The sequence below is a fragment of the Mytilus edulis genome, chromosome 3 (assembly GCF_963676685.1).
Source record: "Mytilus edulis chromosome 3, xbMytEdul2.2, whole genome shotgun sequence".
NCBI classification, from domain to species: Eukaryota; Metazoa; Mollusca; class Bivalvia; order Mytilida; family Mytilidae; genus Mytilus; species Mytilus edulis.
Genome location: NC_092346.1, coordinates 39,870,287 through 39,942,375, shown reverse-complemented (window position 1 = coordinate 39,942,375; position 72,089 = coordinate 39,870,287). Strand labels below are relative to the sequence as shown.

Sequence of the window (72,089 nt, the reverse complement as noted above, 5' to 3'; positions counted from 1 at the left end):
ACAAAGTTTAATTTTGGACCCCGATTTGGACCAACTTGAAAACTGGGCCAATAATCAAGAATCTAAGTACATTTTTAGATTCAGCATATCAAAGAACCTAACTGATTCATTTTTTGTCAAAATCAAACTAAGTTTAATTTTGGACCCTTTGGACCTTAATGTAGACCAATTTGAAAACGGGACCAAAAGTTAAAAATCTACATACACAGTCATGACAGTTAGATTCGGCATATCAAAGAACCCAATTATTCAATTTTGATGAAATCAAACAAAGTTTAATTTTGGACCCTTTGGGCCCCTTATTCTGTTGGGACTAAAACTCCCAAAATCAATACCAACCTTCCTTTTATGGTCATAAACCTTGTGTTTAAATTTCATATATTTCTATTTACTTATACTAACGTTATGGTGCGAAAACCAAGAAAAATGCTTAATTGGGTTCCTTTTTGGCCCCTAATTCCTAAACTGTTGGGACCTAAACTCCCAAAATCAATACTAACCTTCCTTTTGTAGTCATTAACATTTTGTTTAAATTTCATTGATTTCTATTTACTTAAACTAAAGTTATTGTGCGAAAACCAAGAATAATGCTTATTTGGGCCATTTTTTGGCCCCTAATTCCTAAACTGTTGAAACCAAAACTCCCAAAATCAATCCCAACCGTTCTTTTGTGGTCATAAACCTTGTGTCAAAATTTCATAGATGTCTATTAACTTAAACTAAAGTTATAGTGCGAAAACCAAGAAAATGCTTATTTGGGCCCTTTTTGGCCCGTAATTCCTAAAATGTTGGGACCAAAACTCCCAAAATCAATACCAACCTTCCTTTTGTGGTCATAGATTTCCATTCACTTTTACTAAAGTTAGAGTGCGAAAACTAAAAGTATTCGGACGACGACGACGACGACGACGACGCCAACGTGATAGCAATATACGACGAAAATTTTTTCAAATTTTGCGGTCGTATAAAAACTGCAAAATTTCCTTAAATTTAGCTTTGGTTTTTGAGATATAAGCCAAAAACTGCATTTTACCCCTATGTTCCCTTTCTAGCTATGTTTTTTGACGACACAGAAAATAAAACACAAACTTTATTCTAGACACCCTAAGGATCATTCAGCTAAAATTTGTTTGGAATTGGTTCAGTGCTTTCAGATAAGAAGATTTTTCTAAAGTTAGAAAACATGATAAACAAATTGTGTAAAGGGGTCAATTGACAATTTTGGTCATATAAACTTATTTGTAGATCTTACGTTGCTGAACATATTTGCTGATTACAGTTTATCTTTATCATTAATACTATTAAAGATAATAACCAAAAACTGCAAAATTTCCTTAAATTTAGCTTTGGTTTTTGAGATATGAGCCAAAAACTGCATTTTACCCCTATGTTCTATTTTTAGCCATGGCGGCTACGTTTTTTGCGAAACAGAAAATAAAACACAAACTTTATTCTAGATACCCTTAGGATCATTCAGCTTAATTTTGGTTGGAATTGGTTCAGTGCTTTCAGATAAGAAGATTTTTCTAAAGTTAGAAAACATGATAAACAAATTGTGTAAAGTGGTCAATTGACAATTTTGGTCATATAAACTTATTTGTAGATCTTACGTTGCTGAACATATTTGCTGATTACAGTTTATCTTAATCATTAATACTATTAAAGATAATAACCAAAAACTGCAAAATTTCCTAAAATTTAGCTTTGGTTTTTGAGATATAGGCCAAAAACTGCATTTTACCCCTATGTTCTATTTTTAGCCATGGCGGCTACGTTTTTTGCGAAACAGAAAATAAAACACAAACTTTATTCTAGATACTCTTAGGATCATTCAGCTTAATTTTGGTTGGAATTGGTTCTGTAGTATCAGAGGAGAAGATGTTTGAAATAGAATACACAAGAAGGACGACGACGCCGAACGACGACGGACGTCAAGTGATGGTTAAAGCTCACCGTTCCTTCAATACGGTGAACTAAAAATCGCTAAAATGACCGTAAATCATAATCGAGATGACTGTAACAAGATCAGCGATTCATATATAACAAGGGTGGTCGTAATTGGCTTTAAGATTACCGTAATTTGTATAGGATGACCGTAACTTTTAAAGGATTACAGTCAATTCTAACAAATATCCTTATTTGTATTCATAGCTTTTTGTTGAGTTTGTCACAATAGGGGCTCGGTAAGCGAAGAAAATATGTTCAATAATTCTTTTTTAAATATTTGCCTTATTTCGAGTTTAGACAATAAAAGTAAATTGCATATTTCTCGTAAATAATTTCAACTATGTATTGATAACGTTAAAATTTTAATACAAATTGACAAGGTTCTCCCTTGTAATACGCTATTCGCACAAAGACTATTTTCAGGATCTATTTTGCTGGAGCTCACCTTTACTAGTTTTGTCGTAGTATTCTAAAAGAATTTTCTGCTATTTTACTTGCAAGACAAAATGGATGATCACTCAACATTGGCATTTTTAGAAAATGTGTATTTATCATATGACATTAATAGGAATCCCAGAAATAATAAAAAAATCTTTTGGCTTGTAGTTTGAGGCTACATATGGTGAACTATGAATTCGAAGCATGTCTTTTTCTCTTCTACCTGTATGATAATGCTGTCTTATAAATAAATGTTATACCAACACGATTAATTATTTGATAAAAAAAAACCAGATGCTCCGCAGTGCGCAGCTTATACGACCAACAAGGCCGAACCCTGATCATTTGGGGCAAGTATGGACACAACATTTAAGCTGGTTACAGCTCTGATTGTGATTAAATAGTTAACACAGCAGGGGTTTCTGACACAGAATGAATGTGGTTCAATTAACTGATTTTTAAATTCACTATGCTGTTGAATATTAATCCCCTAAACAAATATATTTTTTTTTCAAATTTGTTTTCACCTCCCCTTTCCCTTATTTCAAATATAATTTTATTTAAAATTTCTAACGAAATTTGAAAGAATAACTACTCATTTAAATACATCATATAATATTAAAATATAAAAAGAAATACAGACACAATCATGGTTATAATTAGTATCAATTTTGAATTTACAGAACATGGTCTCAATAAGATGTAGCTTCGTGTCTTGTGAATTTTAGCCAAGACGCCATCTAAATAACTATCGAGTTGACCTTCTACGACCCCATAAACATAAACATAGATATAAAAAGATTAAGCAACTCGTGCTATTGTATTTTTTTTACTTTTCTACTCTTTACACAAGTATTCCACATTCCAAACTAAAAGACAAATTGAAAGAGTTGGTATTGTTTTGCTTCATAAAAAAGAATGACCAACGTAGATAAAAGTATCTTGTCTTAGGGAGGGATAAATCCTACTGTATAAAGGATCACTCTGATTCAAACAAAAAATTCTTTGAAACGTTCGGCGGTTCGGAGGACGTGTTTTTCAACAGACTGTCGGCATTACAATGGGAATAAATTGTGCCCCTCTACTTGCCGACTTGTTTCTTTATTATTATGAGGCTGACTTCATGCAGGAACTTCTTAGGAAGAAAGATAAAAAGTTAGCAATATCTTTTAACTCTACTTTCCGCTATATAGATGATTTTCTTTCACTAAATAATTCAAAATTTGGTGACTATGTGGAACGCATCTATCCCATCGAACAAGAGATAAAGGATACTACAGATAAAGTCAAGTCGGCCTCATATCTTGACTTACATCTAGAAATTGACAATGAGGGTCGGTTGAAAACAAAACATTTCGACAAAAGAGATGATTTCAGCTTTCTAATTGTGAACTTTCCATTTCTAAGTAGCAACATTCCAGCAACACCTGCATACGGGGTATATATCTCCCAATTGATACGATATTTCCGTGCTTACATTTCCTATCATGATTTTCTTGATAGAGGGTTGCTGTTCACAAGGAAGCTATTAAACCAAGAGTTCCAAATGGTGAAGTTGAAATCATCCCTTCGTTAATTTTACGGACGTCATCACGAGTTGGTTGACCGTTATGGAATAACCGTTTTGACAAATAATATCGGATATGATCTTTACGTCGTAACTACAACCCCCTTCCCTTTCATGAATGTGACCTACTGAATTTGACTATTTACCGGATTTGTTATCACATAAGCAACACGACAGGTGCCACATGTGGAGCAGGTTCTGCTTACCCTTCCGGAGCACCTGAGATCACCCCTAGTTTTTAGCGGGGTTCGTGTTGTTTATTCTTTATTTTTTCTATGTTGTGTTATTTGTACTTATGCTTGTCTGTGTGTCTTTTACATTTTTAGCCATGGCGTTATCAGTTTATTTTCGATTTATGAGTTTGACTGTCCCTTTGGTACCTTTCGTCCCTCTTTTAAAGGTCTGTTTTGTATTATAGATTAAAAATTAATGTTTATTGTCGTTTTAACTTTATAAGAATGATTTTATGTGGATCGAATCAGTCAATCAAATAATTTTACCTTTGTTTCACTTTCAATATAAAAAAAGAAGATGTGGTATGATTGCCAATGAGACAACTATCCACAAAAGACCAAAATGACAGACATTAACAACTATAGGTCACCGTACGGCCTTCAACAATGAGCAAAGCCCATACCGCATAGTCAGCTATAAAAGGCCCCGATAAGACAATGTAAAACAATTCAAACGAGAAAACTAACGGCCTTATTTATGTAAAAGAAAATGAACGAAAAACAAATATGTAACACATAAACAAACGACAACCACTGAATATACAGGCTCCTGACTTGGGACAGGCAAATACATAAATAATGTGGCGGGGTTAAACATGTTAGCGGGATCCCAACCCTCCCCCTAACCTTGGACAGTGGTATAACAGTACAACATAAGAACGAACTATAAAAATCAGTTGAAAAAGGCTTAACTCATCAGATGGACAAAAATATAAGTGGACGTGGCAGGGTACTTATACATCCCGACACAAAAAGACATAATGAACAGATCTGAGAGTACTCGCAGTTATCTGACAGCTTGTTCAAAGCCACTAACAACTAATAAAAAAATCATGCATCTAGATGAGAACAATGATAATAAACCGTTGATTTTTATTATTATGGCTGTATTGCTGGTGATAATTATTACAGCTGGTTGTTTTCACCGTAAGAGAAAAAAACTGCTAAAATGGCAACAAAGATAAATAAAAGGTAAGAGTCAACAAGATGTACACTCATAACATATCGATCACCTAAATCAATACACATAAACATTCTGGAATAGGACATACGAGACGCTATGAGAAATATAGATTCCTACACTGCAACAAGTGTATTACGATATTTCTCCCCTCGAGACAGTTTTTGTGCTGACATGAATTGTCATTGATATGGTTATATTAATAAATTAACTGTTTACAAATTTTTGAATTATTTGAAATACTAAGGCTTTTCTACCTCAGGCATAGATTACCTTAGCTGTATTTGGCAAAACTTTTAGGAATTTTGGTCCTCTATGCTCTACAACTTCGTACTTTATTTGGCCTTTTTTTAACTTTTTTTGGGTTCGAGCGTCACTGATGAGTCTTTTTGTAGACGAATAGCGCGTCTGGCGTATATACTAAATTTAGTCCTGGTATCTTTGGTGAGTTTATTTCTTATTAAAAGCGCGAGGCTTGCCGAGCTTTTTAAATAATTATTTTTTAACTGTCGAGAGTGAGAAATATCGGAATCTGTTTCTCTCATGATTTTCAGTAACTTGTGTACTCTATATGCGACGTCATCAGACATGGTCGCCTTTTTAGCTCACCTGGCCCAAAGTGCCAAGTGAGCTTTTCTCAGCACTTGGCGTCCGTCGTCCGTCGTCCGTCGTCCGTCGTCGTTAACTTTTACAAAAATCTTCTCCTCTGAAACTACTGGGTCAAATTAAACCACACTTGGCCACATTCATCATTGGGGTATCTAGTTTAAAAAATGTGTGGCGTGACCCGGCCAACAAACCAAGATGGCCCCCATAGCTAAAAATAGAACATAGGGGTAAAATGCAGTTTTTGGCTTATAACTTAAAAACCTAAGCATTTAGAGCAAATCTGACATGGGGGTAAAATTGTTTATCAGGTCAAGATCTATCTGCCCTGAAATTTTCAGATGAATCCGACAACCCATTATTGGGTTTCTGCCCCTGAATTGGTAATTTTAGGGAAATTTTGCTGTTTTTGGTTATTATCTTGAATATTATTATAGATAGAGATAAACTGTAAACAGCAATAATGTTCAGCAAAGTAAGATTTACAAATAAGTCAACATGATAAAAATGGTCAGTTGACCCCTTTAGGAGTTATTGCCCTTTATAGTCAATTTTTAACCATTTTTAGTAAATCTTAGTAATCTTTTACAAATTCTTCTCTGAAACTACTGGGCCAAATTAATCCAAACTTGGCCACAATCATCTTTGGGGTATCTTGTTAAAAAATGTGTCTAATGACATTGGCAATCCAACCAAGATGGCTGCCACGGCTAAAAATAAAACATAGGGGTAAAATGCAGTTTTTGGCTTATAACTCAAAAACCAAAGCATTTAGAGCAAATCTAACAGCGGTAAAATTGTTTATCAGGTCAAGATCTATCTGCCCTGAAATTTTCAGATGAATCGGACAACCCGTTGTTGGGTTGCTGCCCCTGAATTGGTAATTTTAAGGAAATTTTACTGTTTTTGGTTATTGTGTTGAATATTATTATAGATAGAGATAAACTGTAAACAGCAATAATGTTCAGCAAAGTAAGATTTACAAATAAGTCAACATGACGGAAAATTTTGTATACAGTAAATTTTCCCTAAGGAGTTATTGTCCTTTAAAGTCAATTTTCAACAATTTTAAAATTGTAAACTTTTACCAACATTTTCCACTGAAACTACTGGGCCAAGTTCATTATCGATAGAGATAATTGGAAGCAGCAAGAAGGTTTAGTAGAGTAAGATGTACAAACACATCACCATCACCAAAATACAATTTTGTCATGAATCCATCTGCTTCCTTTGTTAAATATTCAGATAGACCAAGGTGAGCGACACAAGCTCTTTAGAGCCTCTAGTTTCATGACGTGACAATAGGAAAATTCAGAAGAAAACAAAACATTTGGACGTCATAAACGAATTTCGACTAATCATTTGCCGAGAACAGATATTTTACTAGTGAGGAGAAATATTTTTCTCACACCGATCAAGAAATGTGAAAATAGTACAAAAATTAGAGAAAGGCGATTTTCTGAATTATTGTTATCTTTAATAATAATAATTGTATAATTGTTTAATTTGTTCTTATCCTGGTTAACATCTATGTCCTGATCATACATGATATATTTGCAAACATCAATTTAACAAACTTAAATAAAAATTGAGAATGGAAATTGGAAATATGTCAAAGAGACAACATCCAGACCAAAGGGCAGAAAGCAGATAAAAGCCACTAAATTGTCATCAACACAGCGAGAAAATGCAGCACACGGAGATGGGTTTAAAGGAAAGAGGCTCCTAACTGGGAACAGGCGTAAACATGAGTCGAATTTAATCATGTTTTGTGAGATCTGAATACCCCTTAAACCTCAAGCCAATGAAGATAGAAATACGTTCAGTAGAACTCAGTTAAAAAGTCCGTGTCAAATGTAAAAATAGGTAGCAAAAGATACATACATTAACAACGGACTAATATAGCAGTTATTGACATGCCAGCTACAGACATCAATTGACCTGATTGCAAGAGTATGTTTTCATTATATAATAAATCCAGCGCAATTTCTCTCGCTAGGTGTTTAGTGTCAAACTATCTTAAAATATCTTAAAAAAAGGTTGAGATTGATTTTGAGGTTTATGGCCCAAAAAGTTTGGGCCATAAGCCTCAAAATCAATCTCAACCTTTTTTTTTGTATTGGAATCTTGTGGTACAATTTCAAAAAGATCCATACACTTACAAACAATTTATTGTCAGGAAACTAGAAAAATACTTTTAACCCTTTTTGACCCTTTTGTTCCTAAACTGTTGGAACCATAACCCCAAAAATCAATCCCAACCTTCCTTTTTGGTTTCAAACCTTGTGTTCAAATTTCATAGATATCCATTCACTTAAACTCAAGATATTGTCCGGAAACTAAGTGTCTTCGGACGACGCTGACGACGACGACGACATGATACCAATATACGAACGCAAAGTTTTTAATGTATAGTGACCTATAAAATGAAATTGAGAGGATGCACGTGTAAATAAAGACTTAGAAACTCTCCGTATTTGGAGCAATTTCTTTGCTCTGCTATACAACCTCCATACGGGAAATAAATTTCTCACAAAAAAAGAAAAAAAAACTATTTATTTTTTTTGCATGTGTCATCATTCGCGATATGCGATTTTTCAAATGATTTCTTAAATTAAAATGCGTACGTCTTCGAATGCCACTAGTTGTGGGGGAAGGGTTTACTATCCCGAAGCACTTGCATTCACACTCAGGTAAATATTTCATTTTAATCCAAAAAATTCTTTAATTCAGATCATAAAAGATGGCATATGTTAGAATTAATATTGATTCACTCATATAGTATTTGCGTCAGAAATAAACACATTTATTTTAAACCCAGTTGTTGGTATGATACGGGTAATGTTCTTCTCTCTTATTTTAACATAGTCAGACCCTAAACATCTAGCGAGAGAAATTGCGCTGGATTTATTATATAATGAAAACATTCTCTTGCAATCAGGTCAATTGATGTCTGTAGCTGGCATGTCAATAACTGCTATATTAGTCCTTTGTTAATGTATGTATCTTTTGCTACCTATTTTTACATTTGACACGGACTTTTTAACTTAGTTCTACTGAACGTATTTCTATCTTCATTGGCTTGAGGTTTAGGGGGTATTCAGGCCTTGCGGTCATAAAACTTTCGAGCACGATTTTTGTACTCAGACTCAAGAATCAATCAATCAAAATACTGGATTTTGTGTTTCGAGCACTTATTTTGTACTCGGAGTACTGAGTAAAGTTTTATGGCCGAGAGCCCTGATCTCACAAAACATGATTAAATTCGATCTGTTTACGCCTGTTCCCAGTCAGGAGCCTCTTTCCTTGAAACCCATTTCCGTGTGCTGCATTTTCGCGCTGTGTTGATGACATATTAGTGGCTTTTATCTGCTTTCTGCCCTTTGGTCTGGATGTTGTCTCTTTGACATATTTCCCATTCCATTCTCAATTTTTATTTAAGTTTGTTGAATTGATGTTTGCAAATATGTCATGTATGATCAGGACATAGATGTTAACCAGGATAAGAACAAATTAAACAATTATACAATTATTATTATTAAAGATAACAATAATTCAGAAAATCGCCTTTCTCTAATTGTTGTGCTATTTTCACATTTCTTGATCGGTGTGAGAAAAATATTTCTCCTCACTAGTGAAATATCTGTTCTCGGCAAATGATTAGTCGAAATTTGTTGATGACGTCCAAATGTTTTGTTTTCTTCTGAATTTTCCTATTGTCACGTCATGAAACTAGAGGCTCTAAAGAGCCTGTGTCGCTCACCTTGGTCTATGTGAATATTAAACAAAGGAAGCAGATGGATTCATGACAAAATTGTATTTTGGTGATGGTGATGTGTTTGTACATCTTACTTTACTGAACCTTCTTGCTGCTTACAATTATCTCTATCGATAATGAACTTGGCCCAGTAGTTTCAGTGGAAAATGTTGGTAAAAGTTTACAATTTTTATGAAAATTATTGAAAATTGACTATAAAGGACAATAACTCCTTAGGGAAAATTTACTGTTTACAAAATTTTCCGTCATGTTGACTTATTTGTAAATCTTACTTTGCTAAACATTATTGCTGTTTACAGTTTATCTCTATCTATAATAATATTCAACACAATAACCAATAACAGTAAAATTTCCTTAAAATTACCAATTCAGGGGCAGCAACCCAACAACGGGTTGTCCGATTCATCTGAAAATTTCAGGGCAGATAGATCTTGACCTGATAAACAATTTTATCGCTGTCAGATTTGCTCTAAATGCTTTGGTTTTTGAGTTATAAGCTAAAAACTGCATTTTGCCCCTATGTTCTATTTTTAGCCGTGGCAGCCATCTTGGTTGGATGGCCAGGTCATCAGACACATTTTTTAACAAGATACCCCAAAGATGATTGTGGCCAAGTTTGGATTAATTTGGCCAAGTAGTTTCAGAGAAGAATTTTGTAAAAGATTACTAAGATTTACTAACCAGATGCTCCGCAGGGCGCAGCTTTATACGACCGCAGAGGTTGGACCCTGAACGGTTGTGGCAAGTATGGACACAACATTCAAGCTGGATACAGCTCTAAATTTGGATTGTGATTAATTAGTTGACACAGCATAGGTTTTTGACACAGAATGAATGTGGTCTAATGAACTTAAAAAATTTTGTTTTGCCTTTTAGCAATTCACTATGCTGTTGAATATTAATCCTCTCAAAAAATGTTTGAAGAAATTTTCTTTTTATTTATGAAATCTGAAATGAGAAAAATTTAACCCCCCCCCCCCTCTCCCCCCCCCCCCCCCCATTTTTTTCACATCCCCCTTTCCCTTTTTCCAAAACTTATCTCAATTCAAATTTCTAATGGAGTTTGCAACAATAACTACTCATTTAAATACATCAAAAAATATTAAAATGTAACAAAAGGTGCTTTTTATCACTGAATGGTAAAGATTGTTTTAATTTATCAGTTGGTAGTAAAAGTGAATATACATTGTAGCTTGTATAAAACAATGATTTAAGTTGACTCAACTACTATTCTGGACAATGAAATATAACTCCAATCAATTGAAAATTTCTTGCTATTGCACAATATCGTGCAATTAGATATTTCTGGCTATTGCGCAATACTGTGCAATTGAAAATATTTGCTATTGCACAATACTGTGCAATTGAAGATTTCTTGCTATTGCGCAATACTGAGCAACTGAAAATTTCTTGCTATTGCACAATACTGTGCAATTGAAGATTTCTTGCTATTGCTGAATACTGTGCAATTGAAAATTTCTTGCTATTGCACAATACTTAATATAATAATTTTGGATCCTGATTTGAACCAACTTGAAAACTGGGCCCATAAACAAAAATCTAAGTACAAGTTTAGATTCAGCATATCAAAAAAGCCCAAGAATTCAATTTTTGTTAAAATCAAATTTAGTTTAATTTTGGACCCTTTGGACTTTAATGTAGACAATTTGAAAACGGGACCAAAAATTAAGAATCTACATACACTGTTAGATTTGGCATATCAAAGAACCCCAATTATTCAATTTTTGATGAAATCAAACAAAGTTTAATTTTGGACCCTGATTTGGACCAACTTGAAAACTGGGCCAATAATCAAAAATCTAAGTACATTTTTAGATTCAACATATTAAAGAACCCCAAGGATTCAATTTTTGTTAAAATTAAACTTAGTTTAATTTTGGACCCTTTGGACCTTAATGTAGACCAATTTGAAAACGGGACCAAAAATTAAGAATCTACATACACAGTTAGATTTAGCATATCAAAGAACCCCAATTATTCAATTTTTGATAAAATAATTTTGGACCCTTTGGGCCCCTTTTTCCTAAACTGTTGGGACCAAAACTGCCAAAATCAAACCCAACCTTCCTTTTATGGTCATAAACCTTGTGTTTAAATTTCATAGATTTCTATTTACTTATACTTAAGTTATGGTGCGAAAACCAAGAATAATGCTTATTTGGGCCCCTTTTTTGCCCCTAATTCCTAAACTGTTGGGACCTCAACTCCCAAAATCAATCCCAACCTTCTTTTTGTGGTCATAAACCTTGTGTTCAAATTTCACTGATTTCTATTTACTTATACTAAAGTTATTGTGCGAAAACCAAGAATAATGCTTATTTGGGCCCTTTTTGGCCCCTAATTCCTAAACTGTTGGGACCTTAACTCCCAAAATCAATCCCAACATTCCTTTTGTGGTCATAAACCTTGTGTCAAAATTTCATATATTTCTATTCACTTAAACTAAAGTTATAGTGCAAAAACCAAGAAAATGCTTATTTGGGCCCTTTTTGCCCCCTTATTCCTAAAATGTTGGGACCAAAACTCCCAAAATCAATCCCAACCTTCCTTTTGTGGTCATAAGCCTTGTGTCAAAATTTCATCGATTTCTATTCACTTTTACTAAAGTTAGAGTGCGAAAACTAAAAGTATTCGGACGACGACGACGCAAGACGACGACGACGCCAACTTGATAGCAATATACGACGAAAAATTGAAATTTTTGCGGTCGTATAAAAATGGTTAAAAATTGACTATAAAGGGCAATTACTCCTAAAGGGGTCAACTGACCATTTTGGTCATGTTGACTTATTTGTAAATCTTACTTTGCTGAACATTATTGCTGTTTACAGTTTATCTCTATCTACAAAAATATTCAAGATAATAACCAAAAACAGCAAATTTTCCCTAAAATTACCAATTCAGGTGCAGCAACCCAATAACGGGTTGTCGGATTCATCTGAAAATTTCAGGTCGGATAGATCTTGACCTGATAATAAATTTTACTTCAGTCAGATTTGCTCTAAATGCTTTGATTTTTAAGTTATAAGCCAAAAACTGCATTTTACCCCTATGTTCTATTTTTAGCCATGGCGGCCATCTTGGTTGGTTGGCCGGGTCACGCCACACATTTTTTAAACAAGATACCCCAAAGATGGTTGTGGCCAAGTTTCGAATAATTTGGCCCAGTAGTTTCAGAGGAGAAGATTTTTGTAAAAGATTACTAAGATTAACGAAAAATGGTTAAAAATTGACTATAAAGGGCAATAACTACTAAAGGGGTCAACTGACCATTTTGGTCATGTTGACTTATTTTTAAAATCTTACTTTGCTGAACATTATTGCTGTTTACAGTTTATCTCTATCTATAATAATATTCAAGATAATAACCAAAAACAGCAAAATTTCCATAAAATTACCAATTTAGGGGCAGCAACCCAATAATGGGTTGTCTGATTCATCTGAAAATTTCAGGTCAGATAGATCTTGACCTGATAAACAATTTTACCCCATCAAATTTGCTCTAAATGCTTTTTAAACTAGATACCCCAATGATGAATGTGGCCAAGTTTGGTTTAATTTGGCCCAGTAGTTTCAGAGAAGAAGATTTTTGTAAAAGTTAACGACGACGGACGACGACGACGACGACGACGGACGACGGACGACGGACGACGGATGACAGACGCCAAGTGATGAGAAAAGCTCACTTGGACCTTTGGGCCAGGTGAGCTAAAAAGGCGACCATGTCTGATGACGTCGCATATAGAGTACACAAGTTACTGAAAATCATTAGAGAAATAGATTCCGATATTTCTCACTCTCGACAGTTAAAAAATAATTATTTAAAAAGCTCGCCATGCCTCGCGCTTTTAATAATAAATAAACTCACCAAAGATACCAGGACTAAATTTAGTATATACGCCAGACGCGCTATTCGTCTACAAAAAGACTCATCAGTGACGCTCGAGTGGAGAAATATCGTAATACACTTGTTGCAGTGTAGGAATCTATATTTCTCATAGCGTCTCGTATGTCCTATTCCAAAATGTTTATGTGTATTGATTTAGATGATCGATATGTTATAAGTGTACATCTTGTTGACTCTTACCTTTTATTTATCTTTGTTGCCATTTCAGCAGTTTTTTTCTCTTCCGGTAAAAACAACCAGCTGTAATGATTATCACCAGCAATACAGCCATAATAATAAAAAATCAACGGTTTATTATCATTGTTCTCATCTATACTATTTTTTACCCCTAAAATAAAACAAAATATCTGAAAAGTCTACAACAGATTGTATGCTTATCGTTTAATTTTTTTAAGTCAAATATAGTGCAACAACTAACAAATCAATACTGATGTTGATACTTAAATCATATATAACAGTTACAGTATAAAAGAGAGGCTGCTGCAATTGGGCTAACAATGTTTTGATATTGAAATAATTGTACGGTACGAGCAACGAAATTATTTTTTATTGGAAAATGTTTCGGACTATTTTACTTGAAATTCATAATATAATTCTTTTACATATCAAATGGTTTCATAATTACGCATGTATGAAATACTTAAAGTAATGTTAACAAACCTTCACTGCTATCAAATTTCTTGCTTGTTATAGTGATGGAATATTCTCCAAGATAACAGTAAACGTCAATTTTTCCGCTTAATGGCACATTGGAGTTTATTTGTAGATCTGCAGCAAAGTAAAAACCTGGTTTTGTAACTGAAATTTGTATATCATCTGTAATGTTTTGCCCCTGAAAAATTATTAATATGATGAGAAGAAAGAACTGTCTGCAATAAGTGTGGCTTACCATCGAGTTAGACCTCGAGCTAAAGTTCTGGTATTAATTAAAGTTGTAGTTTTCAAGAAGTTAATTTAAATTTTTAAGTTTTGCTTCCAATTTCAAGTAAATAATTCGACTTACTTTTTTAGTAAAACACTTTTTATCAAACTTTGACATGTTTAAGGAAATAAACTCATATTAGATACCAGGTTTTAAATCTTGTAAGCCAGACGTGCGTTTCATATACAGACGACTCAGTAGTAACGGTCAAATCCCCAAAATATTAAAACAGCCAAATAAAAAAGGAAGTTGAAGAGCAATTGTGAACTCAAAATTTCGAACGTAATCTTTCGAAAATCAAATCAAAGATTTGAGAACTGTTAATTGATAAAAATAATTAAGTGCTTACTTCTGGACAGGCGATACCCTCCTTAGTATCGAGTTAGTAAATTGATCACGAGTTTGAAATACGTTTAGTTAATTGAAAATGATGGTAAATTGAAGTTTTGAAAATATTTTGTTTACACATATTAAAGTGAACAACTAAGGCTAAAACCTCGTTAGTGGCTTTCTTATGTTAATTTTGAATTGATGATATTTGACATTATAGTTTTTTCTTTGTTGAAGGTATCCACACCGGTCTAGATTCCTTGTGGTTATTAAATATTGTATAGATGTAACGGTTAGTCAATGGAAGGGTATATATTACAAAGTTTAGTGTGAGGGACTTCGTCGTTTTAATCAAAACAGTCCTGTTGGAGTATATTGATCGTTCATTAATGGGATGGCACAAGACATTCTTTGAATCTGGTACCGTCTCCTTTGAAACCATTGATTTTGAACATGATACAATTGTTCGGGAGATCAGGCATATTTACGATAGGTGACTTTTATATTGATCATATAAAAAGAAGATGTGTTATGATGATTGCCAATGAGACAACTCTTCACAATGAGCAAAGCCCATACCGCATTATCAGCAAAAAAGGACCAGAAATTACAACTGTAAAACAATTCATGCAATTTTTTGAAGCACAAGGTTATTCGTGCTGTTTAAGAAATTTTAAGTACTTTAAGTTGTCTGAAGAAGTTATATCGATGATAATAGACCAAATGAGTTATCATTGAAATGAACGCCATCTCTGTAGGCCCCACTGTGAATACCGTGAGGTAAAAAAAAAGTATCTTGACCATTGGACATGAGTTTGTCAACTAAAAACAAAGCGTTGGATCTTGGCCTTTGACTTATGGCTTAGGTTAATTTTCATGTCAAGTATAAACTTTGAAATTATAACTGTTATAACAACATATAGAGACGACACGATCTTAACCATAAGACATGGGGTTGTAAAATATAACGAAAGTTTTCGCACTTGATCTTCGACCTTGGAAGTTGTACATACATTATGACACACATCCCTGGTGTGAGTGAAAATACATGTCAAGTTTAAACTTTGAAATCATTACGATTCTCAAGATATAGAGCACATACGATCTTTCCCATAGGAAATATGGTTTTCTACTGAAAACATAGTTGTTGACCTTGACCTTTGACCTAGGAAGTTGTACAAACTTTATGACACACCCTCTAGTGATGTTTAATATACAAGTCAAGTATACACTTTGAAATCATAACAGTTCTCTAGATATAGAGCAGACACAATTTGTTAATTAAATACGGACGGACAGACGGACGCCGGATATTTGTATACCATAATACGTCCCGTCAAAATTTTGATGGGCGTATAAAAATATAATTAAACTACAAATGGTAAGTCACAAAATCATATCCAATCTGAATTACAAATAAATCATCAAAACTTAAAACATTAATGTTGGATGCAAAAATACCGAGACAAGTCTTATAGCAATGATAATTCATACACAACAACACGGACATACTCGGGAATAGGTCACGTTCGGTACTTTAAAGATCAGACGACCAATATGTGATGGTGTCCATGCATAAAATTTACGGAATGTCATTTTTAATATTTCCTACTTATAACTTTATTGAAGCAGTTTCTGCGTAAGTTGCACACTCCTGTAGATGAAGTCCGTATACTATGAACATGCACGAGCATAACGTATCAACTGAAACTGAGATATGTTAACACCATACGATTGGGCAGAAGGTATGATTTTGCTCCGAAATGGGAAATTGTTAGGTTAATTTATTGATCAAGGTATGAATCAGTCCTTCTAGTATCAGTAGTACCCTTAATATCAAGTATATTAGTTGTAAGTACTGGCTAAAATATGGGTTATTCAGTGATACATTTGATAGGACATCGTCAATATATCTGTAAGTATAATTGAAGAATTTCGCAAGGTCCTTTTTTTTTTGTCTATTAAAAGGATCTGAATGAATTCTGCTTCATACTTGTAAAAACACAAATCGGTCAGTAGGGTACACAACTAGTACCCATTGAAATACTGACTGTCTGTTGAAAAGTAAATCCTACAAACTCAACAAATATATTATCGATCAAGTCCAGCATTTTGATAATATCATCCTCAGTAAATTTTCTAGTAGAATCAGTGTGGTTCTTCACAAAGTATGCTAATCGTAGCTTAGACTCTTTTTTCAACTTAAACAATTTAAATATACTTATTAGGCTACATATCGGACAAGTGCCTTATAACTGTTATACAAGCTATCGAAAACCAGAACTTTTTAAATAATGGTCTTTTTGTAAAGCAAAACAAACTTTCTGAATTGTTTCACTTTTAATGAAACACTTGCACGTTTGTTTATTTATTTGACAAATTTATCAAGGCATTCTCTTTACTCGATTTACTTACATTTAGATCAGCCCCACATAATGGTTTAGGAAATATCTTAGATATATTAATTTTCCAATCTAATGTCTTGTCTTTTTCTTTGAACTCTTCATTAATATCTTCAACATGTGGTGCATCTAAAAGTACAAAAATCTAAAATGAACTAAAATCCAATCAAAATTATTAACAAATTAAGATCCAAAATAGAGAAAAATGTACCTGACACTAGAACATAGATTCCCTTTTGCTCTAACAAGTCTTATAGACAAAGTATTGTAGAGCTATATTAAACGTTGTAATTAACACGCCGTCTTTGTCAATACTCAATCCTCTCCTCAGCATAATTCTCGTACTTTCAATTCGATTTATAGGAAAAATGATTGTAATGTTCGAAAGGTAAAACATGAGTAATCCATCGCAGTGTAAAATTTTCCAGACATGCACATCGAGATCAAGCTGTTTACCTTTGAATAACTACACGATATGTATGTTTCATTATGATACAGTTATTTTCATTGGCTAACAGCTATTTCGCGTCCTTCTGAAATTAACTTCGTTTATTCATTACACAATAAAGATGGCACGAGGTCCCACAATAAAGTGCACAGGTAAATAAAAGAAAAACTTGCGAAAAGAAGACGTGTTTTCATGATCCTAGCTAAAAAAATGTAGTTATAAGTATTGAATGCTTATTTTTGTAACTTCATAGTGGTGTAAAAGCGTTGATCGTTCGCACATTTTTAGAAAGAATCGCTTCCGCGCTTCATACAAAATGTACTTCGGTCAACGTTTTTACACCCCAATGACACCCCAATGAAGATACAAAAAGAAGCATTCAATTCTTAACTAAACGACAAACTAAGATGATTGCTCGTCAAAACACGTATTGTTTTACATGTCAATTATCTCATCAAATTTTTTTATTTTTTTTTTAATTTAAATCAATACTTAAGCTTGCAAACAAATATCGATTGCTTGAACATCATAAAAATTCGCTCTTCGTTATTAGGGGCATATTTTATCACCAAAATTGTCACCTCGGCTTAATAAATAATTCTTATAAGCTTGATTCTATCATAACCAATTCGTTATATACATATATCATCAAATTTACGTTTCTTGGATCACATAGGACCGGCGATTTCAATTGTATCCAAAATAAGCCTGGTTTCGTTACACAGCTTTGCGTTATATATAATTGTTCATATTGAATTCTAACACAAAATATAGTGTTTATGATAAATTCCGTTATAACTTAGAGCATACATGTAACTTCCTTGCGAATTTGTCAGGGGGAAAAAGTACCCCGAATAGTAATCTCTTTTAAGTTCGAAAATTATTTAAGTTAGTTTGTAAAGTTTTTCAAGGCACGAACATTTGAAGTTTTTGTTTATAGCAAATCGGTGGAAAAATCTTTAGTATATGATGAATATTATTCTTTCCGTAGTGATAGAATATAATGCAACCGACTTATCCTGCTTGAATCCTTCCACCTCCTCGTGGGTGAGTAGGTGACTTTACCCTACGGAAAGGGAACTTTTACTTAAAATAGAATGAAATTCAAAACAGTGTGGCTGTGGCCATTGATTGACACATTAAATTCATCCATTGACTGGGACAATTTACGTGAACGTTTGTCTGTAACGACCACTGTTCACGACGTACCTACGATAGACATTTAAACTGTGGAGTTACCAAAGGTTTCTTAACGCCTTTAATTATAAAATAATTCGAAAAAATAATCAGGAATATTAACCTTTATGTTTTGATTTATATAATTGATATAAATCAAAACATCGTGTTATTTCTGATTAATATTTCGAATTACTTTATTAAGGTGTTGAGAACCTTTGGTGACCCCATAGTTTAAGTGTCTTTAAAAAGAACATAGTGAGCAGTGGTCGTTACATACAAACGTTCACCTAAATTGTCCCAGTCAATGGATGAATTTAATGTGTCAATCAATGGCCACAGCCACACTGTTTTGAATTTCATTCTAATTGAATATAAGAAGACACACTGTAAAACATATTAGCACTCCAAAGTAAGAAAATAAAATTAAAATTGAACCACAATTTTTTTTATCATATTCTATAACTGGTTTTGTAATACATGTGCATATGTATGTAATCAGCATCTTCCACTGATTTGTTTTAAAATTTTTAAATGGTGAAATATAATTTCTTTTTGTGTATCCAATGCAACATTTTGCATTTATTTACCATAAAATATCGCCAAAAGGGGCATTAAAATGTTAAATATTCCCAAAAATTTGGTTCAAACTAGAGTTTCAATACTTTTATCTAGCAAAAGATCAAATAAAAAGTGGGTGTCTTCCGCCTTATTGTTTAGTTAAATTTGAAAATGTGGTGATTCTTTAATATCAGGAGTCATTGAAAATGTAAGAAATTCATATTTCCACCTGCCACTATGACAGCTAACGGTAAGAATAATGCAGCATAATTAGATTGTGCAAATCCTGTTTCATACTGCCAACTTCAGATATGTGAGCTACGTTTTAGTTATCAGTGAATAGTTATACAAATTTATTTTTAAAATGATCCGGAAAGCTTTTCAAAGTAAAAAGCACTGCCTTTAGCTCTCTCCAAGTTGAACTTTTGAGCTTTTCTTCGTTTGTCCACATCTGATGCGCAATTTGATTATGCCCGCGTCACACTGTCCTGATTTTTATATACGATGGACACCCGAATGCGAAAATTGTAAGTTCGTACGAAGTTGGTGACGATCTTGTTAAAATACCAAAAAGTGACCGAAGCAAGTACGATGAATAACGAAGTCTATACGAGGGTGTCGAAAGTATATACGATAGCAAAAGATGGACATACGAAGGTTAACCGAAGACGGTATTTAAGCTTCATATCTCAGCCGAAGCCTACAAGATGGATCACGAAGGCTACACGATGGATTACGATGATGTCGCGATGGCCATACGATGTCTAAAAGACGTCATGTACAGCTTACGATGCATTTAAATTATATGCCGAAGGCATCACGCGTTTTAAATTGTTTGATCAATATTGAATATCAATTATATTGTACAGCCCGTAACAGAGTAGTGATCGAATTCGCGTTTCTTTACCGTCAGAATAAGTTACGTTATCGACAAACTTATTTCAGAAGTGACATAATTTAATTTTCTTCATCGACAAAATATTTCATGTCCAATGTTTAAGTTTTCATTGTTTAAGTCGAAGTTTTTTTTAACACAGTAAAACATTTTTAAAGTTAAATTTATTTTCAAATCTCTTCTGTTTAAAATTGTCGAAACTTTTGTTTAAGATTTCTGTGGTAAGCTATCTATTCTATAGTTAGGACCATTTTATAATAAATACCCTTTTGTATAAGAATACTTTCTTTATAGAAGTATAGATCTGCTGGTTATAGATTTTTTTTTATAACTTTCATTATTGTGACGACCCGCTATGAAATTCAGATTAATTTATAAATGAAGTTTTTGGTCATAAACACAAATCTTTTAAACAGTTTGACGAGTGCGTCAATGTTACAGTAATCTGTTTACTGTAAGTAACTAAACTTGGCCCGATTCATCTATCATTTATGGAAACTAATTCACCACTTTCTGAGACATTCATTTTTATTTCACCATCAGACATGGAGCTACATTTGTAACTAAAGGAAAACTCTCAAATTAAAGAAATTTGACATGATATACTGAAACTTTCTTATAATCAATTAAACGACTGCTTTTCAAAGATATGTGATTTTTCATGGTCAAACTTTTTCATTGTTAACGGACATTTTGAGATTTTTTATTGTAAAAAAATGGTGTTTTTTTTTAAAGAAATCAACATTCAAAATTTAGAACTTCATGAACATGTACAGGAAGCTGAATTATTGCACATCTATGTACTACTTAAAATTGTACTTCGATCTGTTGCGTCCTTAAAATGTTCTGACCGTCCTAAGATTTAATGTACGGAAATGTTTCGGTAAATTGCAATTGATTTAAATCCGAATTGAATGTTTATGACACACAAAAAGAGAAACCAGAATCTCTTGATGACCAAACGTATGTACACGTTGGGGCGATTTAGAGCTTTTCAGAAGGAGTGAGATTCCACCCTTGTTGAAAGCCTATAGTGGAGACCTCTAGATTTTTAAATTCCGTCCGTTTTTCTCATGGATGGAGTGTGGTCTCTCTGTAAATTACCCCATATCTTTTCATTTTCCTATTTACCGAAGGTACCATGTGAAAATTTCCATTGGATCATTTCTGTTAAACTAAATGTACAAAACAGGCTCAAGAAAAGGCGAAATTTCTTTTTCAAACACGAACTAGAAATCCATGTTTTTCTAATAGAGCACCTTACATTATCGTCAATGAGTTCAGGCATGTGAAAAAATTATATAATCATACACAAGAAAGAAACCCTGAACAGGCTTTCAGCAATAATTTTTACCTATTTAATATTAAGTAAATATTAACATGTACATGTATTTGATAAAGTACAGATATAACAAAGAAACTGCCCGGTATCCAACGTAAGAGTACACTTTTTACTGCACGCGTAGTCGGGTGCGTTCACTACGAGGACACTTGTACCCAACTACGCGTGAAGTATGAGTACAGAATCGTCCCATACAGGACATTTTCTATGTTATCCTAGTATATTATCCGACAGTTAAGAATGAATCTGGTCAAATTTTGAAGTTGAACATGTGGGAATTTTTGATTTTTGCCACGGACCCTGATTTTGACTTAAAAAAACTGCTGCCTCAATATTTTGTCATATGAAGAAAAAAAATTGTCAAAAACAAACTACTTTTCGCCCAATCGAAACGGTGCATGGACATATTTTGTTTCATATTATTAGAATTATTTTCAATATTATCGGTATTAAAATTTATTATCGACACATGAAAGTTTGTCAGCATTGTCAATCTTTTTAACGTTAAAGTACCAATAGTTCGGTCACTACTCAATTAAGTTTGTCGATAACGTAACTTATTCTGACGGTAAAGAAACATCAATTCGATCACTTCTCTGTTACGGGCTGTACATTTAAATTTTGGTTTAATCATAAGACGAAAGACCGTTGGTATTTCCAGTTACTGAATAATTTGGTTGATTTCTAAAAAAAATAGTTTATGTATCAAATATGCGTATTCAATTTACCATTTTCTGCATGTGTCATATACAAATAAAGTGTCCATATTTGTCCCCAATATGTTACATACGAGGGGATGCCACGCTCGGCATTGCCTTGTTTGAACTGTAAAATGTGTGCACTAGTCTGAATAATCACCCATAATTATGCCCATGTTTACTGATCTATCTTAAAGGTAAGGTAATGGGTTCGTTGATCCCTTTTATTCAATAAGAGCTCTTTCCAGGAGAATATCATAATAATATAGACTAAAGGAAGGATGTGAGGAAAGCAACAAATGCGGCAAAATATGTCATATAGAAAACAAAATGTTTATGGAGTAGACATTCGTGTGACAACAACTCAGACGATACATAAAAAATCAGAATAATGAAGAAAAAGTTGGTTTCCCTTTATACGTGTACATGCAGTGTTTGTATACGAGGCGCGTTTATGATTTTCATTATGTTATTTGATATGAAAAATTGACAAAAATAATATTTTATTTGTAAAAGTAAAACCTTAGCCTGTAAAACCTGCTCTTCTTAATTTTTCCATTTGAATTAATAGAAACAACGCTCTCGCCTTTCTTGTTCTCATAGAATCATATGATATGAGCTCCATGTTTTGTGAACGTCTTTCTTAACTGTCGTATGACTGACCAGTGCATATCGCGCATGGCACTTTAAATGTATTTAAGCGCGAAAATTAACTTACATTTAGCTGGATTTATTGCCGTCGTAGTTCCATCTTGTCACCTTCGTACTTTTATTCGATGGCATCACGACGGGATTACGAGGTCTTCACGAAGTCGTGTTGCCATCGTAAGACCTTCGGGTAGCTTCGTGATTCATTCGTGAAGACATCGTAATGTCAAAACTGCCCGATGGAAACGATGGAAACACGAATGCAATACGATATTCAAAGATGCATTCTCGGTGGCATTGCGATGGTGAGGATGGTGATACGAACTCAATACGAACCCTCAACATCGGACGCACCTTCGGGGATTTTTTAACATGTTAAAAAATTTAGAACCCTTCCCGAAGTTGTCCCCGAAGGCTAGAAAAGGTGGCCGATGGTTCTTCGATGGTTAAAGATGGCGCTACGAATAGACCGATCTGGATACGATCAGTCCCGGTTTTGAAAATTTCCATAATCGTGCTGCCATCGGCATAAAAATCGGGACAGTGTGACGCGGGCATTAGTAAAATGCACAATGTAACCGGCGCCCGCATCAGTATAAGCTTACCTCTCGGGAAGTCTCTGTATTGGTGCTAACACGCAATTAGGTAAAGATTTTAGTGAAGAATGCCAAAATTCTAACTCTTTAATAGACATAAGATCTAATTTAACTCTAGAGTCCCAAGAGGATCGCTCTTTTACTAAGTGATGTTAGTGTCTTGTCATAATTCTACATATATTACCTAATACGGGTGATAAGGCAATGTCAATGATTTTACCAATTACCGCTGCAACTTTCCTTGCAGTCGTATTACAAGGATTTACAAGTGAAGTGATAAAGCAATAAAATTCAAAATATTCAACATTTTCTGTTCGAGTACACTTAAAATACCCCTTTGTAAATCCCATACAAAACCAAGCCAGTCTTAACTTTTGTGTGACTTCCACACACTTTTTTCATAATTTGGCAAAAACTCTCAAAAAACTCCTGATAATAAGTCTGACAATACCTCTTTTGACACTTTTAAACATAATTTTTCAGTATCTTCAAATCCAAGTCCATCATCTAGATATACAATTATTTTAAATCCTTTACTCCGCCAATATTTTACTAGAGGGCGTACAATTTTTGTGAAAATATAACAAGCTGAGCTCAGCCCAAAAGGTAAAGCTGTAAACGTGTAATATTTAATTTTAGTGTTACTTTTCCATGAAAACACAAGAAACTTTTGTGATTCAACATGCATATCTATATGATGGTACCCATGTCTTAAATCAAACTTAAATGCAAAATGCTTATTTGCTGCATACATTTTGGCCTTCTTTACACCCTCATATTTAAATTTTAGATAACACTTCATATTGATTCACATGTCTAAGGTCAAGAATCAACCTTTCCTTGCCAGTCGAGTTTACCGACACCGATAAAGGATTATCAACAAAATGGGAGTGCTAACTTCCTTAGCGACTCCCGTGCATACCAAATCTGCAATTGCACCTTTAACAAAATTTTTGTGTTCGAAAGCAGATCTATTGTTATTCAAAAATACAGAAGTAGGTGTATCGGTAAATTTCAAAAAATAGCCAGATTCAAGTATAGGTAAAACTAAATTTCTTAAACTATCAGCCAATAAAAGTTTTTCTTTCCAAAATTGTAAGCTATTATTTAATCGACCTTAAACATTATAAACTCATTAACTCATTAACTCGTTAACAGAATAGAGGAGGTTATGGGCCAGAGATTAGACATAGCGAAAGCGAGAGAAGGGATGGTGTACGGGAAAACATCAAATAATATGCCTCCCTTCTGTCATTTCAATATGAGATGCACCCCTGATCTGGGCAATGTTGAAATGAACAATGTGTTTAGGGATCAAATGAAGAACATCACGGAGGAGACAAGAAATAATTTCACGGACAGAATTATCCGAACATTAGACGGTTTCTTGGAAGAAAAAAAGGAAACAATAACAACTATAAGAAGAGAGGCGAAAGAAAAAATTGGATCTACAAGTAAAAGTGCAGGTACAGCAAGATCCATTATGTACAAAAAATTAGGAGAACTAAAGGACCATAATGACAGTAAGCTAGACGAATTCAAAGCAGCAATTCGTTACAAACAACCCGAAAAACATAATGGGCCACATGACCAAAGGAAAAGATACAGGGACAATTCATATAAGTAGTAATTATAATACTATTGAAATTTGTTATGTTGTCATTGGATTTTTCTATTTCTTGTTTAATAAAACAAGTGTTAATCTGTCATCTTATATGGATTTTAATGTTTTAGTAGCACTTCTACCACTCCTCATTACAGATAAGTAGAGTTATGCATGTTAATTAAGATATCAATATTTTTGAAAACATATGTTTACTTTCCAACTACTGACATATTGGGTCAGCTTAGGTCAACATCATGATTTATCATTAAGTAGATGTACGATAAAATGTGTGCATTCAGTTTCCATTTGTCTGTGATTAGAGACAGCTGCTTTTCCCATTGTGGTTTGTTTTAGGCGTAAAAGTTATAATTGTGATCGCATTTAGGCAACAACCATTTTCTTATCTGGGGGGGGGGGGGGGGGGGGGGGTGCCTGGGATTTTTTTGAAAAAAATATTTTGATGGCCTAGCTGACCGAAAAAAAAATTATGTTTTGCACTGTAGCTGGAAAAAAAATTATGCTGTCACCTGCTTGAAACAAAATTTTGCACTGCTTAATTTGAGAATAGTGAAAGTAACAACAGTTGAGACAGTGAAACAGCAGATTATAAACATCTGTCCAGTTTACAGATTACGCTTAGTCGCTAAGATTTCTATTTATACCTTATTACTTTTTGTATTTTTCTGTAATAGTGTTTGATCCAGAAATATTTAAAAGCATTCCAAATCTCCCGCATGTATGCTACTACATTAAGACGTACTTAAAACTGCAACTATTATAAACATGAAATGGTCATTTTATAACAGGAATAGATATGGTATCATAAGCAGTCTTCTAAAGTAGCCCTGATTGTGTATGACACAGACTTGTATACCGGTAGTATTTTCCTTTGTATCATTCTGTATCATTCTTTATACCTCTTTTTTCAATGGAATGTCAATTATCATAGTTGGAAACAGTGGATGTTTATAATTTGGAGCTACTCACTCTTTGCCATTACATATGGCAATGGTGGCCAGAGATGGGTCCGATTACTTTCAATGTAATTGATTAAATTACAATTACTTTGTCATTTGTACGATTAAATCAAATTAAGGATTACATTGGCAAAGTAATCATGATTACATCTGATTACAATGAATTAAAAAAAAAAACATTTTGAATGATGAGAATGAATTAACGTTTAATATAACGTTAGTTCTTTTTTAGAATGAATTTTGTTTTATATATTTTAAAATGACAACTTCATCTATTTAATAAACCACAAAAGTTCACTTCAGACATACATGAACATTGTGTCACCCATTACACTTTATCGTCATTGATCTCTGAATCATTTTGACTTCAATTGAATATTGATTTATAAAGAGTTTGCTATTTGTCTTCTGACCTCTTCCAGACTTTATATGTTTTTCAAGGTGCAGTTTTTGGAAGTTAAGATATGGATGAAATAAAGTTAACAGATAAAAATGATGAAAAAAAATTTAATAGAATTGTTTAAATTAAACAAATTGTAAACAAAATACAAGTACTATAAGTCAATGCAATTTATATGTCCAGTCCAAGTACATACACAAATTTGCTTATATTAAACAAGATATTTGTCCAACTTTTAATTAAGTTTGTGCTAATTGGATAAATTTTCACATGTCTGATTAATCTTTTATCATATATTGTCCTACAGCTATACTCAATTGGAAATTGCAATAAAAACAAATCTTAATTGGTTTCCTACCTGTCAATTCAAACTTTACAATAATCACAATATTAACAAAAGATTATAATTCAGGGTTAAAGAAAAATATAATATTGCTTAAATATAACAGTTTTTTTTTTATCAAATATATATATATGTACATCTTTAAATTGTGAATATATGTACAATATCTTTTACTAAGGCCTTTAATTTCTTCAGCTAATGATGACTTTTTTAATATTGTAACAGTTTATTTTTTACTGAAGTATACAAATCAATTAACATGCATGATAAAGTAAACCAAACTATCTTAACTTGTAAAATATCTATTAAATAAGAATAACAAAAAGGTTCATTTATTGACCATAAACACAGTTCAAGATTTTTTTTCCATTGTAATCAGAATGTAATCAAAATGTAATCAGGATTACAGGGCATTTTGAAAAGTAATTGATTAAATTAAATTACATGTAATCAGATTTTTGGCTGATTAATGATTACAATGATTACTTGAAAAATTGTAATCAATTACAGCTGATTAACGATTACAATTACAATTACCCCAAGTCTGATGGTGGCCACTTCAATTGCAGTATTAAAATTCAAGGACTGTGGTACCAGTATGACGGACTCAGAGAATATCATAATTAACGATATCATAATTAACGTAGAAAGTGGGCTAAAAAAAACAATAGAGACAACAGTCAATGCCAGGATATAGACAGAGCCAGTGATGCACTTTACATTTTACATCAATCAAAAAATTTAAAAAATTTATGTAAATTTTATGGTTTTGAGAAAAATAAATGTATTTCTGTTCCACATTATAGGAAAAAAAATTTTGCTTTCCTTCTCATAAGAAAAAAAAATATCGGAGGAAGGTTTGGAAAAAAAAATTATGAACACAATAAAAATCCCAGGCCCCCCCCCCCCACCCCCCCCCTCCCCCAGATAAGAAAATGGTTGTTGCCTTATAACTATCAGATTGGCAATCGTCAATATTAAGAATGGCTCGCAGATTTAAAAGGAAAGTAAAAACTGTAAAACAAAATATAAGAAAACTCTATCGGGTTTCTAGAAAGAAAAGACAAAAAAGCACAGGTTTATAAAGCTAAACAATGTGTATATAACTTAGCCAACTGTCAATTGACAGACGAACAGCACATAGATCTAGGTAAAGGTTTAAAATTTATATCTATGCCCAAGAAGTGTAATAAAGGCAGAACTGTAATGGCAGACGTCAATAAATTTGCCAGAAAACTTAGATGTCGTTTTCATTTTGGCAACACAGAGAGTCGGGGAATGCATCCGTTCCGACAGAAATTATTTTATGAACCAACACCTAATTGAAAATTATCTAGATCTTACAAAGTTTGAATTATCTAATCTTGATTTACGAAATAACTACTACAATTTCACTAAAGAACAACATCTAGGATTACGATCTTTGAAAAACATGCAGGATATTATTTTCTCTAAGAGCGACAAGGGAGGCGCAATTATAATATCTAAAAAGACACACTACATTAACGAAGGGTTAAGGCAGTTAAACTCTATCCATTACACGGAGATACAGGTGGCACGGTAGTATTTGCATTCCAGAATTTAGGTTGCTCTTTTGTGTACCCTACTTAGGTAAATGTATCTAAACAGTGTGATTGGACAAAAAATACAGTACCAACTGAACATACTTTCACAAACTGAGGGATGAATCAGGTGTAGAAAAATATGAAATAATTTTACATACAGATGAAAATGAATTTTTGAGAATTTTTTTTAAATTTGTATTCACTGCACCGTAAAAGACCTAAAAGAACTAGTGGCCTTAGGTTTTTAAAAATAGCAAAAAAAGTAAACGGTCATGATACATATTCAAATTCATTTCTGAATAGTAAAATGAAAGTACTTCAGTTAACTGTGAATGTAGAATTTTTTGCAGTGTAAGAAAGTGGTGAAAATTCTAAAAAGGCTATCATTATCCCTTATGGGCCAGGAAATACTACCGTGCCACCTACAAGAACCTTATCTATTACTGATTAAAAATAATATACAAACACAAATCAGCAAGATGTTTGACAATGGTGAAATTGATGGGATAACTCTTGATTTTCTCCGTGGCTCATCTAAAGAGGGACCCAGATTGGGTCGTCTTTTTCTCCTTCCTAAACTTCACAAATTAAGTAAACTTGTTATTCAAGGAATAAAAAAACAAACGATGACAGTAAATGAATTAACCCCATGCAGACCAATTATTTCTCAATGTAATTCTGTCATCGAAAGGGTTAGCAAATTTATTGATTACTTTTTGATACCTATAGTTAAAAGACAGAACAGTTACATTAGAGATAGTGGGGATTTCATAAATAAAATAGAAAATTTAAGGCCTGATCGGGATTGCCTCTTAGTTTCTTTTGACTGCACCAGCATGTATACAAACATGGAGTTCAATGAAAAGGATTGATTGCGCATGACAAGATGGATGTTTGAATTTTTTCGCTCGCTATGGAATATGTGAAATATGTGCAATACTGGAGTTAATTGCGTCTTTTTGGAGCACCCACCAGTATGTAGTATTTTCAGTGTTTTGGTTTTGGGTCCTAGACCTCCTGTTCCCACAGATAAGACTATTTCCATCAATTTCATCGAATTTTCTAGTTACCTGTGATCCCAGTCCGATCCGCATCGACTTATATATGAAATGAGCTAGAACTCTTGAGGGTAAAAAATGGGAGATAAGAAAAACAAAAAGTCGACAGCTGATATATTGCAAGAGAGTAGACATGTGCTATATGGAGATGAAGTCGAAGTGGCTACAGTCCTAGAAAATGTTTTAACACTGTTAAATAGAATGGACACTAGGCTTGTATCCATTGAGAAAAATACGAGTAAAAATACAAGTACACTGACTCAAATGAACGATAAGTTAAACTCGTTGACAGCGAGAGTTATTACTGTCGAAACCGACATAGTAAATGTGAAAAGTAGGGTTTCAGATTTGGAGTCAAGTTCAGAGGGAACCGGTAATCTTTTTGATGAAGTCAAGAGTAAAACTTGTTCTTTAGAAAAAGAGATTGAACAACTTAAGAGAAATAACGGAGATGATAATGATACTCAGAGTATTAAAGACGAACATAGAAAATTAGAAAGTTATAATGAGAAGCTGAAAGGAAAACTACTGGACATTCAATGTAGGTCTATGAAATACAATCTCATTTTCACGGGACTTCAAGAGCAAAGAGATGAAAACTGTGAAATGAAGATTTATTTAGACAGTTTATTCACAATGAAATGAAGATCACAAAACCGTTAGAATTTGGAAACATTCATAGATTTGGTAAAAGTGAGCCAGGGAAACCGAGACCAATTATTGCAAGATTTCTGTATTATTCGGACCTTGATATGGTGAAAAAAGCAAGACAACATCTGAGAGGTACATATTACGGTGTAAATGAGCAGTTTCCACCAGAAATAGAAGAAAAACGACATAAGCTGTACCCAATAGCGAAACGGGCGAGAAAAGAGAAATTAAAAGTTGTAATGAAAAGAGACAAACTTTACATTAACGACAAACTTGTTAAGCCAGATGAAATCGCAGACGATACCGAGCATAAAGAGCCTCAAAGATCAACCACCAGACCGAATAAACGTCCACGGGTGAACTCTACTCCTGAACGAGACGGGTCATAGGATAACCATGGAAGACATAAGTGTATTAATAAACCAATCGATAATGATTTGTATAATGTAAATAAATGTTTAGTAGACAAAACAGTTATAAATATAATTACCCTTAATGTTTGTGGTTTAAAGAGGCATATACAATACCCAGAATTTTTAGAATTGATAAATGAATTTAGTATTTTGGTGTTTTGTTGAAACAAAAACTGACGATTTAGACGTTATAGAATTACCAGGTTATAAATTTGTAATGAAAAATAGATCTCACTTAAACAGAGTAAAATCAGGTGGAATTGTACTTGGTTTTAAAGAATCATTATCTGATCATATTTCTGTTGTTGAAACAGACAGTAAATATATTCTATGGTTTAAAATTGACAAACATGTAGTTAAGCTACAACAAGATATTTTGTGCGGTATTGTGTATATTCCGCCTGAAAATTCTGTATATTGTGTTGGTGATCCATTTAGCGAAATTGAAAGTGATTTTTTGAATTTTAGTATAAGTCATGACAATATATGTCTTTTTTGGAGATTTTAATGCTCGAACTGCAGAAGAGTCAGACTTTGACGTCGTTAATTTTGACGAATTTTCAGGAATGTTAGACATTGAAAATGAGGGTGTTTGTACTTTAGATGAGTTGAATTACTTGAATTTTGTAAGAATAACAATATGTTTATCCTAAATGGAAGAATGTGTGAAGACAAAGGTCTGGGTAGTTTTACATGTAAAAACACCAGTGTAGTTGATTACAATATTGCTTCCCCAAATTTTCTTAAGCTGGTTCAAAATTTTTCAGTATTAAATTCTAGCGTTTTATTTTCGGATATTCATAATCCGCTGTCGTTAAAGATTACTTGTTATGAAAAACAAAACGACGTCAGTCACGATGATGAAGTGCCTGAGGAGGAGATTAAGAGATGGGAAAATGAACAATTAGACACCTTTATAAGTAACATTGATAGACTTAAAGTAAATGAAATACTAGCTCAATTGCAATTAACGGAAATGGTTGAAAAAACAAGTGAAAACTCAATTATTAATAAAGTTGTTGAGGATGTACATGTCATTTACGTACAAATGCGGCAAAGTCTACATTAGGCACATTTACTAAAAGACGTAAGCATACACAAAATATAAAAAACTCAAAACCATGGTTTGATAGCGAATGTAAGGAAGCTAGAAAAAAGTTTCGGTCTAGTAGACGAAAACTTAAGCGAAACCATACTGACGACAAAGTGAATGAAACAAAGAAACTAGAAAAGAGCTACAAGCGAGTAATGGATAAGAGCATTCGTAAACATAGAAAGAAAATTAGACACAAAATAGAAAACTTAAAATCGATTAACCCGAAAGAATACTGGAAAATTTTGAACGGTGGTAAAAGGAGAAACAACCCATGTGTACCTATTAATATTTTGTTTGATTATTTTAAGAATTTAAATTTAGGAAATTCTGAAGATGATGAGATTGTTTTAGAAAATCAGAACAATGTAAAAAATTTAAATGTTATATTAAACTCACCAATTACAGAAGAGGAAATTGAAAACTCTTTGAGAAAGTTAAAAAAAAATAATAAATCCTCTGGTGATGATATGATTGTAAATGAATATTTAAAACACTCTTTTAGTGTTATGTCACAGGTGTTTGTGAAACTTTTTAATATTATATTTGACAGTGGAACTATTCCTGATAATTGGCTTTCCGGTAATATAATACCTTTATTTAAGAATAAAGGTAACAAACACGATCCTAGCAATTTTAGACCTATAACAGTTATAATCTGCTTTGGGAAATTATTTACTTCTATTTTGAATTCACGTTTGAATAAATTTTCTGATGATTTTTGTTTACTATGTCAGAATCAAGCTGGTTTCAGAGAAGGTTATTCTACTACAGATAATTTATTTGTTATCTACATGCTTATTAGTATCATGAAAAATAAGAAAAAGAAACTATTCTGTGCATTCGTAGATTTTGCTAAAGCCTTTGACACTGTTTGGAGAAAGGGTCTTTGGCATAAATTACTTGTGAATGATATTAACGGTAAAATGTATAATGTAATTTTTAATATGTACACTGGTATTAAATCTCGTATTGTGTATAATGGTGAAATGTCAGAATACTTTTCATGCAATATCGGTGTAAGACAGGGTGAAAATATGTCTCCTTTTTTAATTTCATTGTATTTGAACGATCTTCAACAGTTTATTGAAGAAAAAAATGTATGTGGTTTAAATTGTATTACTGATGAAATAGAGGATGAGTTTGATATCTACTTAAAACTGTTTGTGTTATTGTACGCAGATGATACAGTGTTATTTTCGGATAATGCATCCGATCTACAGTTGCAATTAGACATATTCTTTGAATATTGCAGTACCTGGAAACTAAAAGTTAACACAAGTAAAACTAAGATTATAATTTTTTCTGGTGGTAGATTACCCAAAAATATTAACTTTATATATGACGGAAATGCATTGGAGATAGTCAATGAATTGACATATCTTGGGTTGAATTTTTCAAGAACAGGTAGCTTTATGAGTGCTAAGAAAACTTTAGTTAGAAAAGCAATTAAAGCAATGTATGAAGTATTGAAAAAGGGGAGGTTGCACAACTTGTCAGTGAAATCACAATATGATCTTTTTGATAAAATTGTGAAGCCAATTCTCCTGTATGGGTGTGAGATTTGGGGTTTCAGTAATACTGATATTATAGAAAAACTGCACTTAAAATTTTGTAAACTATTATTAAACCTTAAGAAGTCGACACCGAATTTTATGATTTATGGTGAACTTGGTATTTATCCCATGTCTTTATATATACAGCTGCGTATGGTTAATTTTTGGTCAAAAATGGTAAATGGGGATGATAACAGGATTGCTAAAATACTATACAAATACATGTTCTTGAAAAGTTCTGACAACCAATTTAGGTCAGATTGGTTGAAATACGTTAAAGATATATAGATAAATGTGGATACAGCAATATATGGTTGTCACAAGGAAACTTTAATTCTAAGTGGTTGGGTATTAGTTTAAAACAAAAGTTATTTGATCAGTTTCAACAGAAATGGAGAGCTGATATTGACTGTTCGTCAAAAGGTTTGGCCTACAAATTGTATAAGCAAAATTTTGAATTTGAGGAATATCTGAATATTTTAAGTGATAAAGATAGAATAACATATTGTAGATTTCGAACGGGTAACCATAAGTTACCAATCGAAACTGGTAGATGGAATAAGATTGAGCGAAACCTTAGATATTGTAAATTATGTCATTGTAACGAGATTGGTCATGAATTTCATTACACTTTGCAGTGTAGTTCTTTGGCATATTTTCGATCCCAATATTTGGATACTTTTTTCTTGCACAGATGTAACATACTAAAATTTGAAAAACTATTTCAGTTAAAAATTAAAAAAAAGCTGTGCAAATTTATCAGGGTTATAACTTTTCAAGTGAGTCTTCCTTGTTAATCACCACTCTTCGCTACTATACTGTTTATTTTATTTTATTTGATATTTTCATCTCATCTTGTCATGTGTGTTTGTGTTATGTTATATAACTTTTGATGAACTTCTTTGTACCATTGTAATCTTATGGTGTTTGAGAAATAAAGAATCTTGAATGAACTCATTCATTCTGTTAGACGGGCTTATAACAGTGCAGTAAAAGAAGATTATCCGATAAAATTACCTAGCTGTGAAACAATTAAATCGTTAGTAGCCACAGTGTTGAAAAACAATTATTTTGAATTTATTAATGACCGATACTTTATACAGAAAATAGGCGCTAGTATGGGAAGTAAATGCAGCCTAGAAATTGGTGATATTAGAGCATTCGAAGTTATCAATGAAATTATTAAAAAATAGAAGTATAAAATACGAACTTATTTTACGGAAGGTATAGAGATGTTGCGTTTATAATAGCTCATTCATCACGAGAAGAGGTTGAGGATTTTTTAAAATAGCAAATGATCATCACTCTTTATTGAAGTTTACTTATGAAATTTCAAACGAAGAAATTAGTTTTCTCGATAGAGTCGTACATGAAGGGTTGAGGTTCAGGAACATCGATATCCTTGATATAAAGAGCTACACCAAACCTACGTATTATACGTTTCAATATTTAGACAGGACGTCTATGCATAACCCAACAGTCTTCTCCAGATTTATAAAAGGGGAAGCTATTCTCAACCACTGAAACGACGACAGCAACACGCAAAATTTAAAAGATACACTTTGTAAATCCAAAGGCCATCTTAAGCAAAGAGGATATAAGGACCACGAAATACTTCGTACCTGTGAATCGGCTCTCAATATAGAACTACCAGAGTTACCCCGCTTTAAACAAGAATCTGACAAGCAGATATCACTAGTATTTGCAACTAAATATCACTTCTCGTTAGAAAATAAAAATAAAGCTTTACGAAAACATTATAAAAAACTAGTTCGCAATGCGAATTGTAGGGAGTTATTTCCAAAACCACCAATGGTGGCGTATAGTAGACATCGGAACTTAAAAGAAATACTGACTAGATCGGTAGTCAAAACTTAGTACAATATGAAGGATTGGGTCATGACCCCTGAGGAAGCACCCACCCTTCATATGAGCCACGGAAAATTATAGAGTTTGTCCTATTCTGTACTGCAGAAACACGATGTGTTGGGTCCTGGAGAATAGGCAAACGTGGCTGATAGGTAATTCCAGACATTCAACATACTCATGCCACTGACATAATGTGACACCAAATAACTTTACACTGTGCACGAAGCGCTTGACTACTCGACCACCTAGACTCTACAACAAAAATGCTTTTGGTGGCCGGGTGTTGACTTTCCTCGTCATTTTTAATCTAGCGTCGTAACACAGTATATGAAATATAAGGCATAAAAATTAATTCCTACAGATCAGCTCAATTATCTATCGTACAGAATCTTAACAAGAGTGCACACGCTGAAATGTCTCGCCTTCTTTTCTTATCATTGATATTATGTTGAAAGTCCTAAATATAAAGCTTTATTACAACTGTCACATAAATTTTACATTAACCAAGACAACTAAACATTGACCAATGAACCATATAAAAATGAGGTCAAGGTCAGATGGACAAGGCAGACATGTACAGCTGACAATTCTTCCATACAACAAATATAGTTGACCTATTGCTTATAGATTGAGAAAAACAGATCAAAACACAAAAACTTAATACTGAGCAATGAACCATAAAAAGGAGGTCAAGGTCAAATAAAACCTGCACGACTGACATATAGATTATTAAATATTTCCATACATCAAATATAGTTGACCTATTGCATATAGAATAAGAAAAATAGACCAAAACTCAAAAACTTAAATTTGACCACTGAACCATGAAAATAAGGTCAAGGTCAGATGACACCTGCCAGCTAGATATGTACACCTTACAATCATTCTATACACCAAATATAGTAGACATATTGCATACAGTATAAGAAAAACAGACCAAAACAAAAAACTTAACTATAACCACTGAACCATGAATGAGGCCAAGGTCAGATGACACCTGCTAGGTGGACATGTACACCTTGCAGTCCTTCTATACACCGAATATACAAGACCTATTGCTTATAGTATCTGAGTTATGGACTTGACCACCAAAACTTAACCTTGTTCACTGATCCATGAAATGAGGTCGAGGTCAAGTGAAAACTGTCTGACGGGCATGAAGACCTTGCAAGGTACGCACATACCAAATATAGTTATCCTACTTATAATAAGAGAGAATTTAACATTACAAAAAATCTTAACTTTTTTTTCAAGTGGTCACTGAACCATGAAAATGGGGTCAAGGACATTGGACATGTGACTGACGGAAACTTTGTAACATGAGGCATCTATATACAAAGTATGAAGCATCCAGGTCTAAAATATAAAGCATTTAAGAAGTGAGCTAACACCGCCGACGGATCACTATCCCTATGTCGAGCTTTCTGCAACTAAAGTTGCAGGCTCGACAAAAATCAATGCAGGATGCAGTCACTGGTCTGGAAGATTTCCATCTTCGTGCCTTGTATATCATATACTGTGTTACGAAGCTAGAATTACTTCTATAATTCTATTGAAATATATCCCTTTCCGAACCCATTGTATAAAAAAATTTAATCAACGTGTAGTTGCCGGTGATCTCAGAAGATGGTTGGCTGAGTCAAAGGGTCATAACCTTTCTCAGCTCCCTGAAATGATCAAAATGTTCTGACAGGTGTGAAATTGACAACTTCGTGGAGAGTGGAAGACACTCGAAAGGGATTATGGTTTAGAGAAAAAAGGAAATTTATCTTTTAATCACTAGAGAAACAGATCATTACATAGTAACGCGTGGATTATCGGATTTAGTCAATCTCGAGGCTCGGATTTTAAAATTGATAATTTAACTATCTCGATTGGATATCCGATAATCCACTTGTATGAATGTAATAATCTATATATATCTAACATTGTTGGGCTGTTGTTAGGACGAATTGTATATACATAATGTATTTTCAGCCTTGTATCACCATCACTGGTGATCCGATGGATGAAATTTGTCGTAGAGGTTCAGAAGTACTTATATATATATATATATATATATACAAGTCTAAATTGAAAACAACGTTCAAACCTATGAATGCGTTGAATACAAACCGCAATTTTTATACGTGTGCATGTAAAAAATCATTTTAGGTAGAGGTGTCTAAATACAGCACAAACAACATTTTCCGAAAGACCAAAAAAGTGAAAAAAAGTATTGTTTAACAAAACGAATTAAACTAAAAGCCTTTCCTTTAAGGTCGATCAAACGATGTTCTTAAACCCTGCTGACTGCCATTGGCGATTGCTAAAAACATTGTTCACCAGATGTAACCAAACTGATCTTAATTATTAATTTAAACAGAAAATGTGCACACGTATAAAAATACGGTTTTTATCCAACGCAATCATGGGTTTGAACGTAGTTTTCAATTTATACTTGTTTGTATTTATACATATAGATATAAACAAGTCTAAATTGAAAACAACGTTCAAACCTATGACTGCGTTGAATAGAACCGCATTTTTATACGTGTGCATTTAACAAATTTCGTTAATATAAGTACGTCTGAACCAACTACGACAAATTTCATCCATCGGATCACCAGTGATGGTGATACAAGACTGAAAATACATTCTGTATTTATAATTCGTCTAAATAACAGCTCAACAATGTTAGAATTGGAAATTTGTGGATGCGTTTATTTTTTTGTTCTCTCCTGGCCAGAATAAGAACTCATGCTACTGAACTATCGTGGCACCAAACCGCTTTGCACTGTGTCCCACACGCTAGACCACTCGACCACATAGGCTCTACATATATGTAGTACTGATCATTATCGACAAGACCATATATACAAAATACCATTAAACTTTCTAAGACGAATCGTCTTTGCGGTCAATGAATATTTAATACCATGTTATATTTAATTTATGTATCGCTTATAATTAAAGCGTTATCAATTGTCATCATGTAGAACGGTACATGCGAGATGTTGGCTATGTTTGTCACGATGTGGGGTTGACAAAGCGAAGACAACTGATCAAAGTGCATAAGAGTTAAAATTTGACGTTTGTGAGAACAGTTAGCACTCAATGATGCATTGAACGGAAAATAGGGACCTCCCCTGCGAAACGTGACCATTGTTGACCCTGGTTGACCATGCTTAACCATGGATAAACATAGTCAACCATGCTCAATATACTGACCATGCTTTCCAAAGATTAACCATGATCAAAAGCATGGTTAACCATGGTTTTCTATGATTTTGACCATGGTCTGTATTTATTTTTTATAATGACTATGGTTTGACCAACAACAGACATCAGATTTAAAACAGACCCTGGTTGAATGAAGACCATGGCTTATTATATTTAAATGGTTATAAATAAGTACTATAATAATAGGGGACAAAGTGGGGTCATTTTATGAACTTTTCTATTAATATCCCGGTTTGATTTTATTTTACCAACAAAAAATGGTTTTGAGCTAGCTTGTATTAATAAAGTAGTATTGATTGCAGAAAAAAAAAGTTTTAAAAATGTGCCATGAATTATCATAATGAACACATGATTATCTCACCAAATTGGAAATCATTTGAAAACAGAATGTCTATCCATATATCATATATTTGTTTGATAGTCTAGATCTGTACGGGTCATTTATATTTACTTGTATTCTCGTGGGAAGGTCTAGCTATTAACAGGACAGATAAAACCAGGACAGTTATTTTCGATACGTTTTTATCTGTAACTTTTGTCTTACTCAACATATTGTTAAAATTTAAATTGTATAATAAAGAACAGGGTATTTACTTAAATTATGTGTAGAAAATATAAAAATAAAAAATAGCTAAGATAAAAAAAAATCTGCCAGGACAGTTTAATGTTATGAAATAAATGGGAAGGTCTATTAACAGGACAGATAAAACCAGGACAGTTATTTTCGATACGTTTTTATAGTTACAGATAAAAACGTATCGAATTATTTCAAAGTTTGGTCTTGTCCCCTGGTCAGTCGCTCGAGGATTATTATAGTCAGATACTAGAAAAAGCACAAATTTTGCAGAAGCCAGATCATGAGGTAGTAGCTAAATTTATTAGTGGGCTTCCAGATAAGATTTCATTTTTGTCCGTGCTGGCCAACCGATTGACATTCAAAGTTCTTTAACAGCAGCTAAAATGGCCGAGGCATGTGGCTATCGCCAACATAATGATGTTGTTAATGCAATAAAACATAAGCCGCAACATCAGCATGTGGAACCACCCGAGAAGGCTTCAGAGCTAAGCGAAATGAAGGAGCAAATAAAGTTGCTTACAGCTCTTGTTTCTAAAATGAATACTGGTCAGCAATCAAATACACGTAATGAAATGCCCCCAAGCAATGCCCTTCCCCGTCAGTCCAGGTTTGATAACGCAGAATGCAGAAAATGTAAAGGGTTGGGTCATTTTCAACGAGTGTGCAACTGGAACAGTGCCGGTCCGTCACAGCCGAACGCTCAATGTCAGCTATGTCATCAGTTTGGACACACCGCAGTCTTTTGTTTTACAATTAGTAATATAGTTCAGGGAAACCAAATGAACCCGGCCGACAGGCACAGCCGCCCGGGGTTTCCGTAGTAAGTGCCGACGATACTGCTAACTCTCAGTTTTTGTATATGCAAGTTGTTTTTGATCAGTTGAATGTAGTTGCGCTTATAGATACAGGTAGCTCCATCAATGTTATTTCAAAGAACCTTTTTGATTCAATTTCTGATAAACTGAAAATTTCATTTGAACAATTATCCGATCCTGAAATTAGACTAGCTAATAACGAAAAGATTAAAGTGTTCGGAACAGCGAAATTAAAAGCTATTATTCATGACCAGGAGCAAATTATTGATATTTACATTATCCCAACTGTTTGGCATCCGCTAATTTTGGGGGCTGAATATTTACGGACTAATAAAGTATTGTTAGACTTCAGTGATTTTTCTTATGGTGTTAAGAACATACATGTGCAGACTACAAAGAAAATTTTTATTGAGCCAAATACTGAGCTTTTGACGTATGGCAAAGTGCCAAATTTTGTAATGGTAGGTTTGCAAGGGGTGTGTTCGAATAGTCAATTTGCGGTACATCAGGGACTTATGATAGCGAAATCGCTTGTTGTTGTACCACCTAATCACATCGTTCCTATAAAGATATTGAATGCAAGTAACGTTCGTATAACACTGCCCAAAGGCAAAAATTTGCAGAATTTACTGTTTTATCAAATGATAATTCATATGTTAGAATGAGTGACAATACAGAAAGTTTTAAAGTACAAAATATAGAACTTGTGGCTGAAAGCATTAATATTGTTGAAGGACAGGACGTTCCTTTCAAATCAGTAGATTCAAGTGTGAATATGGTTGCCGAATTTTGCAAAGAATTTTATTTATCCGAAGATTTGACTGAACCACAACTGCTACAACTACAGCGATGTCTCTATGAAAATCGAGATTTGTTTGTCACGAAAGATAATCCAGATCTCGGATTTACATCTCTTATTGAACATTAAATCAATCTCAACCCAAATGCGGTATCGAAACATCAGAATCCATATAGGTTACCCCCGTATAAGCGTGAAATATTACGGGAACAGTTGGACGATTTACTAAGACAAGGTATCATTACACCCGTTAGTGAATCTGAAGAATTACCAATCACCAGCCCCGTCGTTTTAGTAACATAGCGCAGTGCAAATGCCGATAAAAAGGAACCGCAAAATTTTAGGTTCTGCTGCGATTTTCGTCACTTGAACGCTCAAACAGAGGATTTCAAATACGTTATTCCAAATTTGCAAGAATTAACTGTATCTATGTCCGATTTAGTACCAAATTTTATAACATCAATTGATCTCTCCAATGGATTTTTCCAAATGGGAATATCACCCGACTCAACTCGTTACACGGCTTTTAACACTTGCTTCGGCACATACAAATTTCAGAGATTACCGATGGGTCTGAAAACTGCCCCTAATACTTTTCAGCTTTTAATGGACAAGGTGCTCCATGGATTAAAATTTAAAACATGCCTGTGTTACTTGGATGACGTTCTGCTCTGCTCGGAAACATTTGAGAAACACTTAAACGACTTGAACGAGATTTTCGAGAGATTTCGATCAGCAGGGTTAAAGTTAGGTGCAAAGAAGTGTTACTTTGCAAACCAGAAGTGCGTTTTTCTTGGTCATGAGCTATCAAAGGACGGTATACGCCCTCCCAAGGACCGTATTCAGGCTATAAAAGATTACCCGGAACCGAAAAATGTTAAACAGCTCCATCGTCTTATCGGCATGTTCAACTGGTTTAGGAAATTCATTCCAAATTTTAGTGCCCTGATTTACCCACTTAAGATTTTTGCAGAATAATCAACGTTTTGAATGGAAATCTGAGCAAAGAATGGCATTGAATGATTTAAAAACACGTCTCGTTAATTCTGAAATTTTAAGTTTTCCGTCCTTTGACCTACCTTTTCGATTGGCAGTGGATACGTCTTCTCGAGGCATTGGATATATGCTTTACCAAAAAGATTCACAAATTAATAAACCGAAAATAATCCGCTTTGGTTCAAAATCTCTAAAGCCTTGGCAACAATCATATGGACCGACAAAGTTGGAACTCTTAGGCATGGTCACAAGCGTACTAGATTGTGCCGATTATTTAAGGGGTGTTAAATTCATAGTCGAATGTGACCACCAGGCGCTTCAACCTCTTTTTCAGAAACAATTTAAAGGGGCCATATATGAAAGATGGCTTGCCGTTTTACAACAATTTTCATTCGTAATTGAGTACAAACCTGCTGAGCAGATGCAGGTTGCGGACGCTTTGTCTCGTTGTGAAAACCCACCTAGTTTTCAAGCTGAAAGTCCAACGGAAGAAGATCCTTATTTCCCGTATATAACTGATGAAGTCGGAGAAATTGAATTACCAGGGGTCAAGACTTTGCGGAATCATTTAAACATCAGAAATCTACGTCTAATGATATGTCCGACAACGATATTGTACATACTGGAAAGGAAATACCGATAGTTCAAGTATTACTTTGCGACAAAAATCAGGACCCATATGACGCCGATACTGATGAGCCTACGGCTAGGGAAAACAGAAAGAACGTTACTAGGAAACGAAATATCAAAAATAAGCCTACAAGTGACAGTGCTAAAAGTGTAAATTCTGCGGAGTCAACAAATGAGGAAAAAACTTACGATAAGAATCATATTGATTTGTGTAATGGGGTAAAGGACATGGCAAAAGTCAAAAATGAACAACGAGATGACTTTGAATATAAACATATTATTGCTTATTTGGAGGACAACCAACTCCCTCTGTCTCAAAAGCATGCACGGCGCATACTACTAGAGGCTCCGGATTATATATTGATAAGTGATGTATGTACTGTATCGTAATAGAAAAGCTAAATCCGATCGAAATAAGAGCAAGTCCGCCTATCAGTTAGCTGTTCCCAACAAAATGATCGATATGATATTATTTATGGTTCATGATTCGCCGCTAGGTGGTCATAGCGGTATTCAAAATACACTTGATCGCTTGAGAGATGATTTTTATTTTCCTAGGATGGGGAAAATTGTCACAGATTATGTTGCTTCATGTCATGACTGTCAATCCAGAAAAGTTACGAATCTAAAAACAAAGGCAAAGATTGTTCCGTATCGTACACCAAGTGAGCCATTTCAGGTATGGCAAGTTGATTTGTTTGGGCCGCTCAAAACATCTCCGAACGGAAACCAATATTTATTCACTGCAAGCGATATGTTCTCAAAATATCTATTTGTATTGCCTATTCGGAATAAGGATATGCTTACTGTTTCAAATGCAGTATTTAGTCTAGTATCTCAATTTGGAGTATGTGAAACACTGATTTCAGACCAAGGTTCTGAGTTTATAGGAAGTTGTACACAAGAAGTATTTAAAATGTTTGGTGTTCATCAGGATTTTATACCGAGTTTTATGCATCATTGTCTCGGGCTATGCGAAAGAACGCACAGAACACTAGCGGAACGCATTACCCCATATATAGAAAAATGGAAAGAATGCGAATTCATATTGCCCGCTGTTGTGTTTTCAATCAATGCGTCAATCAATCAAAGTACAAAATATTCCCCTTTTGAAGTTTTATACGGCAAGAGACCAGCTTTCCCGTTATCCGCATTTCCGTCAACAGATTTAAATAATATACCCGCCGATACAAAATCCTACATTGTGGCACAACAGAAGCGTCTCAACACAATTCGAACTTCAGTGAAAGAACATTCTATTGAGGCACAAGATAGGATGGAAAAAGCGACAAATGCAAAAACAAATGAATTGGAATTATCAGTTGGCAACTACGTATATTTGCAAATTGAGCAACAAGGACAAGGCCGAAAATTCAAACAAACATACGATGGTCCATTTGTAGTCACGAACATACCGAGTGAACATTTATTTCTTTTGCGTGATTCAAAACGTAAATTCAAACAACCAGTACACATCAATCGATTAAAACTTGCCAATATCCGGGAACCTAACCCTAAACCCTATTTTCGAAGGGACCGCACATCTAGCTCATCTCACAATACGACAGAAGCTGAAGTGTCTCAGTCCGATGATTTGTCAGCATCACAAGGCAACGATAGTCCGGATGAACTTAATCCGCAATATGTAAATGAACTTAGACGTTCTTCTAGAAATATTCGTTTACCGGCAAGATATCAAGATTCTGATTTTACAAATTTAGATTCTGTTGCGTCGGAAACAGACAATGGTGGCGTTTTTAAAGTCAAACGTATTTTGGCGAAAAAGCGAAATAAGGGAGGATTCCTATATCTCGTGCAAAAAGTTGGTGAACCCGCCGAAAATGCCGAGTGGTTTACAGGTTCACAATTACCACCGAAAGCTCAGGAACTCATGATTAAAGGACCACCTCCTTTAATTGAATGAGGACTATGTAGTCAACAATATTGTTGAATATAAAATTGTGCTTGGTACTTAAGTTCATGTGCGAGTTAGACATAAAATCTACCGTTTCATATGATAATGTTGATCTTGTATGTGTGTGTGATTGTGAGTGATGTGTGCGTGTCTGGTTGTAAGTTTTTGTAGTTTGATATTTTCATTTGAAGTCAATTTAAGAGTATAGATCTCTACTAATTTCACAAAGATAGGAACGCAAAGTTACCATTGCAAAATATACAATATCATGAGTATTGACACATCAATTTTATTATTATCCATTGACATGTATGCTTATTTAAGGGCATACGATACAGTTTTGATCCCGTATTTACAGTTTGATGAAAATTTCTATATAGGCTAATTTTTGCCTGATTAAATCAAATATGTAATAAAAAATATACCTTCATGTGCTACTTTTTGAGTTAAATGAGGTCGAAATTTTGTATATTTGCTAAAAATTCGGATTTCTGGCCGCATTTTCCCTTTCGAAAGAAATCCATAACTTTTTTGTTTTAAAAGATAAACACTAATTGTTTTTGTTAAATAATTCGTAATTATTGTATTTTATAAATATCCTAAAACTTTATGTCTTTTTTACTCAAAAATAAGTCATATTTATCAAATTGTCATGAATTGAGAAAAAAACGTAATTTTTTGCCGTATATTTATCAAAATTAAAAAAAATGTACTATTTACAGTTTTATAAAATTTGGTCCTCATAATCTCCCTGCAAATTGAAACAAAATGTCTTTTTAAAAAAGTGGGGTCCATGAACTCGTTTTCAATTAAAATCAGTTTGAATGATAAAAATCAGTCGAAAACTGAGTGACAATACAGAAAGTTTTAAAGTACAAAATATAGAACTTGTGGCTGAAAGCATCAATATTGTTGAAGGACAGGACGTTCCTTTCAAATCAGTAGATTCAAGTGTGAATATGGTTGCCGAATTTTGCAAAGAATTTTATTTATCCGAAGATTTGACTGAACCACAACTGCTACAACTACAGCGATGTCTCTATGAAAATCGAGATTTGTTTGTCACGAAAGATAATCCAGATCTCGGATTTACATCTCTTATTGAACATTAAATCAATCTCAACCCAAATGCGGTATCGAAACATCAGAATCCATATAGGTTACCCCCGTATAAGCGTGAAATATTACGGGAACAGTTGGACGATTTACTAAGACAAGGTATCATTACACCCGTTAGTGAATCTGAAGAATTACCAATCACCAGCCCCGTCGTTTTAGTAACATAGCGCAGTGCAAATGCCGATAAAAAGGAACCGCAAAATTTTAGGTTCTGCTGCGATTTTCGTCACTTGAACGCTCAAACAGAGGATTTCAAATACGTTATTCCAAATTTGCAAGAATTAACTGTATCTATGTCCGATTTAGTACCAAATTTTATAACATCAATTGATCTCTCCAATGGATTTTTCCAAATGGGAATATCACCCGACTCAACTCGTTACACGGCTTTTAACACTTGCTTCGGCACATACAAATTTCAGAGATTACCGATGGGTCTGAAAACTGCCCCTAATACTTTTCAGCTTTTAATGGACAAGGTGCTCCATGGATTAAAATTTAAAACATGCCTGTGTTACTTGGATGACGTTCTGCTCTGCTCGGAAACATTTGAGAAACACTTAAACGACTTGAACGAGATTTTCGAGAGATTTCGATCAGCAGGGTTAAAGTAAGGTGCAAAGAAGTGTTACTTTGCAAACCAGAAGTGCGTTTTTCTTGGTCATGAGCTATCAAAGGACGGTATACGCCCTCCCAAGGACCGTATTCAGGCTATAAAAGATTACCCGGAACCGAAAAATGTTAAACAGCTCCATCGTCTTATCGGCATGTTCAACTGGTTTAGGAAATTCATTCCAAATTTTAGTGCCCTGATTTACCCACTTAAGATTTTTGCAGAATAATCAACGTTTTGAATGGAAATCTGAGCAAAGAATGGCATTGAATGATTTAAAAACACGTCTCGTTAATTCTGAAATTTTAAGTTTTCCGTCCTTTGACCTACCTTTTCGATTGGCAGTGGATACGTCTTCTCGAGGCATTGGATATATGCTTTACCAAAAAGATTCACAAATTAATAAACCGAAAATAATCCGCTTTGGTTCAAAATCTCTAAAGCCTTGGCAACAATCATATGGACCGACAAAGTTGGAACTCTTAGGCATGGTCACAAGCGTACTAGATTGTGCCGATTATTTAAGGGGTGTTAAATTCATAGTCGAATGTGACCACCAGGCGCTTCAACCTCTTTTTCAGAAACAATTTAAAGGGGCCATATATGAAAGATGGCTTGCCGTTTTACAACAATTTTCATTCGTAATTGAGTACAAACCTGCTGAGCAGATGCAGGTTGCGGACGCTTTGTCTCGTTGTGAAAACCCACCTAGTTTACAAGCTGAAAGTCCAACGGAAGAAGATCCTTATTTCCCGTATATAATTGATGAAGTCGGAGAAATTGAATTACCAGGGGGTCAAGACTTTGCGGAATCATTTAAACATCAGAAATCTACGTCTAATGATATGTCCGACAACGATATTGTACATACTGGAAAGGAAATACCGATAGTTCAAGTATTACTTTGCGACAAAAATCAGGACCCATATGACGCCGATACTGATGAGCCTACGGCTAGGGAAAACAGAAAGAACGTTACAAGGAAACGAAATATCAAAAATAAGCCTACAAGTGACAGTGCTAAAAGTGTAAATTCTGCGGAGTCAACAAATGAGGAAAAAACTTACGATAAGAATCATATTGATTTGTGTAATGGGGTAAAGGACATGGCAAAAGTCAAAAATGAACAACGAGATGACTTTGAATATAAACATATTATTGCTTATTTGGAGGACAACCAACTCCCTCTGTCTCAAAAGCATGCACGGCGCATACTACTAGAGGCTCCGGATTATATATTGATAAGTGATGTATGTACTGTATCGTAATAGAAAAGCTAAATCCGATCGAAATAAGAGCAAGTCCGCCTATCAGTTAGCTGTTCCCAACAAAATGATCGATATGATATTATTTATGGTTCATGATTCGCCGCTAGGTGGTCATAGCGGTATTCAAAATACACTTGATCGCTTGAGAGATGATTTTTATTTTCCTAGGATGGGGAAAATTGTCACAGATTATGTTGCTTCATGTCATGACTGTCAATCCAGAAAAGTTACGAATCTAAAAACAAAGGCAAAGATTGTTCCGTATCGTACACCAAGTGAGCCATTTCAGGTATGGCAAGTTGATTTGTTTGGGCCGCTCAAAACATCTCCGAACGGAAACCAATATTTATTCACTGCAAGCGATATGTTCTCAAAATATCTATTTGTATTGCCTATTCGGAATAAGGATATGCTTACTGTTTCAAATGCAGTATTTAGTCTAGTATCTCAATTTGGAGTATGTGAAACACTGATTTCAGACCAAGGTTCTGAGTTTATAGGAAGTTGTACACAAGAAGTATTTAAAATGTTTGGTGTTCATCAGGATTTTATACCGAGTTTTATGCATCATTGTCTCGGGCTATGCGAAAGAACGCACAGAACACTAGCGGAACGCATTACCCCATATATAGAAAAATGGAAAGAATGCGAATTCATATTGCCCGCTGTTGTGTTTTCAATCAATGCGTCAATCAATCAAAGTACAAAATATTCCCCTTTTGAAGTTTTATACGGCAAGAGACCAGCTTTCCCGTTATCCGCATTTCCGTCAACAGATTTAAATAATATACCCGCCGATACAAAATCCTACATTGTGGCACAACAGAAGCGTCTCAACACAATTCGAACTTCAGTGAAAGAACATTCTATTGAGGCACAAGATAGGATGGAAAAAGCGACAAATGCAAAAACAAATGAATTGGAATTATCAGTTGGCAACTACGTATATTTGCAAATTGAGCAACAAGGACAAGGCCGAAAATTCAAACAAACATACGATGGTCCATTTGTAGTCACGAACATACCGAGTGAACATTTATTTCTTTTGCGTGATTCAAAACGTAAATTCAAACAACCAGTACACATCAATCGATTAAAACTTGCCAATATCCGGGAACCTAACCCTAAACCCTATTTTCGAAGGGACCGCACATCTAGCTCATCTCACAATACGACAGAAGCTGAAGTGTCTCAGTCCGATGATTTGTCAGCATCACAAGGCAACGATAGTCCGGATGAACTTAATCCGCAACATGTAAATGAACTTAGACGTTCTTCTAGAAATATTCGTTTACCGGCAAGATATCAAGATTCTGATTTTACAAATTTAGATTCTGTTGCGTCGGAAACAGACAATGGTGGCGTTTTTAAAGTCAAACGTATTTTGGCGAAAAAGCGAAATAAGGGAGGATTCCTATATCTCGTGCAAAAAGTTGGTGAACCCGCCGAAAATGCCGAGTGGTTTACAGGTTCACAATTACCACCGAAAGCTCAGGAACTCATGATTAAAGGACCACCTCCTTTAATTGAATGAGGACTATGTAGTCAACAATATTGTGGAATATAAAATTGTGCTTGGTACTTAAGTTCATGTGCGAGTTAGACATAAAATCTACCGTTTCATATGATAATGTTGATCTTGTATGTGTGTGTGATTGTGAGTGATGCGTGCGTGTCTGGTTGTAAGTTTTTGTAGTTTGATATTTTCATTTGAAGTCAATTTAAGAGTATAGATCTCTTCTAATTTCACAAAGATAGGAACGCAAAGTTACCATTGCAAAATATACAATATCATGAGTATTGACACATCAATTTTATTATTATCCATTGACATGTATGCTTATTTAAGGGCATACGATACAGTTTTGATCCCGTATTTACAGTTTGATGAAAATTTCTATATAGGCTAATTTTTGCCTGATTAAATCAAATATGTAATAAAAAATATACCTTCATGTGCTACTTTTTGAGTTAAATGAGGTCGAAATTTTGTATATTTGCTAAAAATTCGGATTTCTGGCCGCATTTTCCCTTTCGAAAGAAATCCATAACTTTTTTGTTTTAAAAGATAAACACTAATTGTTTTTGTTAAATAATTCGTAATTATTGTATTTTATAAATATCCTAAAACTTTATGTCTTTTTTACTCAAAAATAAGTCATATTTATCAAATTGTCATGAATTGAGAAAAAAACGTAATTTTTTGCCGTATATTTAACAAAATTAAAAAAAATGTACTATTTACAGTTTTATAAAATTTGGTCCTCATAATCTCCCTGCAAATTGAAACAAAATGTCTTTTTAAAAAAGTGGGGTCCATGAACTCGTTTTCAATTAAAATCAGTTTGAATGATAAAAATCAGTCGAAAACTGCATCTTTTCCCGATAAGTCACATATGTCCATGGATAAATTTATGCAAGCTTCTTATCAATGCTGTATCTCTTTCAATTAAAATACAGAAGAATAAACAGGGTCATGTTTTTCTCCAATTGGTCCCAAATGTATTGGTCATTTTGTCGTGACGTCATATATCGAATGACGTGGTTGTTTGGCATGTTACGTCACAGACGTTGAGCTGTCGTATGTTCCGGCATATGAAATGCAACCTTGAAAAACGGTCGGCAGCAAGAGGGTTAACGTCGCGAAAACAACATTTTACGTTTGCAACGTCATTACATTCCCTGTAACTGTATCGTATGCCCTTAAGCAATAATAGCAAGAAATGGTATGAAATATATCAGAGTATACTAGAGTATGAATGTAGAAATATATAATGGATTAAGGAAGAAAGCAGTCTTTTAAATTATATTGTAATGTGATCGGCACTTCCGATAACCAGGCAAAATTTTTCAAATTTTATATTTTGGGGCGGCCGGGGATGTTATATTCCTATTTTGGGTCTTCTGGTTATCGGGACTGCCTCACACAATTTATACTATTATGTCAGAAAACGTGGAACATGTTTTAGCTATTATCATTACGTGGAGTTGTCGTCTGCCAGTGCAGTAGCATGAAGATGTAATAAAAATTAAATCGAAGAACAGTTTAGTCGTCTCTCGTTACTTGTGCTTACCATAGTCCCCCAGCCAAGTACACGATAATATATTATTTCATGAAAATATTGCAAACATGAAATATTCTCATTGGATTGAGTCCAAAACATATTTGAGGGAAAATAGTCTTGAAATAGGGCTGTTTCATGAATATTAGAAGGTAGAGCAAGCTAGTGCTTTGAGAAGCTTTTTCTGACTTTTTTATGTAATTTCCTATAATCTATCTATCTATACTATTAAACGAGAAGACCTCATTTTGTGTGTCGCTTCTCTTCTTTCCACAATAAATTAATCATCATGCCTCTATGTCCTATAGGTACATGGCATAGTCGCATTTGTCATCCATTCATATGATTATTCAGATTGAGTTATTTTGGGAGAAAACGGAGAAAAAAGGCGTCCGGATATTATTCCGACATTGGACGAAACTTTAAGTCAGATTAGACTTCCGGTTTGCATTTTCTTTATACTTTGAACATACATTTACTACGAATAAAGAGTATTTTCTATCTGGTATCATTTATAGATAGTCACAGAGTTTATCAATTGAGAGAGTCTGTATAATATACCAATGACAGCTTGTCCGTGGATCGATTAGTAAAGTCAGAATTGAAAGTAAAAACAAATACACTTTATTTATAGTGATGAATGTATATACTACACAGATAAGCGCTAAAATTATCCATGTGTTATCAAAATTAATAGAAACCAAAGAGGAATTTTTGGGAAGAAAAGGAGTAGCCGGGCTAGAAAAACAACTGTCATGTCCCAATGTACCTATGACTTTTGATACCTTTTCTGAAATTCATTAAATCTTTTACAAAAATTTATTGATTTCAATGAAAGAAGATGTGGTATGTTTGCCAAAGAGACAAAAATGACACAGAAATTAACAACTATGGGTCACCGTACGGCCCTCAACAATGAGAAAAGCCCATACCCCATAGTCAGCTATAAAAGGCCCCGAAATGACAATGTAAAACAATTCAATCGAGAAAACTAACGGCCTTATCTATATGTACAAAATATGAACGAAAAACAAATATGTAACACGTAACAAACGACAACCACTAGAATAAAATTCAAAACAGTGTGGCTGTGGCCATTGATTAACTGGGACAATTTAGGTGAACGTTTGTATGTAACGATCATTGCTCACTGTGTACTTTTTAAAGACCCTCAAACTATGGGGTCACCAAAGGTTCTCAACACCTTAATAAAGTCATTCGAAAAAATTAATCAGAAATAACACGACGTTTTGGTTTATATCAATTATATAAATCAAAACATAGAGGTTATTCCTGATTAATTTTTCGAATTATTTTATAATTAAAGGCGTTAAGAAACCTTTGGTGACCCCACAGTTTAAATGCCTATCGTAGGTACGTCGTGAACAGTGGTCGTTACAGACAAACGTTCACGTGAATTGCCCCAGTCAATGGATGAATTTAATGTGTCAATCAATGGCCACAGCCACACTGTTTTGAATTTCATTCTATTTACAGGCTCCTGACTTGCATGTTCATAATATACTAAATATATGTTCACACTGTAATTAATAAAAACAAAAAAATGGGAATTTTTGAAATAAAGAAGAAGGGATAAAAAAGATATTTTCCTGTCCCCAAGTACCTATTACTGAAATTCTCAAGTCATTAAATCTTCCTACAACACTTTACATACTTTCAACCACGCTCTGATTTCGCGGGTGTGTTCTAGTGGGCTATTAAAGAAAACAGGATCCTTATATTAAGTCTGTGTAAAAAAATATATATTAAAAAGTAAACTTCTGTTATATGTCCCTTAAACTTAAGTTTTACGTTAGGCTTATTGAATTCTCCATTGAGTCGCTAAACTTTTATATATGATGGATAGTTCATGCTGTCAGCTTTAACACCAATCCAATTACTCATTTATTGACATATATCATTCATAAATGTGCGATAGTAACCTCAAAATTTTGAGGGAGTGAGAGGTATAAATGAACCCAAAGGAATCTTGTATTTAAAAAAAAAGATATATTAGTGGTGTTCGTCATCTCAGAATCATCTTTTGTATCAATTTTCAACTCTTTGTAGGCAGATTAGATGAATATCTTATCATTTATTGGAGGATTTATTTCTCTACACCATTTTCTACATGATGTGGCGTAATTTGAATTTTTGAACAAATTTTGCACAAATTGCAGTAGATTTCGTTTCAACTCGTACATTATTTCTCCCAAACAATGAAGATGATTATAACAAACTTGGCAGTAATGCTTGTTAATTTAGTGATCGAAGTGAGTGAAATATGACGACTGAATTATAAGGGTTATGAAGCACCTGTGTATTTTATATGGGACAATATGACACAAAATGACAGCTAGCTTTCTAAATCACTAAAGTCATGAAATGTCTTACTAAATTGTATATGATGTTATTTTAAAAATATATTTCGATTAGACTTTAGTGATATTCTTTTACACATTTTGTCTCTTGAAGTATGTAAACTACATATTTTCATGTGCAAAAAAATATTGATCCCCCCACTTTTAATTTATAAAAAAATTTGAACCCCCCTTTTCCACATAAAGAAAAAAACTTGACCCCCCCCCCCCCCTGCATTTTGACCAGCCCACCCTCCCAGATAAAAAATGATAAGTCCCTAAATGTCTGTCAGTGAATTTCCATGTCAACATAAACATTATATTTATGATAAATTAATGGTTTTGAATTCCAGGTATAACTGATAAAATTGTACAAGATGAAAAGTTTGTCAATTTATAATTCCAATGTTAAAATAATCAAGAATACATCTATCATTCTTTTGTTTGAAAAGTAATAAATTACTTCGCTGTGCGCAGATGGATACGACCGCAGAAATCCAACCCTGAACAGGTTATGGGTAAAAAATGGACACAATATTATTCGCGAGGTTTGAATGGTCAATCATGATTTTAAAATTACCACTGCCACAAATCATGGTTAACCATGGTCAACCATGGTTCATAACCTGACTGCCACAAACCATGATTGACCATGGTCAACTATGGTGTCTCTTTTAACAAAGGTCGGTTGACCATGGTTAACCATGGTCAACCATAGGTCATATAACCATGGTTGACCACGATAACCATGGTCAACCATGGATTTTTTTCGCAGGGATTATCATTTTCCAACAAAAAGAATCGAACATCCACAGTGCTCCATTTGCTAAATCAGATCAACCAGGTTTCAGTGTGACAGATTTTGAGACTTCAAGAGTAACTTTAAAATCAAAATATAGTGTGTCGCACAGGTGTACGATTTTACTTCCCATGTGACAATATGATGGGCTTAAAATATATATATAAATATATATTATATATATTTATATTTATGATCATATATTCTCAAAATGTTTATTAAATTGAATAAAATAAATACGGGGGAATATCTATTAAGAAAAACATGACCTTGTAAAAGGTTGTTCAATTGACCACTGGGTTGCATATATATAACATGTTTACATGCAGACCAGGTAGTGACATGTAGCAATTAGTTAAAACACGGGAAATATGTGTATTCTTTGACCATTAATCTCCAGGTTGGTCAAAACATGTCAATAAGAGTCACCTTAATAGATATTCATCCCTGTATCTTTTGATTTAAGACTATAATTGTCAAATTAATAGAAACCTTGACACTGTTTATATTCTGTATATATACTGATGTATTTTACTGTATAGAGGAGACCGTCCGTTATGGACACTGGTCCAGACCGGCTTTAATAAAATGCTATTCCAAATAACCATGTGTTGTGTTACACCCAAGGAGTAAGACATTCATTAAACAAGGATACTTTTGTCTTTAATTCTGCGTTGATCTACAAGTAAACAGCATTACTACTTGTATATATAATAAACCTTTGATTTAAATGCATTTGTTTTTTAAATCTCATAGAATATTAGTCTAATTTTAACCTTGGAAATTGTTCTGCGTTAACAGAGTTATAACATAAAATCGACATGTTAGTATACAATGAACTTACTCAAAATCCTTATTGCTACAGAGAAATCAATTTGAAAGTTTGAGGTCAAAGCCGCGTAGAATGTATGATGGAACGTTAAGAAGCACAAAACAAGGTTGTAATATAGTTTCAGTTTTCACAAATAAAGAATTCTACAGTTTAAATTATGAAAATTGTTTATTTGTGAAAATTGATTTTTAGATGGTTGAAGAATAATCTAGCCTTTTAAGTGGGTTTATATGAACATTGAGATTGTTTTGAGCATGTTTTATAGGCCATTTTTCTGTCTGACAGTCCGTGATCTCACAGCCGTACCACCTATAGGTCCACAAATTATTGTAGCCTTAGGTTTTCAACAAAGATTAGACCCTGGATCTTTTCAATTAAACGTATGGAGAAACGAGCAGAAATGCATAGGATTTTTTTTGGACCTCTTGTTGGTAACTGATGTTTATATTTTTTAGGAAAGGCATCACACTTTGAAGTTCTTGTTTGGACCCAATTATTGAGACTTTTTCAAAGAAAAATACGTATAATTTACTTACAGATGAATCTCGTGTCGTCAAGTGTTAAATTTCTTCGCATCTTTGATACTCCATAAGAACATGTATATTCACAGTTAACGTCTTGCTCCGAAAAATTATGAATCATTAATATGTACAAACAGCCTGAATTTTTCATCACTTCATACTTTTTCGAATTCAAACATTCATCTTCAAAACATATTTGTGTATAATTACGACCACCAATCCACTGACGAGGTCTTTTTGAACAGTTGAATGGAGCGTTGGATATATTGCACTGAAGATATGTTAAATTTTCAAAAACAGCTGGTATTTGTGCCCTCCACTCAACTTCAACTGTAAATTTAAATAAAGAAATAAGTACATTATCTTGATACACCCTGTATGATACCTTTGAAGTTATTATTTATCAGAATCATAGCATACAATAAGTCACTGCATTTGCTTTAACTTTTCTTTTACGTAAAATTAGGAATGGATCCTCATCCCTGTTTCAATTTTTCAAAAAAAATCAAAAACAAGATCTATACTTATGTCCGCTTGCCCTATGTGCATGTTTTCTGACATGAACTGCATTGAACCTGTATGAAACTATTTTGATAACAAAATTTAATCTTTTCAGGATACTATAAATTTAAAGTTTAGTAGTTATACTTTACAATATTCAAGATTGTATAAAGTATCCAACCTTGTCTGTGTCTACAGTCCAAATTTTACTCGTGATGGCGTCCTTAAAATTTACGAAAGGATGATTTCAACTTCACCATTTGAAACTCTTGGTATAATAGCTTCCTTGTGAGTAGCAATCCTCTATCAAGGAAATCATGACTGGAAATAATTGGGAAGCTGAAATCATCTCTTTTGTCGTAAAGTTTTGTATACGACAAAGAAAGCTATTTTTCGTGTTTCTTTGTCCAATATGTTCTCCTATTTATTTGTATTGTAGTCCTATAATGTTATGTTGTAATTTTAATGTTATATTTAACATTGTTAGTAAAGCGGGAGGTTCGGCATGCCACAAAACCAGGTTCAACCCACCATTTTTTTCTTTAAAAAATGTCCTGTACCAAGTCAGGAATAATGCCATTGTTATATTATAGTTCATTTCTGTGTGTGTGTTGCATTTTAACGTTGTGTTTCTGTTGTGTCGTTTGTTTCCTCTTATATTTGAGTGTGAATACACATTACTATAAGACGTGTCGCGGTTCTTTTCTATCCCGAATTCAGGTATTTAGTTTTGCTGTTATATTTGTTATTCTCATCGTATTTCGTCTAATGCTTAGTTCGTTTCTGTGTGTGTTACATTTTATTGTTGTGTTGTTATTCTCCTCTTATATTTAATGCGTTTCCCTCAGTTTTAGTTTGTAACCCGGATTTGTTTTTTTTTTCTATCAATTTATGAGTTTCGAACAGCGGTATACTACTGTTGCCTTTATTTGTTACCATCCGACCCTCAATTTTAGATGTAAGTCAAGATATGAGGTAGACTTAGAAAGGATTAGCAAAAACCCGGGTTTTATGAGTATTGCCCAGCCCAGTGGGAAATACTGGGAAAACCCGGGGTTTACTGGGTTTTACTGGGTAATACTGGGCAATACTGGGTAATACAAGATACTGGCCTGAATTTTATAGAGGATTCAGTAATCAAACACAAATACAATACATTTAACATATATATATAAACATATTTTTAATAATAAATAAGTTTACTTGTTTGAGTCTTATAATACATGCATGTACAAATGTATACATTTGAGAAAGAATTATTCTAACTCTGAGATTTTTTTTTCAACTAAATATAGCTAGTATAAAGTATTTAACAATTACATGTAAGAAAAAATATTTTGAAATAATTGATATGTAAAAATGTACAAAACTCATTAATAAGTAATTATTCAGATTAGAACACAGATATGTTTATATAACAATAATCAGCCTTTTCATTTCTATAAGACTTAATGAGAAGACAAGTCGGCATGAAGGGGGGTACAATTGGTTCCCATTGGAATTCCGACAGTCTGAATATGTTGTCAATCAAGAAATCAAGCATCTTCATAGTGTCAGTTTCAGCGAATTTTTAGGTTTGAATCAGAGTGATTTTTTACAAAGTAGGATTTATCCCTCCCCAAGACAAGATACTTGTATCTACGTTCGCCATTATTTTTAATGAAACACAGTAATACCAACTCTTTCAATTTGTCTTTTAGTTTGGAATGGCGAATACTTGTGTAAAGTGTAGAAACGTCAAATGTTTTAATACTATTGCAAGATGAGAGTGCCTTAGATTGTACGTACTCTAACAGATCTTTGGAATTTTTGAGTATCCACATCTGATTCACGCAACCTCTTAAAAAGGCAGTTTCACAATAACTTTGGAGCTCGGCGTATTGTTATGCGTTTACTGTTCTACATTGGCGAGAGGTATTGGGGAGGGTTGAGATCTCATAAACATGTTTAACCCCGCCGCACTTTTGCGCCTGTCCAAAGTCAGGAGCCTCTGGCCTTTGTTAGTCTTGTATTATTTTAATTTTAGTCTCTCGTGTACAATTTGGAAATTAGTATGGCGTTCATTATCACTAAACTAGTATATAATTGTTTAGGGGCCAGCTGAAGGACGCCTCCGGATGCGGGAATTTCTCGCTTCATTGAAGACCTGTCCGTGACCTTCTGCTGTTTTTTGCTATGGTCGGGTTGTTGTCTCTTTGACACATTCCCCATTTCCATTCTCAATTTTATTTGGTTACTGATAAAACAGATGTTGATAATTTAGAAAGAGGTTTCGTGGAGCACTTGGAAGACCCAACAATATACCGTTGTTTGTAAGGACACTTATGTAGTTTATGTATCCTATACAGTGATGGAAAATCCAGTTGAAATTCCAAAGGAACATAGAACAGACCTATGATTATCCAGATTCCCTCTTCGGTAAGTGTCGTGAGGGTATATGTTGAGTTTCCAAGTGAATTGTCAATACCTAATTCATTTATCAAGCAGTTAATGTAATGATATTTACACACAAAATTATATTGTTTGGAGCTTTATCTGCGGGGACAATAACATATTTGTCATGGAGGCAATTATTCGGGGCGTGAGAATTGATAGACCCATTCAGTTTCTTAATTCGGATTAGTATTAACGACCTCTGTTAGCTTACATATTATTTAGGCGTGGTTTATTCGTGTAAAGAAGCTCGAATCTGCATGTGCTACACTTATTGGTTGTTCCTTATTTAGAAGAGATACACGTGGCAGAACTCATCTTTGTTATTCTATTTGGATAGAAGGACGCTATTTTATATTGTGAAGCAACTTTTTTCTTTAATTGTGCTATTTCATAACAGACTGAGTACTTTTCTTTTATTCTACGATTTAGACTTTATATTAGTTGTCATCTAGATTGGAACTTTAAGCTTTGATTTAGTTTCCTTTCTTGGATTTCAGTAAACTTGGATTTAAGTAAACTTGGATATTTGTACTCATTTGATCATACATAACTAATGTCAAAACGAAAACAAGCTATATAATGACAAACACTATATAGAAGGTCGTTTCTGATTGATAATTAGCTAGTTGAAGTTCAATTTGACAGAAAATCGTAAGGAAATATAAAAAGAACTGGTATTATATGCTTAAATTGCCAAAGAAGAACACTTATATACTGATATGTACGTTACGTAATGATGAACTCATTGTCATTTTGTCCAAAACTCACTGAGCTTGCCTGTGCATGGGAGAAAAAATATTCTGATGTCATTTCAAATAACATTGGTCCGATAATGAACGAGTCAAGCTCTCGTTCAGTTAGCTATGACATGATATTCTCCTATTTAACCATTTATAAACAGATTGACCATAAATTGATGAAAAGTAGAATTACCCTACCTATATTTTTTTTATATTTTGTAACACAAAAGCTCAACAGAAAGTGCCAGTAAACTCGATTAACTATTTGGTTGAGATTCTATGGTTTGCCAGGCCTGAAGGAAAAAAACCAAAAACGTCACTGATCGGATTTCGGAGTTAGCTCGAGGATTCATGATATAAATACAGAAACGTGATGAATATTATACCCCATTTCGTTTCTGATACATAAGAGATAATATGATAAAAACAGTCCGAATAAAAGGTTATTTCCGTATAAAAACTGACAAATTTTGTAACTATGTATATCTCATAATAAACTTAATGTTGCAGCTGTTATTAACAGTACTTTATTTATCTAGATATTTAATTTAATTTAATGTTATTCATAATTAATTTTACTGAATTTTATTTTCTCCCTGGATATTTAGTGGTAAATTTAACAGGTATTTTTGACGCCATACTACACACCAAGTTTGTTTTAAACAGCAATGTGTGCAATAAAGAATCAATTTCTGTGTTAATTTTTTCCCCCTAATAAAACATTATATACCTGTACAGCAGGAGATACATATCCCAGTGTACATAAAGTGCGAATCCAGCTAGTTCATTTTCACTATCATATGCGAGTATGTCTGTTGTAGAATAAAGGATCACGAGAAAACTGTATTTGTTAACGTTTCGAAAATACCAAAATAATTGATTTGAAGGCAAGTTTCAACATATTTTCATTGTGATATTCTTTTTAGTGTACAAAAACAGCATTACAGTTCAAATAAGTGTTATAAAAGCAATATAATATAGCATATCGATTATTGAAAGCGATCCATTTTAACTATAGATGCGATGAATTATCACTATTAGTGCATTCATTTCTGATGTAGAATTTTCGAAGATGCGAGGAATTTTTATTGTAGATTTTTGTGATAAATGGACTTGCAACAAATGAAACAAATTAATTGGTGACTTTATTATTTATGATATTTTCAAATTGAAATACAAACTCCTCATTCATTCTTCATCAAATATATATTACCAATGTTATTTCAACTGATAGGGCGGAGCTTACGTTTTAATTTACACAAGGACAGTCTATTTAAAGATGTGTGTGATAAGGATGATTGCCGTAACAGTGACGGTTATAATTATTATTGAATTCTTATCACATATCAGTAAGGTGTGGAACTTATTTTATAGAGAGAAAACAAATTATATAGAAATTGTTTGTGAAAAAAGTTCTCCCAGAACATATTTTCTGTGATATAAATTCCACTGGAACAAATTTTGGCTCACACTATCAGCTCGGGGCGAGATCTTAATGTGAACATGAGTAGTATACATGTTTATTTAAACAGTTACCCTAAATCAGTAATCCGATTAAATTTTAGGATTAATTTTACTTCATTATTTTATTTTCGATCTACTATTGCTTAGACCTACATCTGAATGTGCAAGGCTTTTGATCTAATATTGCGTAGACCTACATCTGAATGTGCAAGGCTTTGTCATACTTTAAACGAAATGTCAACTAAAAAAATTGTACTTATAAAATAAAGTAAAATAAAGGTGAAAGCAATTAATGTATACTTGATGCAACTGGCTTAATGATTTCAAATTGAAACACCCCACATTATTTTCTGAGACATCAAAAGACAGAGAAAGAATCATTTTAATTCGACGAGATCAAAAAGGTTATTCAATATGAAGATATTACAAACGCCATAGAATATACGGTGGTATTGGATTATTAAAAGTCAAACTTCGCCAGTATTCCTTATAGACAATCCTTATAACATGTATATCTGCTCTTTGTTGGGTTGTTGTCTCTCTGACATATTGCCGGCCATTTCCATTCTCTATTTTCTTTTTAAATTCATCGTATTATGAAAACGAACATTTGTAGTGTATTATAGGTAAGGCTCTCAAACATGAACTAAAACGGTCGAACGACTATCCAAGTAACCGGTTATGCAAAACTGTACGATTTGACAACACTATTAAATATTAAGCCCATTTAAATATATTAAAAAAGTAGTGTGGTTTTTTTTATCCCTTTTTATCCCATTCCGTTTCGGTTTGAGCCATAGACAGATATAAAAAGATATGATATGTGACAATGAGACAACTCTCTATCCGAGTCACAATTTATAAAACTATACCATTATAGGTCAAAATATGGTCTTCAACATGGAGTCTTGGCTCACACCGAACAGCAAGTTATCAAGGACCGCAGTGTAAAGCCTTTCAAACGGGAAAACCAACGATTTAATCTATATCAAGATGTACGTAATTAGTGATGAAGTGTCATGGAAATGGATAAATAAAACAAAGGATAAAGATCCCTACGATTTATAAGAAATTAAATGGAATACATTTGAAATAAATGTTATTTCTATTGAACTTATTAGAGTGTTAAATCAAACTTTCCTCCGCAAGTTAAACTTTATCAAATCTTTCTCTCACTTTATCTATTGTTTGAGCAAGTCAGGTAAATTAAGACTTTAATAGATTTAAAAAATCATATAGTGAAAATGCACCGCATATACAATACTAATGAATCGCTCTACAGTGGAAATAAAAGTATAGTATTATTATTTGACAGTAAACATGACTCGCATAAAGAAAGCATCATATTGGAATTTAATTCAATATGAAGAAACTGAATGACAAAACCTATTCTACGTTATACAACTTTAATAATTGTGTTGAAATGAATATTTTTCTGCAACAACATCTTATAGTACGGTGACCAGAGCTAATATTTTTTAAAATTTAATCGTCAAACATACTTTATGGCTATATCATATATCATTGGATTCGGAAAAATTAGTACTTTTGGAATATCGATGTCGTCAAAAAGAAATGTGGTAACAGTTTTGCATAAATTAAGGTCAAAGATCAACATACTGTTTTCTTTTTTTCTTTCTATATCTTAACAATTGAAAGATATTAGCAGCATTTTGTGTTAAATTTCAAATTAATTGAAAATGAATTATCTCTAAAATGTAAAAAAAAAAAAAAAAAAAAGGGAACATATTACTAAGTAATCGGTTAATTCTGTAAATTGGCGTTTTTCAACACGTGTTCTATTATACAAGATCAATACAAATTCCGTTAGGGTTACAGTAGTTACCTTGCCGGGTGACATTCAACCTCAGCAATAAAAGATAAATGTTGTTTTCAAGTAAAGCCTTCTATCCTGAATGTTTATTTTGAAAAAGCTCATGCATGTAATTCGTTGCAACCAAAAACCACTAATTAGCTCGAAGAACATTAACAAATCCAACCAAAATGATCAGAAAACAGATTTCATCCAGGAGTATCTTCTGATTCATCTGTCAAGGAATTTCTACATAATTCTTACCCTTGAAAGGAGCAAAGATCAGTACATGTAAGGTTTTGTTGTGAACAAACACTTTTCACATGAAGATTTTCCCTAACATGAACACAAAAGATCCTGCAAGAATTCTGCTGACATATGCCCTTTAAAATAAACGGGGTGTATTGAAATAATTAATTTTCGCCAACCGTATTTTTAAGGTGACGAAACAGGGGGTTTAGTAATGTTTTATGCGGTCAAAATTTCCGCTTCACAGAGAGGTAACCTGACTAAACATACTTTTTTACTGGTGGCAAGCTTGACGCGAATTTTATTAATATCGTGATGGAATGATTTAAAGAGATCATTCCTCAGATCATACATCTTCGAAACTAAATTCTTACACAAACAAGGGCTTCATCTTTGTCAGTACTCCCAAAACTCTGTAACTACAATAGTCGTGTGTGTCCTTTCAAGTCTTTTGTAAAAAAATTCAAACGAGAAAACTAACGGCCTCATTTATATAAAAAAAATGAACGAAAAACAAATATGTAACACATAAACAAACGACAACCATTGAATTACTGGCGCCTGACTTGGGACAGGCACATACATAAATAATGTGGCGGGGTTAAACATATTAGCGGGATCCCAAACATTCCCCCTAACCTGGGACAGTGGTATAACAGTACAATATAAGAACAAACTATAAAAATCAGTTGAAAAAGGCTTAATTCATCAGATGGACAAAAATACAATTGGACGTAGCCGGGTACTTGTACATCCAAACAACAAAAAAGACACTAGGAACAGATATGAGAGTACTCGCAGTTATCTGACAGCTAGTTCAAAGCCACCAACAACTGATAAATCATTCATGTAAGACTAAACTAGCAATCTGTACACATCCAACTGCGCCTACAACTCGCATGCATGTGTCATTTGTTTGCAGTAGTGAACACACAGAACAATCACACCCGTATCAGAGGTCCTTAGGATTATTCTGTCGCTCTTTCCCTTTTCTGTTAACTTCATGTCAAAGTATAAGGCATTAATTATCATACGAGTATTGGCCCTTGGTGAGTGCTAAGCAAGTTACAACAGTCATTTACATTATTGTCTGAAATAACTTCGACAATTTCGGATTTACAAACGTTCCAGCTGAGTAAAGCTCACTATAAGGTGGAATTATAGGGGATTTGTCATAGTTTTAAAAAAGAAAAACTACCAAAGAAATTAGGGAGAGCCTGTTGGTTTTCTTTAACAGAAAGAAACTTCTTCCAGTCAGTATCCTTCTCCCTTCAATAATCTGATACACTTTGGTTGAAGGTGTACTCTTTGTGCGGCTTTCCTTTTCAACAGACAACTTTATTGAGCTTTTCATGTCGTAGCGGTAAAAATATGTCTGCTAATGTGTGCGCTAGCATACATTTAAGCAATGCCATACCACCTCTCAGACTGGTGTAAGTTGTGAGTGATGGGCCAAAGGAAGGTAGGGAAAGTGCACACGAGGCATCAGAATTGAATTGGTTCACCAAATCAGGTTCAACAAACGACCCATACTCTACAACACATTGCTGGCAGATTCCATCATTTAGTCTTTCAACAGAACTTAAGAAGCAACGTTAACTCTTTACAGTAAAGGAGGTGACTGATTCAGTACTTATTCTCTGTCATACGATATAGTTTTCAAAATTAAAAGCCATGTGTTGCCTTGTTTAACTACTAGAACCTTATCGTAAAGGACTTCCTAATTCAAACATTTTCCAGATAACTACATGTCCATATTCAGACTTGGTTTTTAATTTTTGAAATGTATAAAAAGAAAAAAACCCATATCAAATAAACATACGAAAATATGAAATCTTTTAAAAAGACATAAAAAAAACACGATAACCAACACGAAATGGGACCATAAACTATCCAAAAAAATCGAATTGAACAAATGTTAGCAATGAAAAATCGTTGTGATACAAAATATCATTTAAAGATTAAAAAGTCCGGTTCAATTTTTTTTTAAAGTCGAATTTCAAGAGGAAAACCTGTATCTTCAATTTGTAATGTATATTTTGTTTCAATGCACAAGTTGAAATAATGCTTCTGAGATAAATGATTTTGAAAGTGTTGTTCAATAAAGGTTTGAAATATCATATAAATGTTGTTTATTTTACATTTTGCGTAAAAATAAATGATGAAAATGAATTGAAACGTACTCTATTAAATGCAAAACATTCGTAGTATTCAATTTTTACAAAAACTCCTCAATAACGGATTAATTTTGCTAAACTTTGTTTGAAATTGCTAAAATAATGTGTTACAACAATGTATATAATAACAAAAAGCATATCCCGAATGTTCTTTTAGAATGTAGGCCAAAAATCTTTTGAAAGTATTTTTTTCTTTAAAGTAAGGGAACGAACTTCAAAGCCCATTTTACAAAAATTGCACCGTACGATTTTTTGACGACAAGTCAAAATGTGAAGTGTAACCTTGGAACTACCAATACTGTGATTTACAGCCGTATAGTCCGAATGACGATTAAATTTCTTAAATAAGCGACTTTTCCTTACTTGGTCACCGTACTATTACCACTGGTGTTAAGCGGATGGTCGTAACTTTAACATCCGAAAATGGGAGACAACTCCAGGGATAAATTTTTCTTTACCGATGTTCGTGCAGTAAAAAAATGTTTCAGTCAAACCGCTTGTCTCATATATACTAATCGTCAGTGCGTTGATATTGAAACAAAATTTGATACATCAAAACATTCCAATTTTCGTAAAATGATCATTCAATAATTCGAGCATGATGGTCGTAACTAAAAAAACAAAAATGATCAGGATGGTCGTAACTTAAAATTGTGATGGTCGTAACTCTTTATTAAATAGGACCGAATAAGACAAGTCAAGAGTTTTAAACGTGTCTTTAGTTATATGAATATATTATATGATATATTTGTGAAGTTGTCATGATTTCACCAAATGATAAAAACTACAAGGGGTGAAGTGAGGGATACCTGTAAAGTGCGAAAGGAAAAAATATTGGAACGAATCGAAAAAAAACCCGATACAAAATGAAATGACCAGTCACTGTTACTTTAAATATAATGTATAAAATTAACCAAGAGGCAACTAAGCGGTTAAGTTTAATAACAATATAAATTTCTCAAAAGTGAAGAATTCATTTTAAAACAAGAAACACAGCTCTGGTTTTGATCATTTTTAGTTACGAATTAAGAAAAGGCGTTTTTAACAAATTTGACATCACATGAAATAACAGTATCCTGATTTATTTTCTTTATATTTTGCATGTATTGAAAAGATAAACTTTTAAAAAACTAGTATGTACCTACTAGGTGGAATTTAAAAGAAAAATCTAATATTTAAAATTGATACTTTAAGTCGAAAGAGCATAAGTAAGGAATCAAAATAATGTTATGGGGGTCGTTATCGAGACTAGACCATATCCGCGAATTCGAAAATCGAATTAAAGTAAAGAACAGACGTCTTATTCTTAGCCTGGATTTTGAGAAGTGGTATTGTCATTTGGTATATAGTCAAGCTGATTATAAGGTGCAATGTCGAAGTTCAGGTATAATTATTACCCGTGGTTTTAGAAAATTCTGAATACGCCTATTGGTACCATGCTGTCCGCTATACATCTTTGTCTTTCTTATGGAAACTTCTATGAACCCTGGACCACAGTTTTTTTTGTTCCCAATTCATAAAGGGAATGATGCATCCGATCTTAATAACTATCGAGGAATTACAATTACTGATTCATTGGGGAAGCTTTTTTTTAATAAGATACTTGATACACGTCTTTGTAAATTCTTAAATATCAAATTGGGTTTACCAAAAAAAAAAACGACCATCTGACCATATGTTCATTCTAAAAACTATTATTGATAAGTATTGTAATACAAAAGAAGGTAGAGTGTTTGCCTGCTTTGTTGATTTCCAGAAGGCTTTTGATACTGTTATTCTCCCAGGGATAAAACTTACGCTATTGAGCTATTGAATATAGTTACAGAATATGGTAAGCGATCTCTTTAGAACTAAAGTTGGAGTAAAACAGGGAGACAATTTGAGTCCAAATGTGTTTAAAATTTTCATTAATGAACTTCCTGATTGTGTTAAAAGTTCCCCTGATCCAGCTGTTGTTAATTCACGACCAGTCTATTCTTTACTATATATATGCTGATGATATTGTAATTTTTTCAACTTCAGCAAAAAGACTTCAAAGTAAACTTGATGGATTAAGATCGGTGTTTGAAAATTAATCCCATGAAAACCAAGGTGCTTGTATTTAACAAGACAGGCAGACATATCAAACATGATTTTATTTTAATAACAGACTTATTGATTGTGCTCAACATTGTAAATATTAAGGAATAACTTTTAGTGCATCTGGATCTTTTTTCCTCCGCTCAGAGAGAATTGTATAATAAGGCGTTAAAAGCCTACCATAAACTACGCAAGGACTTTCTGTCACTGAATCCAAGTCTAAAATCAGCCTTCATGTATTTGAGCATACAATAAAACCTATTCTCTTATATAGTACTAAAATTTGGGGATATTTCAACCCTTTCAAAAAAAAAATATCTATGACTACAAATGTAGATCAGGCTTATCCTAAGATTCTTTCAGAAAGACTACGCATTGAATTTTGTAAACATTTACTTGGTGTTACCAAAAGAGCAACACATTTTGCCAATCTTTCTTAACTCGGTAGATTCACTTTGTATTTTGACATTGCAAAGTCTATGATCAGATACTGGCACAGGCTTGACAATTTGGGATTATCTTTCTACTACTAGAGGAGGCATATTTAGAGTCAAAATTACTACACGAGTAAAAAATTCCTTCATGGTATGGATCCTTAAACTTCTTTCTAAAGAATATTAAAGAAGTTAGCAATTTACATTGTTTACTATATGCTGATGATAATGTAATTTTTTGAACTTCAGCAAACAGTATTCATACATAGCTTGTAGCCATTATAATATTTAAAAGATAGAACTTTATGCTTCAACTCAGCGTGCTGGTTTTTTAAATCTGAGTACATTCATACAATACAAACATATAGCATAAACATTATTTTCAACCTGCATATGTATGTGATAGTTGCTGCAGTACATTTAGTTCTACCTTGTACAAATGTAATATTATCCTAGCTACAAGGCTGGCTACAAACTACTAATATTTACTCTTAAATTCAAAGCGTGTAGCATTGTAAAATATATACCTGCATATGTATGTAATATTTGCCGCAGTACATTTAGTTCTACCTTGTAATATTATCCTGGCTACAAGCCTATCTACAAACTACTAATATTTGATCTTACTCTTAAATTCAACGCGTTTAGCATTGTAAAATATATATCAACCTTATTCGACTCATACTTTCTAGTTTCACACAATGTTCATTGGGACACCATGGATTAAGTTTTTATTCCGAACCAATACTTAGAACAAATATCAACGATATACCGCAAGATCGTCATGCAATAGATAAAAAATAAAGACAACACGTTAAAAACACCAGGCCTTTGTGGATTTTTATTAATCATGAATTACCAAAAGCCGAATATTCGAAAGCCAATGGTTTATAAAAACTGCAATAGCTGATTAAAAAATAAAGAATATTGTTAAAATTGTACGTTCAAGAATTTCATCTGCCGACATGATTGCAGGTAAATAAAAAGTCGTAAATAAAAAAAAAACTGAAAACAAATATTCAACAATTTTATGCCTTAACGTACAGTAAAAAATATATTAATACTCAACGCTAACATACTATTTGGCTTAATGCGAGTTGATTAGTTTTCACTGTTTCTCCTAAATGATGGTCGTCGTCGTTTGGAATATATCAAAAATGTATGTTTGATAATTCTTTAACTTAATTTCTGCATACCAAATGAGTAACAAATGAAATAAAAAAAATTGTAGTAAACTTTATATAACAACTGAGTCTATTAACATGGTTAATGTGCACAGTGCTTTTAGAATAGTTTGATAAAAGTTCGTCTTAATACTTGAGTTACGGTCATCTTTCAAAGTTACGACCATCTTGTGTCGGTTACGACCATCATTCAAAATACTATAGTTGACATTACGACCATCACAATTAAAAGTTACGACCATCATGCTCGAATTTTTGAATGACTATTTTACGAAAATTGGAATAATGTTATGTGTCAAATTTGGTTTCAATAACAACGCACTCACGATATGTGTATATGAGACAAGCAGTTTGACTCAAATGAACCTTTTACTGCACGAAAATCGAAAAGAAAAACTTATCCCTAGAGTTGTCTCCCATATTCAGATGGTCGTAACTTTTAGTTACGACCATCCGCTTACCACCAGTGTATTACCTGCTAGTTTTAAATCACCTGCACGATCTGTTCGTGAAATGTACTTAATATTCACCTATTTCGGTATATATTTCACAGCTGGATGGCTTTAGGCGCGATAAAACCCCTTTCGCATCTCTTACATATCTTACTAGTGTTATTTGTTTCAAAACATATACATTTTAACTCATTTTCTTAATTTTCTTAAAAAAAAATAAAAAATCGTCTGTTTATTTATCATTCTACATAAAAAAAAAAATATGGCATATACAGTGAAAATGATATTTTAGGATCCGCACTTTACATACACTGTATACTATGTAACAGAAAAATAGTGTATTGCGTATACGTTCATAAAAACAAAACATATCGCTCCTTTTACTTAAAGGGACATAAACTGTCAAATTATCATACTCGACATAATAAAACAAACTTAGAAAAGAAAACATGTTTTAAATTTACTATCTACATCTTTTTGAACGTAATAGTTATATTAAACTTCGTACTTAATGTGCATTTTTTGCTCTTAAGATTTCCCTTTTATTTGTCAGGTGAGATGATGTTCATTCTAGCTGTAACTATTAACAAAATACCTGCAGAGCTCGTGCAAAATGAACTCAAAATCAAGACATGAAGGCATATGAACGGCAAACTGTTTATGCATATAATTCCTGAGGGGTTTCCTATGGTTCCTTTGACTACTTCATGTTTCATCTTCAAACTAAAGGATAAAAAATAAAACACATTAAGTGCCTGTGTGCAGTAAGGGTAAATATTGCATTCATTGTGCAGTGGAAACTCGAAATGAATCATTGCATCGTATTAAGCATAGCATTATATATTATTAAAAGGCAATTCTTATCAAGGTTGGTTCGTTGACAATTATGAAAAAATTAAGATAAAAACTCAAAATATCACTTTAAAAATGGCCTCATTGATAATTGTAGAACATGATTTTTAGGGTCATACACCTGCACACTTTGTAATGTTCTAGACAATTATGGTTATTCATATTTTTATCATTTCTTAACTTGAACATCTTAGTATTAATATTTTTTAGCTATGCATTTCGTGAAATGTTTACGGATAAGATGTATACATAGCTAAGAATTTTGTAGTAAATGTACCATGTTTTTTGTGGTTTTTGTAGTGATGAACTCTTAAAAATTGAAAACTACCAAGCCAGACGAAATAACGATGAGACTGCGTAAATGCAAAGCACTGCACTTATAAAAAAAATACTATATTGATCTCAAATGCACATAGTCATTATATTTAACCGAAATGTGCTTTACCTTGATTGTTTTCGATCGTTTTCTCGCTACATCATCAATATATTGTATGTTGTAACGGTTTGTCCAACTGACAAAATATAATAAAGACGTATGTTTTGTTCTAAAAGCTAATTCAAAATTCAAAGACTTTGAATATATATCCATGTCCGTAAAATGTAAGCCAAAACATACAATACATCCTAAAAAATAACCCCCTACACCATATGTCGCACAATAGACCAGAACCTGTAAATAAATTGCGCTATGTAAATCTGTAGCAATGCTTTCCACTGAAGACGTGAATTAAATGTCAAGCTGCGTGTACTCTAAAATATCTTTAGAAATTGTTAAGGATTTATCTAAATATCATGCATTTTTATCTATCAAGTGCATGTTTATCCAGATTCCAACCTGAATATTCACTGACATGAAATCACAATAAACAAATGTATCCCTTACTAGTCCGAGATTACTCTGACGTCCAACGGCTGTTTTTCTCGACAAGCTGAGGCCGTGGGGTGCGACTTCAGAGTTCGTCTCATATCAAAAAATGGATATTTGCCTGTCCAAAATGGATGCGCTGCTTCCAGTGCCGACTGACGGCCTTGAAATTATATAAACCAGGCATCTATCTATTCATTTTTTATTTATCTCTTCATTCATATAAGTTTCACCTACCTGCCACCCTTTATTTTTCCATATGGAATAACCATATGGAATAACCGTTTCACAAATGATATCGGATATGTTTCTTACGTCGTAACTACAATCGCCTTCCCTTTTATGAATGTGACCTACCGAATTAGACTATTTACCGGATTTTTTACCACATAAGCAACACGACGATTGCCACATGAGGAGCAGGATCTGCTTACTCTTCCGGAGCACCTAAGATAACCCCTAGTTTTTGGTGGGGTTCGTGTTGCTTATTCTTTAGTTTTCTATTTTGTGTCATGTTTACTATTGTTTGTCTGTTTGTCTTTTTCATTTTAACCATGGCGTTGTCAGTTTATATTCTATTTATATCTTTGACTGTCCCTCTTGTATCTTTCGTCCCTCTTTTACAGGAGATCGGTATTGAACATTTAGTAGCAACCATGATACATTTGTAACAATCGGAAGCACTTGGACGTTTACTTTACTTGCATCGTAAATGAAGGAGGTGTTAGATTATGTATTCATATTTACCTAGGGTCATCAGCTCCCATAAAACAGTGTGCCTTACTTTTTCTCGTTGATCACATGTCAATCTTTCAAATTGAAAGTTAAAACGCCAGAATCGATGGGTCATTGTGAAAACTGTTAAGAAATGGAAAAATAAAGGGTGGCAGGTAGGTGAAACTTACAAGAAGAGATAAATAAAAAATGAACAGATGACGACCGATTTATATAAGGTAGCAATAAACAGTTAGGAAAAAATATTAAAATTTGCCCTCATAAATTTTACCATCCCCTTTTCATTGCTTTCTTGCAATACTAAGCTTACTGTTTGTGTCATATATGTGCATATGTATGTAATCAGAATCTTCCATAGATTTTATATCCAGTATATAAAATGGTAAAATATAATTTCTTTTGGGTGTATCCATGGCAACAATCTGCACTTATTTGCTATAAAATATTGCAAAAAGGGGGGAAAAGATATCACATATTTCCCCAAAATTTGGCTAAAAGTAGAATTTCAATCGCTTAAAGTAATACCTTTTCTGAAACTGTGTATATATATCATTCAGTAGATCCAATGAAAATCATATGTCTTTCGTCTCATTTTTTTGTAAAATTGCGTCAAAAACTTCGTGTAGAAAAAAAGTGTTTGTAAACATTACATTAATTTCTGGACCGATGGCCGGTCAAGCTATGAAAATACGGATTGTCAAACAGAAAATAGCCCATAAAACATGTTAAAAACAATCTTGATGCTCTTATAAACCATCTTTGAAAGCTAAATTAGTACTCAGCTGTCTAAAAATGAATTTTATTACACAATAACTTTCCTATTTGAAAAATCCACAGGGGCCAAAATGCGAAACTAAACTCCTAACTGTGTATTGCTACCTAAATCCAAGTCCGTCAGTCGGCCCTAGAAGCAACGAAGCAGCGCATCCATTTTGGACGGGCAAGTATTCACTTTTTGATATGGGACGAGCTCTGAAGTCCCACGGCCCCAGCTTGTCTGGCAAAACAGCGGTTGGACGTCAGAGTAATCTCGGACTTACCCCTTATCTGCATATATAATAAGCATAGGTCACACCTTAACGGATAGCTGGAAAGGATGCCTAAAGCCTCGGTCACACCTTATCGGATAGCACGAACGGACGCCTAACGGATGAAAATAAAAGTTGTCCGTTGACAAAATTGTTATCCGTTGGGAGTCCGTTGATGTACTGAACGAATAAAACGGACGTATAACGGATGCATAATTGACACACTTCGGATATGCAACGTACGAGAAACGAAAACGTACCGGACAGAACGGATGTCGAACGTACATCCAACGGATGAGTACCGCATAAAACGGACACCTAACGGAAGCGTACTGGATAAAACGGGTGAACAAGATTTGCGGAAAAATCAAAGGCGACAATAATAATACATGTAAATAGCATAAATATCCAAAATGTTTCTGTGTAAATGGTTTTGGTTTGTTCTTCAAAATTCCGCCAAAGGGCAGTGTCTGGCCTGAATAAGAACTGCTTGATTGTGAAGACGTGCCTATACTCTAAGATCGATTATAAATAATAAGAATTCA

The 72,089-nt window shown here is 33.6% G+C and overlaps 1 long non-coding RNA gene across 1 annotated transcript; it reads right to left on the bottom strand.

Annotated features, from left to right (window-relative positions):
* Positions 1–17,124: 17,124 nt before the first annotated feature.
* Positions 17,125–68,783, bottom strand: LOC139514856 (uncharacterized). The gene is made up of 3 exons (XR_011662731.1): positions 68,660–68,783; positions 54,551–54,865; positions 17,125–17,241 (listed from the first exon to the last, which is right to left on the bottom strand). It is a non-coding gene; the product is annotated as an uncharacterized lncRNA (long non-coding RNA).
* Positions 68,784–72,089: the final 3,306 nt, after the last annotated feature.